This window comes from Onthophagus taurus, chromosome 7 (assembly GCF_036711975.1).
Source record: "Onthophagus taurus isolate NC chromosome 7, IU_Otau_3.0, whole genome shotgun sequence".
Taxonomy (NCBI): domain Eukaryota; kingdom Metazoa; phylum Arthropoda; class Insecta; order Coleoptera; family Scarabaeidae; genus Onthophagus; species Onthophagus taurus.
The window spans coordinates 30,710,475-30,782,563 of record NC_091972.1 but is presented as its reverse complement, the minus strand read 5'-3'; the positions used below and the strand labels follow the sequence as shown (position 1 = coordinate 30,782,563).

At 32.6% G+C, this 72,089-nt stretch overlaps 2 protein-coding genes across 2 annotated transcripts; both read left to right on the top strand.

Moving 5' to 3' along the window:
- Positions 1-13,620: 13,620 nt before the first annotated feature.
- On the top strand, positions 13,621-14,262 carry LOC111422019 (ejaculatory bulb-specific protein 3-like). Its single transcript, XM_023055221.2, has 2 exons — positions 13,621-13,847; positions 14,002-14,262. Exons 1-2 carry the CDS (start codon positions 13,658-13,660, stop codon positions 14,187-14,189), a joined length of 378 nt encoding a protein of 125 aa, XP_022910989.2. The 5' UTR covers positions 13,621-13,657; the 3' UTR covers positions 14,190-14,262.
- A 13,531-nt stretch (positions 14,263-27,793) lies between these two features.
- LOC111421935 (endoplasmic reticulum metallopeptidase 1-like) lies at positions 27,794-59,984 on the top strand. The gene is made up of 8 exons (XM_023055131.2): positions 27,794-27,917; positions 39,941-40,487; positions 46,454-46,623; positions 47,200-47,410; positions 47,478-47,780; positions 51,740-51,969; positions 52,130-52,654; positions 59,235-59,984. Exons 1-8 carry the CDS (start codon positions 27,909-27,911, stop codon positions 59,892-59,894), a joined length of 2,655 nt encoding a protein of 884 aa, XP_022910899.1. The 5' UTR covers positions 27,794-27,908; the 3' UTR covers positions 59,895-59,984.
- Positions 59,985-72,089: the final 12,105 nt, after the last annotated feature.

The following is a 72,089-nucleotide window of genomic DNA, read 5'->3' as shown; positions in this document are numbered from 1 at the left end:
TTGTAATAATTTGTATATTTTTTGTATTTTGCCCTTAATATGGTGCGCTGTTGGGCAATAAAGTTTATTATTATTATTAAAATAAAGTTAAATATCACACTTTTCAAGACCCGAACAATAGACCATTAGCAGTAGAATTAGAAACGTATCCATTTCCTTATCTGATGATGAAATAAAGGATGAATTAAAAATTAAAAAAACTACCTATCATAAAAGTAACCAGACTTATGAATAAAAATAAATACCCAGGGCATTGGGTATTATTTATAGTTATATATATGTGCGGTAGACTTACAGTCACTGAGAAATGAAAAGAAATTTTTATTATCAATGAAATAGCCAAAGCAATTGTTACTAGAGAACCTCGTAAAAGGTCAACTCACACTCTGCAATGTCATAACTTCCAGAGATATACACACACCAAAAACTATTGCGCTCTAAGACCAAGATGTGTCAAATGCGGCGAAGAACATTTATATAATGAATGTAAAAAAAAAAATCTTGAGATCCCCCAAAATGCGCATTACAGATCGAATTACAGAGGTTGTAAAACTCACAAAGTATTACAAGCTCAACTCCACCGGTATAATAATCGACGTCAACAAAACTTAAACATCTATAACGTGCACGAACGTAGCAATGAATACTCTCCTTATACTACCTATCCTTCTTACGCAGCAGCCACTGCCAAAGCGCAACTTCCCTCTTCCAATTCCTGCCACTTAAACTCCAAAGAAACAACTAGTCACAACATATTGAATAACCTTCCCGATCCCATCAACTTATCTGATATCATCCTGAATTTCATAAAAAAACTCATTACACCACAAATTAGTGAATTAAAGTCCTTTGTAACAATGAATTAATTCCCAATATTTTCAATGCCTGAATTAACCCGATCATTGAATGACATAAATATATTAAACTTTAACGTTAATGCAATCAAGATACAAAAAAACATATTGGTTGCATTTTTAGCAAGATATAAGATAGATATTGCATGTATCAGAAACCCATTTAGCAGATCGAGAAATGTTTTCAATAGGTGGTTATACTATATATAGTAAAGATCGCCAATCAAGAACAGCTGCTGGCGGAGTTGCTACCTTTATTAAAAACCATCTGGTGCATTCGCATTAGATCTTAACCGAAACAAAATTACTTCAAACTATAGCAATTACAGTTCATTTCTGTTCACAAGCTGAACCAGTTAACACAACAAATCACTGACGAATTGAACCAACATCGAATAGATTCTTACAATAAGTTAATCAAAAATCCGACCAATGATCCAGGAACGTGGAAAACAACTAAAAGAATAATCAAAAAAAAAGGGAACCAATTCCAACATTAATCCATCAAGAGAACAGTTTTTGCACAGATGCTGATAAAGCTGTAGGTTTTTCAAACTATCTTGAAAAAATATTCACTCCACAATTTTCAAGAGCGAATTACACATTCACAAATTCAACAGTATATAGATCTTCCTGAAGAACTTCAAATCTGTCCTGGTCACGACCTTATCCCAAATTCAGTGATCAAAAATTTACATCAGACCTTAAATACATTAAGTTCTATTTTTAACATCTGCATGAATCTGGGATACTTTCCTAACACCTGGAAAGAAGCTGAAATATTAATGTTTAGGAAACCTGGCAAAAATAAACGTGAAATCGAAAATTACAGACCTATTAGTCTGCTTCCTACCATGGGTAAACTTTTTGAGAAACTGATTTTGCAACGTTTACTATCCAAAATCACAATCATACCTAAAATTCAATACGGATTTAAAATTGATCATTCAACAGTACATCAGCTCACAAAAGTGGCGGAAATAATAGAGCGAGGATATGGAAATAAACTGTATACAACAGCTGCTTTTCTAGACATAACAAAAGCCTTTCATTCAGTATGGCTATGTATGATAGAACATTTTACGTCAGAGTTAATGCTTATAAATCCGAATCAAAACTCATCACGGCTGGAGTTTCTCAAGGCAGCATCCTCTCACCACTTCTATTTAATATCTGTTTACATGACATTCCGATTAATAAAAAAGACCAAAAAGCCTTATTCGCAGGTGACATGGTTATAATCACCCAAAACAAAACTCTGGAAAAATCTATTCTAGATCTCCAAAACTCGGTTAATGAGATACATAAATGGTTATTAACTTGGTACTTTCACTTAAATCCAAGTAAATGTGAGGCCAAAATATTTACGCTTAAACAAGTGAAAAATCCTACAACAATAATAATCGAAAATCACCCTTTAAACTGGAATCCGAAAGATAGCGCTATCAAATATCTGGGAGTATATTTGAATCAAAGACTTACATGGAGATATCATATTAATAAAAAATTAAACGAAGCATATGCAAGACTGAAAGAACTTTATCCCATCATCAACAGAAAATCGAAACTAAAGATCGAATGTGCAATGCTACTATACAAATTATTAATAAGATCCATAATAACCTATGCATGCCCAATTTGGAACTCAACAGCTAAATCTAATATTAAAATAATTCAAGTGCTACAAAATAAAATTGTAAGAATGTCTGTAGATGCCTCATGGTTTGTGAGGAACTCGCAGTTACATGAAGAACTAGAAGTCGTTACGATAACAGAACACATTACTAAAACAACCAAAAAATAGTTACAAGACCTCCAAATCTGTCCAAGTGCACAACAACATCAATTTGCAGATATTGGAATCCATAGTCGATTAAAACGGAGACTTCCACAAGACATATTTATAGAAGACTTAGTAGATAGTGAATAGATTCAGGATGACATTTCCCTCGCTATTATTGCATAACTAATTTCAATTGTTATTAAAGCCATGAAGTAATATTTAATGTTGAACTAGTTAACGCTGTTAATAAAAAAAAAGAAACCAAAACACCTAGAGAATAAGAGGTCGTTGACAAGAACAAAAGCATCAAGGTATTAAAGAGAGAAAAGGCAAGCTGAAAAGTGAAAATGTACCATTTAAAGAATGGTAGCAGAGAAATAAAATATGAAAAGAAATACCTGCCGAAATTGTTGAAACTTCTACAATTATCTTTATTCATCAACAAACCTTCGATCACCAGGCATACATCTTCATAGAACAATAAATGTATGATATGTATGATCTGAAGACAAAGCATCAACGAATGGAATACAGTACTCTTTGACGCAGATGAAAAAAAAACTAAAACTAGGAGGAGGAGCTATAAAAGAAAAATGCTGGAAAAACGCTCAAGTGACTCTAATATATAAAAAGGGAATAAATGAAATTTAAACAACACTCGATCCATAAGTCTTCTTCCCTCCACATTGTTTACAACAATTATGACTTTGATGATTTTCTTACGCGAACACTATTATCTTTAAGGAAAAAAACGAAAGAGACAAAAAAAGTACAGTTAAAGAATAAGCTTATGAGCTGTAATCATAAGTTTTTGTGTTATTATTCCATGGTATTAAAAAGTTTTTATAAAATATTCAAAGGGGTTGTGAATTTCGTCCCCTTAGAGGGCACTAGGGAAGCTTAAGGTATGCTTGAAAATAAGGTGTTAACCAGTAGTAAATACCTACAAATTTTCAAATTCTACGATTTACTTATAACCGAAATAAAAAATAAAATGTAAATTTTTCGATCAACTGTGATCGCTCATAGCTTGAAATTAAAGAACTGCGACCCTATGTTTATATAAAAACCTTGTGTTATTTTATTAAAATTCCAAATAATGATGAAATATTTTTTATTTATTAAATCAGTGGTACATTAATGTTTCAACCAACCGGGTGGTCTTTATCAAGCACGACGTCAGACAGGAGAGGAGAAAACTGAGGAGAGTATCGGATGTATTCTCTATTATAAGTATACAAAAGTATGAAAAAGGAGGTCTCTCTAAACAAGTTTTGAAAATGTCAAATTTTTCAAAAAAATTCCATTCAAGTAACATTCATAAAAATCAGGAAACAGGTGAACTGAATCAGTAAATCATTTATTATAAAATTGGATATTTGGTATTTTGGCAAATACTACGTCGTAGTAAAGTTTAACGATTAAAATCTGAACCACCTGTACATAAAAATATGTACATATATCCATTTCTAAGTTGACATTATTCAATAGAAACCCCCTACGTAAAATTTTGAGTATTTTTTATGTATCACAGCTTATTTCGATATTCAGTTGAACATTTTTGAAGTGACATTACGGCCCGATTTTGTTTGTAATAAGTAATAAATATTTTGTGCATAAATAATATTTTATCAATAAAAAATTTATAGTTCTTTAAATTGATACAGTTAAATTGTTAGTAATAGAAACTATTGTAGGACTTACTAATAAAATCCGTGAATCGATTCCAAATTCAAGCGTTGATCTAATTAATAATTAATAACAATGTTAACTAATAATTAACAAAGAACTGTATTTTCGTTTTTTTTTGATAGAGTAATAACTAGGATTTTAGTTGTTGGTGTGAAAGCTGAGCATATACTGTAACATCGAATGTCGGTAAGATGCTACATATACGGTTATAAACGTCCATTAGAAAGGTAATAAGTTATATCATTATGGGTGTAAGTGGAAAACGATGGGAGTTTTATTTATGATCAGCTTGATAATATCATGACATTAAATATCGTTTAGAAAAATGAAGTATCTGGTTATTATTCCAATATCTATCTTTCTGTATTTCTTTCACGAACTTTCTTTGCGAGGATTTGATTTGACAAAAGTTTAAAGTAAATGCTTTATTTTGTTTTTACATTACTCATTAGGATTTTAGTTGTCGGTGTGAAAGCTGAGCATATACTGCAACATCGAATGTCGGTAAGATGCCATATATATGGTTATAAACGTCCATTAGAAAGATATTAAGTTATATCATTATGGATGTAAGTGGAAAAAGATGGGAGTTTTATGATCACCTTGATAATTTCATGACATTAAATATCGTTTAGAAAAATGAAGTATCTGGTTATTATTCCAATATCTATCTTTCTGTATTTTTTTCACGAACTTTCTTTGCAAGGATTTGATTTGACAAAAGTTTAAAATAAATGCTTTATTTTGTTTTTACATTACTCATTTGGATTTTACACGATTTTTCATGAAAACGTTTTGCCGGATTATCTATCACCTTAAGAAATTTTTAATAGGCATTTACTGTATGTATTTGATAAACATGTACCTGAGAAAATTATCAAAGTTTCCCGACCAAGTGCGCCTTGGTTGACTCCAGTCATCAGGTCTATGATGGAAACGAGAGATATGGTATTGAGTCGTTTCAAACGGACAAAAAAGCCTGAGCACTGGGAATATTACACGTCCTTAAGAAATTATCTAACATCTGCAATACGTAAGGAACAGAAAATATATATGAATAATATTTTTCGAATCAGAAATACGTGTAAAATATGGAAAACATATACTAAATTAGGCATCGGATGTAAATCTAAAAATTGTGATGTACCTGAGAATTTATGTGATGCAGATAAATTTAATGATCACTTTCTTAATATATCTTCAAACAATGACATTGATCATAATTTATTACAATTTTATAATAGCAACACTTTATGTACATTTAAAGAATTATTTGTCTTTCGTACTGTGGCACGCAGTGAGGTGGCTGCAGTTATATCAGGTATTCATTCTGGTCCTGTGGGAAGTGATTTTCTTGGTATAAACACAATTAAGATGTCATGTCCATATTTATTAGATATTATAACGCATATTATTAATACTTGTCTCCTAGAATCGGTTTACCCTGATTGCTGGAAGGATTCCATTGTAATTCCATTGCCGAAAACCAGTGCTCCTGAGAATTATACAGATTTTAGACCTGTAAGTATTTTGCCAGTACTCTCCAAAGTACTTGAAAGAATAGTTTGTTGTCAATTAAGGGAACATCTTTTTCTTTACAACACCATACCGCGACAACCAATCGGGATTTAGACCGAATCATAGCTGTAATACTGTTCTATTAGATATTGTGGATGATGTGTTGTGTAGCGTCGACGGGGGTGACGCATGCGATTGTATTGTTGGATTATTCAAAAGCATTTGATATGATAAATCACCATCTGTTACTAAGTATTTTACACTACATTGGTCTGAGTCACATAGCAATAGAGTTTTTTAAACATTACCTTTTAAACAGAGAACAACGAACTAAAATCAAAGATGTCTTCTCACAAAGAGAACTAATTTCTAAAGGAGTTCCTCAGGGAAGTATATGTGGACCTCTGCTGTTCATAATTTATGTGAGTACGTTTTATAAAAATTTTAAGTTTTGCAAATATCATGCTTATGCTGCTGATACTCAATTGTCAATTTCATTTCATCACACTGACTCTAATAATGCTGCTATCAAAATTAATTCGGATGTACAATCCCTTGTTGACGCTTCTGAGGCACATGGTTTAAAAATTAACCCCACTAAATCCAATGTAATTATTTTTGCTAATAAAAATCATATCAAATCTGTTAGTGATATTCTTAAAATTAGTGTAGGTTATCAGAAATTACAGCACGTGGATTCCGTAAAAAATTTGGGTCTGTTTATAGACAATGATTTAAAATTTAATACACACATAAATAAACTATTACAAAAATCTTATTGTATCTTGAAATCTCTTTATCCGTATCGACATGTGTTGAATGCAGACAGTAAACTATTATTAACTGATGCATTGATTTTATCTCATTTTAACCACTGTGATTCGGTCTATGGTCCCTGCTTAACTAAAGAAAATCAAAGAAGGGTGCAGTATGTCCAGAAAAACTGCCTCAGGCTGATTTATGGCTTATAAAAATATCAGAGAGTTTCACATAAATTGGCGGAGTGTGGTTGGCTGAATATGCATAATAGGATGACTCTACATAGAGGAGTAGTTTATTTCAAAATCTTAAAAGACAAAATTCCTGTTTAAGTAATAAAATAACCTACCGTACTGATGTACATAATGTTAATATTCGCAGAAAAGATTCACTTACGGTGCCATGTCACGCGTCGACTGCCTTTCGGAATTCATTTACATACTGCATCACAGTTTTTTGGAACACCCTTCCTCGCCCATTAAAAGTGTTAAACGTGTCAAAGTTTAAAATTAAATACAGACGGTATCTATGTGAGCCACAGACAAGATTGAATTAGTTTGTCTTACTATACTCAGTTATATATATTTTTTTTGTGCTGTTATGGATTATTTGTTATATAGGAGCTAGGGGACGAGCAGGCCTCACTACCAAGGTGTTGCCTGACCTGGCTACCTAATTAACCTTCTTAATTTTCTTTATTATGTAAAGTGATTTATATGTAAAAGATTTTTGACGGTTAATAAATTGCATTATTATTATTATTAAATAAAATCTGCATGAGATCAAATCCAATCATCTTTCAACTGGTTATGGCGATAGAACTAGAAGAACACTAAGCTAGACACACAATGTCGATTCTTAGTCGGCCGATAGTTTAGTAGTTTAGTCGATGGACAATACAATACATGTACATGTATTATGTTTAATGTATGTAGGAAAGATTCGGGATGATTCGAGACGCTTCGAGTATACTCGGTCAAGGGCTCGGGTCGATCGATCGAAGCAGATGAGCGAAGAAGTTAAGAAGCAGAAGTTAGAAGACGACAAGCAAAGAGTGAAAAGTGTTGTGTTGAAGGTGGTGAAATTAGTTAGTCATATGAAAGTTTAAATGTTAATAGTAATAATAAATTAATTAAGAACAAGTGGGGTTTTGGTGGTTTATTCAAACAAAATCCTACATTTTTACGATTATGGACAACGCAACATGTGAAAAAAAAAACATAAACAGTAAGACGAAGGAAAGACCAAAAGAAGACGTTAAGATGAATGTAAAGACAAAAGCAACTAAGACGAGAACAGAATAAAAACGAAGACGAGAAAAGATGGAAGATAAGAAGACGTGAAAACGAGAAAAAGACGGAAGACGAGAAGACGTGAAGAAGAAAAAAAGATGGAAGAAGAAAAGACGTAAAGACGGTAGTGTGGCGACATATAGATCGATATGCGTAGATAGTGAAACCTTTATCGGATCTCTTAAAGGGTAACAAGCAGTTTCATTTTGGAATTGCTGAGCGTATGTCTTTTGAAAGACTCAAACGACTTTTGTGTGAAGAACCCGTAATAAGAAATTTTAATTATAATGATGAAACAGAGTTACACGCTGATACAAGCCAAGACGGATTTGGTGAGATATTATTATAGAGAAGTGGGGAAAATGGTGAACTGCACCCTGTCTATTATTGTAGTAGAAAAACAAATGATACACAAAGAAAATACTACAGCTACGAATTGGAAGTTTTGGCCATTGGATTACCGTTTAAAATAGTAACAGACTGTACGGCGTTTACGGCCACTATAGTGGCCGTAAACGCCGTACTAGAAAAATTAGAGATAGCACAACGAGAAGATGATCAAATCAAAGCTATAACAAAAATACTCGAAAGTCAACTCTATGAGGACTACAACCTAAGTAGAGGCATACTGCATAAAGATGAAAATAGGTTACAACTTATAGTGGTTTCTACTAATATGCAATATCAAATTAATAAGAATGCGCACGAGAATGGTCATTTGTGCTCATCAACTGGAGGATAAAATTCGAAGTGTTATATACAATTGTGTACATTGTATTCTTTCCGGCCGGAAGTTAGGTAAGCAAGAAGGTTATCTGAATTTTATTGAAAAAGGCGATGCTCCTGCAAACATATGATGTGGAGCATTAAGGTCCAATGATGAAGACGGGAAAGGGATATAAATACCTATTTGTTGTCATTGATTCTTTTACAAAGTTTGTGTGGATATACCCAACCAAAAGAACATCGACAAAAGAAGTCATCGATAAACATGAATTTCAAGGAAGTGTGCTTGGAAATCCTGAGACTACTATTTCAGATAGAGGAACAGCATTTACATCTAACGATTTTGAGCAATATTGCCTTCATGAAGACATAAGACATATTAAAATAGCGAATGGCGTTTGCAGAGGCAACGGTCAAGTTGAAAGAGTAAATAGAATAATAATACCAGTTTTAAGCAAATTGCCCATTGAACGTCCCGAATGTTAGTATCGATACGTTCGAAAGTTGCAAGAAGGAAGAAAAGAAAAGAAAGGAAGAGATGAAATTGAAGGGAATTTTAGAAAGAGAACATGCGGATACTTTTATGGAAGAACGCGAAGAGATTAGAAAAATTGCAAAAGAATAAATTAAAAAAGTAGAAACAGAAAATATTAAAAACGAACAATAAGAAAAGGATGAAAATAAAGGAAGATAGTTGTTGTATATAGAACGGGAGATTTAGTGGCAATTCGAAGCACTCAATTTCAAAATGAATCAAAGTTACTACAAAAGTTTGTTGGTCCTTATCAAGTAACAACAATGTATGGACCTGACCGATATAAAGTAAACCGAATAGGCGATCATCCTGGACCAAGGCAAACCATCACTAGTGCCGATAACATGAAGCCCTGTGTACAAGAAGATGATGAATACGAAGAGTCATTCGTGGAGGATTTCCAGAAGGAGGGTCGAGATGTATGAAAGATTCGAGAAGACTCGAGACAAGACCCTTCTAGTGTACTCGGTCAAGGTCTCGGGTTGATCGATAGAAGCAGATGAGAGAAGAAGTAGTGAGGAAGAAGTTAGAAGACGACAAGCAAAGAGTAAAAACGTGTTGTGTTGAAGGTGGTGAAATTAGTTAGTCATACGAAATCACCCATAAAAACTCACGAAATTAATGGCAATGATGATGAATATGAAGAATGTCAAAGAGGCCGACAAAACCTGTAGAAAAAACGGAAAATAGAACAAATAACTGAACATAACAGCTTACAAATAAGTAGAAACTTTTGTAAGACGGCTAAAGAATAATAAAATTTTTACTCACGTTTAAGTATCTGCCAAAGGGAAAGCTTTACTCGTTTTCTTTCCTATGGCACTATAAACTAAATTACTCCTTGGCTTCCGTTATCATCTGCCTCCATTTCCCTTTGTCTAGTGCAGCTCTTGGCTCTTAGCTCTGATACTTTATCATCCCAACATTTTCGTGGTCTGCCCACCGCGCTTTTGTCATGCATTTTAGTGTTGTGAGTGTATTTTCACTCTGATAGTCTCCCTTCTTCAATCCTGATAACATATTCTGTCTATTGTAGCCTTTGAGGTTTCATGAACTGTACGAGGGGGTTTCTGTTCTGAATATACGACTAGTCTAATGACAAAAATAGACCATTGTTCTTCAACGTAACTTTTGTAATATTAAAGTTACACACCCAGTTTAACTCCATGATTTCTCTAGAGTCCTGTCGCCCTGCATACTTTGTTATCCCGCACTACAATCTAATTTCACTGCTTTGTGCCCATTTGCACTGCATCGCAGTACACCAACTCGAACGATTTGGTTCTTTGAAGTCAAGCTGACTGTTGTCCAAGAGCTGGATGGCCTCCTCATTGATATGAAGAAGAAGTCTTTGTTCATGCCGTTGAGCACACATCTGAACTTCTTCTATCACCGTAGGTACCCCAACATTTCTGTGGAAGTCGCTATTCGTTATGAACCAAGTCGCACTTGCAACGTTACTTAATATCTTGTTCTGGAACCTTTGTATATCTTGATATTACATTCTGTAGTGCAAGCCCATATTTGCAGACCATAGACACAAACTGGTTTAATGGCTTAACTTGCTCAAAAATCAGCAATTTATTTTGCATTGTCAGCACATATTGTAAATCATAATAAAAAAATATATAAAAAATTTATTTAATTAATAGAATTTAATTGAAATCATATTAATTTATATTATATATCATTGTGAAATCTTTATATCTACCAAGTTAGGATAACAAAAACCCGAAACGTTATGAAATTATGTGTTATTTCGGGGTTTTACTCTTCAAAGCGTAGCGTAAGTAAACATACGTTTTGTCGGATTATCTATCACCTTAATAGATAGGACCTGCATGAGAAACGAGCATGCGTTCCCCAAAGCCAACATGGTGTTTGTAATTAATGAGTGATTATGTATCATATACTTTCCAATTAATTGTGTATCATGGTATCGTAAGAACGTTTCTATCAGTTAATGACTGAATTTATTGTTAAGAAAATCTCAGATAATAATTTTTATATCACTAAAAGAAAGAACACTAAACAGAGAAAAAGCTTGTTGATCGAGTTTCTAATCGTCTTTCAACTGGTTATAGCGGTAGAACTAGAAGAACACTTAAAGAGATTAATCACATATACCAAAGTATAACTGAGAAATTTATCGCAACACAGCGTGCCAGCGTGGTTTGTAGTGAAATGACCAGATGCCAAATTCACGAATAAAAAACAGTCCAATGCTGATAAAAATTTTAAATTTATTACGCTATATCAAGTTCATCTTACCAAATCTAAAATTCGACATCCTCTTAGGATGTAGGCTAAAGAAAGAGCTTACCATGAAAGCATTAAACCTTCACCACATAAGGCAGTTGCTGCACAAAGCAAAATCTTGGAAAGTGAGATTTTACATCAACGTCGGCTTTTATCATATACCGTTACTAATACCTCAGTGTTTGTTGAATGCGAAGATGGAAACTGTTCAGGTATAAATAGTTGCGTTGTAAATAACGAAACTTATATAAATGTGCTGTAATAATGGTGATCGAGTTTCAATTGCAATATTTGCGCGACATCTTTTAATGTTTGTCGCGATGTTTTGAATCAACTTTGGCAAATTTGAACCAACCTTAGCCACATTACGACTTTGGCTGTCATTAGACAGACAAAGTTGTATGGCCAAGTATCTTAAATCGTTAATGGTTAGTGAAAATTCACAATCGCCACAATAGTCGGCAGATCTTATGAGTACCTAACTTCTTCAAATATGAAAATGGTTTTTTAATATGAAATACGTGCCCAGGCGTAAGCGGAAGATGGTTATCTTCTATTATCTTTTTTAAGGCAGCTTCAAGAGTTTCCGATGGATCATTTTTATAAGAACGTGATCCCAGCTTTGGCAGATATTTTCTTGGTAGATTATATTTTAACACTTAATTAGAATATCTAATATTCACTTGTTCAAAAGGCAACAATAGGATTAATATTCGTTATAAAATTTGAAATAACTTCAAAACTATAGACGGGGTTGATTCTCATCAAAGACGTGAAGATCATAAAATCATGAACATCTTTTCTTCTTCTTCTTTTACTAAGAACATGGGGCGAGAATGATCCTCTGTTCTCGGCAACCTCCCTCCATCGTTTAACACAAATATCCCGTAAATCCTCCTCTGCAGCCATCTTCCATGTCCTCCTCCCTCGTCGGTTGAGTCAGCACTCTCACAAGTCTATCATGCTTCATCCTGCATAGATGCCCCAACCGTCCTGTGTATTTATTTATCCATCTCATGGTTCATCCTGATTCTCCAGCTACCGTCCTCCTCCTGTGTAGGGCCGAAAATATTACGGAGTAAATTCTACTCAAACATTCTCAGCGTGTCTCTTCTTTTTTGCATCATCGACCACATTACAGCCACATAGATGCTACAAGTCTTATTAACGTTTTATATATTTTAAACTTAGTCTTTCTGTTGAGCAATTTTGAGCACAGAAGACCGCCACTTCTTCCGCGACTCAGCGAAATCATGAAAAGCATGCACAATATATAAAGTTTATGAATGTTGCTTAGATTCTAATTTACCAGACAAAGTTTGAGATGCTTTGCTTTTAAGAAAATCGGATAGACACGCAAACAACACATGCTCATCGGCTATTACATCTCTGTCAGTAATTTCCGGCAATGTTGAAATTGCATAAATAGTTTCGGTGATATTATATCTCTTTATCAATCTTATTTCCAAATTTCTAGTGGATATTCTTCACGAGCAAATTTATATATGATCAATTCATTATCAATAATTTTCTGTAATTTCAACAATAAAGATATACTATATCAACAAAAAAATCATCTTTGATCGTCTTATCTGTGATTTACTCTTAATAATCAAGTTTTATTTCGCTACAATTTTCATTTAACTTTATTTAATCAAATAATTTTCAATATTGAAGAAAGTCATAACAAAAATTTCTAACCTTTAAATTTTCTTGTTAAATTAACATCTATTTTTCTCATCAAATCTTTCTTCTATACACAAAAGAAAGTTTAACTCCTTTTCTTATTTCAATTATAGCTAATTAACCATTCCAAATAAATACAAAAATACATATCGTACGTAAACAGTCTGGGAATTCCATTTTGAACCTTCAGCTCTCACTTTTCTCTTCCCGATTTCTTTCTCAAACACCTTATTTTATTGCCACAAAGGAAATTCCAAGTACATTAATCGTCTCTTTCATCATCTATAAAAAATTTATACAATTTCAATGCATTATTATAAAAATTTTGCATTCTTTAAGCACCACCTACAAAGTCTTTGTAAATGACTGTCCGTTTATGGATTAGCAATATCTGGGTCATTCGATTATAAAGACTTTTCGGCTTCACTCTGGGTATTTCTCGATCGAGCAACGTCTGGTCACGTGACCACTCGCCTTTCTTCATATACCGAGTTGCCGTCCTGCAAAGCTTCAGTATCTCCAAGAAGTCTCACGAGAAGAAGTCGTTTGGAAAATGAATTTTGTATTGATAACCATCGTTACTTTGTCGGTGTTCGTTTTGGTTAAATCCCAAAATGCTTACACTGGAAAATACGATAATATCGATGTTGATAAGATCTTAGCTAATGGAAGGATACTAAGTAATTACATTAAATGTATGATGGATGAGGGACCATGCACTAATGAAGGCAGAGAACTTAAAAGTAAGTTTTTGTTTTTTTTTAATTATATAATTTAATTCACCGAAATATTATCGAAGTTTATCTCGGTTCGTAACTTTCTCCCGTTATGCATCAACTTTCTCTTTTAAACTTGTTTTGGTACGGTGTTACATAATTTCTGTGATGTTGTTTTTAGAAACTTTACCCGATGCGCTGGCGAACGGATGCAATAAATGCAACGAAAGGCAAAAGGCTGCCGCCGAAAAAGTTATCCGACATTTGATCAAAAATAAAAATAATGACTGGAAGAGACTGACTAATAAATACGATCCTAATGGGCAGTATAGGAAGAAATATGAAAACCAATATAAATCACAGGCTTAATTTATTTAATTAGAGTTATTATCTTTTTTATTGAATTGATTTTTTTATTTTTCAAATATACATTTCATAAAAATTTGTGATTTATTTTGTAATTTAAATAAACAACATAATAAGATAATGCGAAAAATTTCAGGGGAAGATTCGTTAGAACTTAAAAGCATAAAGGTAAGTTATTATTTCAATTTGGGTGGTGTTGCACAGTTTAAAGAGTATGAATACAATACATCACGAAAATCAAGAAACTCAATATAAAGATAATTTGGTTCAAGAAGAAGAAGAAAGAAAGGGGAGCAAGAAATTCCACAAGCTGATGCAAACGCAAATAAAGGAATTCTCCATCTAGAAAATTTGGGTAATGAAATAGGATATGAACTAACGGACAAGGTGAAGAGAAAAAAGTATCATGTAAAAGATATACAAATCTCTAGAATTGGTATATTGAGACAAAAAAAGTGAGAGTTACAAAGAAAATAGTTACAAAAAAGATTTCATGAAGAAATATATTTATAAATGTACCAGAAAGATTAGTAAACACTTTACAAAGGCACATTCTTCAGAGGAAGATGCAGATTTAGTTATACAACGCATTAAGATGTTTCCCATTATAGAAAGTCATTGTTATCGCGTAGATTCAAAGAAACAATACAAAGTGCAAAAAAAACTTGCACATATAATGATATCCTTGAGAGAAGTTCTTGTCCATTCTTGTCTCAGACGTTCGTAAAGACGGCGTAGGAATACTGGGACTTGCACTAACTTGTTCAATTTATAAATCAGTAAACATGAATGTGAGGAACAAACGCTTTCATTTGTTTCCATAGTATTGAAACTGAAAGTACTACTTTTTCAAAAGTATAAACTGGGAGAACGTTTTTATTAAACTTTAGTTTTTTACTCGTAGTTAAGAAGCTCTCTTGGTATGGAACGGGTCTATCTGATCTATTTATCAGTGTCTCTCTATTTTATATTATTGCTATGACTTATTAAATACCTTAATTTGGTTCACAGATCACTAATAAGATGGCCGAATCTAAAAAGGAATATAGACAGTACAGTGTACACTATTTGACTTTTGGTTTCGTTATGTCTTTATCAGACAAGCAATTACCTATGTGCCTTTTATGCAACATAAGATGCTATAAAGCCATCTAAGTTGGAGGATTATTTGAGAAGATTACCTAGAAAAACCAGGTAAAGATTTGAAGTGCTTGTAAACACTTCAAGAAAAAGTTCAGATTAGTCCCACAGTGGGCAAAATGTTCTCTTCGACGTCACAAAAAAATGATGATGGTTTGCGAGATTCCGGAAAATCGCATACTATTGGAAAAAAGCAGATTTTGCAGATCGTTGAAGAAGTTTTAAAAACTGTTTTACACAAAGCTGTATCTGGTGTCATTAAAAGAATTCCTTTAAGCAACAACACAATTCAAATGCTCCTTGTATAATTATTATTTGTAAACGGCCTGAGGGGAGCGGCTCCTCTCATCACTGCAACTTATAAGATCTATTGTAACTTACGCCTTTCACAGGTTTAGGGCAGATCTAGATCCAGAATGAACCTTACTATTGCTCCAAAGTCTTGTTCCTTTATGTCAGTAGGTGTCAGGTAAACATTTCCGACAATTTTGTGTCCTAGGCGACCTCTAGCGACGCAGTCACACAGAATATGTTCAGCAGTCACTGACTTATCGTTGCAAGGTCAACAAGTTAGGGAGTTATCATACTCTTCGACTGTCTGTGTCCTCAAAGTTCTTTCCATCGCATCTTTGAGTCCACCCATGTGTTAATCAACTGTTTTTAGGAGTGCGGGAAGTAAGCAACCCATTTTTTGATCTTTAAATTTTTCATTGGTGTTCTGGATTGTTCTGGAGTTGTTCCAACAATGTTCCAAACCGGCAAATAGAAAAAATACAAACTCGGCGAGAAAAACCGAAAAAATGGGTTTTTGGAAAAATCTGATTTTCTTTGTTGTTCTGGGTTTTGTTCTAGTTATTGTTCTAGAAAATCAAAATCTATGTTTCCTATTGTAGGATACTAAAGAGCTGAACTATTAACAGGAATAAATTATTTTGTAAGCGAGAATATTGCTGACGTAATAATAGTGAATGCTACTTCAAATATTGCGTTTCTTGCACACAACTATTTTAATAAGAATTTAGTGTAGGACTAAAAACTGCAATAATTGTTTAAACGTTAAACCAATCGACATTAACATTGTAACAGTATTTGGCTATGCACAGCTACAGCAAGCAATAGAAAACTACATGTAAACTCTAAGCAACAATTGCAAAAAATGTGGTTGTGAGGCTAGCAGTAGCGTTCAATATGAAATGGCAACGATGACAATGAATGGAGAGAACAATAAAACAAAATTGAGTGATTACAACTCCACAACAAATTCTATATACTCGCAGGTATCATCAGTTACGAAGGTACTCAATCTTTGAATGATGTAGGATACTCCACGCCATTTGTGCCCAATAATGCCAATTGGATATTATTTAATGACTTACAAAAAAATCTGTACAAGTTGAAAAAGCTACTGAAATAAATGCACAAATGTGCATATATGTTTATAAATGAGCACATTACTTTGCTCAACCGTATTGGTCCGTGAAATTAGTTTATTTACATGAATTAGTTTATTTAGTTATAGTTTACTTTAGAATAAGTTATTGTGCTGATACAGTAATGCTGATTGAATAGTTATTGTTTATTTGTTAGTTTAGTTTATTTATTAATTTATTATTATAAGTTTAACGAGAAAGATGAAACTTGTGATTTTTAGAAAATACATACTAATTTGTAATATGTAACTTTAAAAAAACTAAAGCCGCTGTGATTAAATAAACATTTTAAGTATCAAGAACAATTTAGAGCAACAAAGAAGATGTGAGTTTGCAAAATTAATGTCCGTGTAACCAGAAAAACCTTTTTTTCTGTAGTTTAAATGTAAAACACAATTAGAACAATTTGAATCAGCAAAGTTTGAGTTATTTCAGATCGTTATATGTTTTTTAATTGTTATAATGTAATTTAACCGCTAACGCAAAAATTACTGACATAAGTATATACATATTTGTAATATGGAATTGAAAATGGAAAAACTATGGTCACAATAATCAACTAGATATTTTGGCAGCCAAACCTATTTTTAGTTATAAATTCGTAATGCTGTATCCCATAATTTTACTTTTCTAGAACAATAACTAGAACAACTAGAACCAACCAGAACAGCAAAGAAAGTCTGATTTTTTCACAAATGGGGGGCTAGTCAAAATGCGGGGTTCCCGCACTCTGTTTTTAGTGGATTTTTTGTAGTCCACACTCGGGTTGTGGTCCAATAAAGGGCGGCTTCGCTGTCTCTTTGGTCAGCTTGTCCGCCTTTTCATTATCCACAATGTCTTTGTGACCTGGAACCCACCATATAGTAATTTCTTTTCAACATCCCGTACATTCTTTAACCAGTGGGGATTCACACGTGTAGGCCTGAAATGCCTTTAGGGCGGCCCGACTGTCCGTTGAATGAACCTTATCTTAATGTTCGTATTATTACGGATAAAAAAGTTTAACAACCGACACTAAAGGCCAACCAATATTTAATGTTCTGAAGGATTACTTCAAGGAAAAAGCAGTCCCTTTCTAAAATATAATATCAGCACCTGCCATGGTTGGACGCGACCTAGGTTTTGTAGAATACATGAATCTCTTCAATTTGTCATTAATGAAGTAAACCGAATCCGAAGCAACGCGTTGGGTACGCGGTTATTTGTTTAGTTTTGTGAAGAAAATGATGATCATTTCAACCTTTCATCGACTGTTCGTTCACACTGAAGCATTTTTTGCTATTTTTGAAATTGTTTTAGAGTTTTTGGATGCTAAAAATCCAATTTTAAAACAAAATTTAATAAAACGGAAACCAGACATTATGTATTTAACAGATTTGTTTAGTAGATTTAATGAAGTTAACCTGCAGTTACAAGGTTACATGCGTTACTTGTTAGAATTAAACTAATCAAGCAAAACATTTGGTCAGGGTTAATTTTCGCAGTTTCTCAATTTATCACAAAAAAACGGCCAGGAAGATAACGTTTTAACTTTCGTTCAACATTGAAATGTCAACCAGTTTAACAATAAATGTTATTTCATGATTTTTATATAACATATTGCAATTAATTACACAATAATAACGCGGGAACTGACAATGTCATCCTGAATCTGATCACTATCCACTAACCAGTAAGTTTTCATCTACAAAGATATCTTGTGCAAGTCTTCGCTTTGGACAGGTATAACTGTAATATCTCCTAGTTGATGTTCTTGAGCACTTTGATAGTTTTAAAGGTCGGGTAAATATGTTCTGGTTGGTTTGCTATTGCTTTTGTTTATTGATCCGACTCTTAGTTCTTCATATGTCTCTGAGTTCCTTACAAACCAAAGAAAGCTCCTCTAACCGAGGAGATTTTAGATAAACTAAATTCTTGCTAATCTAACTAAATTGATAACAAATATTGAAAATTTGTTATCAAAGCATCAGATTCATCCGTCCCACTAAAAAACATTTATTTTTTGTTTATTTTTTAAAAATTTTATTAATAAATGTATAAAACTTAATGTGTTTTTTATCATTTTTTCGCTCTTCACTTAACAAGCTGTGCTAGACACGCAAGTGGTCTAGATAGATGTTTCGCCAATTCGGAGTGTCCATATTTCAATAATTCGTTCAGTATATTGTCGCAACTCGATGCTTTACGGTTTTTTTGCTAATTAGTCGTTTTTCAGACTTTTCCAGGTGAAAGTGGCGCTTGTAAGTGATTTACAGGTCCCGTTTCTTGATTCTTTACATTTTCTTCTACATGATATAGCTTTATGAAATTATAAATGCTTTTTGTCCGCACAAATTAGTTTACTGATGTTTTTGCGTTTTTAAACATCATCCAAACTTTCCTTTTGACTCCGTGTAAGACTTTATTTATATCACAAGTAAGTTTGGCCCAATAGGGAGTACTGATCTTTTTTTATTGTTGCGTTCACTTTGTATCTTGTTTCAACGTGTACTCTATAGTTCTTTTGTGAGGGAGAGCTCTTGTATAGTCGGTATACTTTTTGATTTTATTCGTTCAATACATTTACCTCTGGCACAAACCATGATTCTGTTTGTTTTTGAGTATTAACGTTAATACAGTTTCGTTGAAAGTCGTCTTCTATATAATTCTTGCATACTTTCATGCGTTAGAGATTCTAGATTAAATTTTTCTATGATTGTTAAAAGTATGTATATATATATACAAAAAATACATATACCATGCTACATATAAAACCGCAAGATTTTTTGCTTTTTTTTGCAGAACTAGTTCAAAAGAACGATACCAACATTAAAGATTTTGAGCTTCCTTCATTGTTAAAATTAGAACAAATCATTTAAGAATATATTAAAACTTAAAGTTTTTAGAACAATATAATTTTGGAAAGACTAATGGGTTTAAAAATTTTAAAAATAAAGTTGATATAAGAACCCATCTATCGGATAGTAGTGGAAAAACACAACACTCCTGTCAATATATAACAGAAAACGTCGTGCTCAGTATAATTTGGTATAATTTAAAAAAATGTGTGAAATGAAGGCTTTTCAATTTTTTCGCTTCTTTATAACAGTTAAGGTTTATGGTAAATGAATAATGAACAATTAATGTCTCGATTATCATGAGGTGCCTTTCATTCTTTATAAAGACCTCGTGCCATTTGAAAATATTTGCAACAAAACATGTACATATTAACAGATAATTAATCAATTTATTTTATCACGTCAAATTAAAATATTATTATTTACAAGTATGAATGAATATGTTTAAATTGCAAGAATATTATCACAAAATAAATTGCAAATATTTTTATTTGTATTAGAATCATTCCGATAATATGCAGTGTCAAACTATTATTAATATTTTACATAAATCTTATATGTTTTCGGTTATTCATCGTTAATAAATCGCTTTGTACTTTTCACAATTTTCAGGATTCGATTATAAATACTCGACACATAATAATTTCCGGAATGAATTATAAATTGACAGGAAGTTGAGTTTATTGAATTACTAATCAGTATGTTGTCGAATAAAAAAAAATGGAGACAATCATGGTTTTTAACCTGAGTCAAAGGTCGTATAACAAGAATTAACCGTTAATAAAAGCATTCCATTCGTTTAAACACTTTATTTTTAGGGCACCAAATAACTAATTAAACTGCCTTTCTTTAAGAGGTTTAGATTGATATGGACATGAAATAATTTAGGTGCTTTCGTGTTTTTATATCTTTACAATTGTTTTTAATATTTGTGCCAGATTTGAATTTGAATTTTGTTTTTTGGAATATCAGGCAGAAATAGTTTGAGGTTATAAAAATAAGGCATCAACAAATCCATTAAAAATTTCTTTATGATCTTATCAAATTTAATATCTTTCTTTTAATTGATTTATTAGAATATCTAGAAATAGTAAATAAATGATAATTCGAAAAGAAATAGAAATTGATGTTGTAGACTCAAAATCGATATTTCGATTCTGCCGATTTTTCTGTCTCTAGGTTAGTCATTTTAATTTATTTATTTATTTATTCATTTTATTTCAACTCCAACATTAGAAATAAATTTCTTCAAAAATAAGAATTTGTTATTACAGACCTTGTTCGTTGTTCACTGCAAAGAAATTAAAGAATACAGAAATGAAGTATTCCTAAATTCAAAAAAATCTTCCCTATGGTGTTTGAATTGTATGGCTTAGAAATAAAATCTCAAGCTTTCTAAAATAATAAATGCTAAGATGCTTTCACAGAAGCCAAATATAATATAATCAAAATTGCTTTAACTCATGCACATGAGTGTCATCATACTAACTTATATAAAAATTGAGTCATGTTCAGAGACATTATGCACAGATTGTCGGTATTGGGCAAAAGAAAATCCCAGATGGGTCTTAAGCGGCCCTTACACGATCAATAATATTGACAATACCTTAGCATATTGTCAATACTATGGATCGTGTAAGGGCTGCTTTACTTTTTTAAAGTAACATCTTGATTTCTTACAACAATGTCTAATCCCCAATTTAACAAAGTCGTTAACCAGTGCTAATGACCCGATGTTACATGACAAAAATGTATGGTCATGCAAGATAGTGCACCATCACATTATACTGCAATTCAGGTTAGGTAATATCCCGCTGAAGTAGCAATTCCTAACTGATAGATTAGAAGACGCGGATTAATTGAATGGCCACTAAGATCCCCGGATCTATAAAACTAAACTTGAGTCGCATGACGACTTTGTAAAGAAACAATAATTAGGGTTCAGCATGAATTTATCAATGGTTTGAGATACTGCCAGGCACACCAAGGGTTTTAGTTTCAACATTTAATTAAATAGACAATGTTAACATGAAACCATGTTATCTTTTACGTGAAATAAAATAGTAGTAGTATGTTTTTAACAGTCATCTTTTCGAAGACAGCTGATTATCAACATAGGGTGTGCTACATGAAATATACTTAGAATTTTACGTAAAATCCATAAATGCAACAAAAAATGGGGGTTCTTACTTAAAAACATCAACCTAGGAATCATATCTCAATTTTGAGACAGCCTGTACGTTTCATATTTATCTCAAAAAATGTGCGTTAAAAAACAATAAGATAGATGTTCCCCGATGATCCCCCGAATTTTTATCGAATTGTTTTCTTATTATATGTACACAGTGTATAACAACCTTGTTTGAGACATTTTGTTACTGCAAACCCAGCTGGTAAGGTATTTCCTATTTTTATTTGTACTCTTGCAATACAATATAAGAATATATCTTTATCACAGTGCTATATGGTTTTCGTTTTTGTTTTCTTGTTTGAGATTTCTTCTCGTCGTCCCATCAATATGGCTTTTAGAGTTTTGCTTCTCATTTCTGGTTGCCTAGCGTCTCTATGTGCTGTTGCTTTTATACATGATTTTATAGTCTTTGCAGTTTAGTGATTAGTCTGGTTTTATACTGTTGTTTTGTGATATCGTGTTTTAGACTAGTTAAGTTGTATCTTGTTTCTGTCACTAATTTTGTCATTTGTTTTTTTTTTCTTGTGGGCCTTTGCTATTGCGTATTATTCCTATTACGTGTGTTTTAAGTAGAAAGTGTGTAGTAAGTGCCGCCCAATGTATGTACACACCCTTACACCAAGAACCTTCAGTTTGCTTTTAGATGTTTTAGTTCATTTACCACTTCATTTACTTTTACTGAAATACCCTGAACATTCCACATGCCAAGATCCATTGCCCTTTTCTCATGCTTGATTCGTCGTCTTGAGTTTTTCTTCGTTGTCCGATGCTCTTGATTAGGTATTTAACATTTTACGTTCTTTTCCGACTATCGAGGAGTTAACAAGATTACTCAATCCCAACCTGATATATCAGGTTGCATATCTGGCGAGCTTCCCCGAATTCCCATGAATAAGCACGCGATGGAAGTAAATAGCAATTCCCCACACGGAACCATTACAATAAGGTTTGGAACATTGTATACGCACCGTTAGAACGTTTTATTTAAAAGAGACTATGATATGAAACTCGTCAAGATGTTATTATAAATTAATTATTGTCTCATGTCGTAATGATTCACGTTATGCCCTTATTATTATAAATGGCATTTTATAACGTACTCTCACGGGATCTAAAAGTGAGTACGTTATATCAGGACATACGTATATTAAAATAACATTTTTAAGTAGGTATGGTTGATGAAAAATGAATAAATTCGTGTTCAAAAATTTCAAAAATCAAATTCAAATTTTTTATAACTCTACGTCTAAGATCTTTTCATAAAAAATTCATTCCAACTTGCGATGAACAACCCTACCTACAGCTTACTAAGTTTCAGTTAAAAAAATACCAAGTGCCGAAACAAAAGCGAATTGAAAAACGTAAATTTTCAAATTTGAAATTTTCAATTTTCAATTTTAGAAACTCAATTAAAAAAAAAGTAAAATAAATACCAATAAGCAACTAGCTAGACGGCATACTGCCAAGAAAGATTATGCACCATTTTTCTAAAGGAAACCAAGGAGGCAGTGAACATGTCTAAACCAGAACAACAGCGGTCAAAAGTGAACATCAGACGAGGAATTTGAAAACGCATTCGTATTAGTGCGTGGTACAGAACACAAATCCAAGTGAGCGAGATGGTCGAACATGAACTTTAAAACTTAGATAGCATCGTGGAGCAGTCAACAACGCCATTACTCATTTTATGAAGAAAAATTAAATCATTTATATTGCGCCTGGAGAAGAGCTACGGGATGCCGAAAACTGTGCTAGCCGCAATAATGTAAGAAAAATTTGTGTGATAGGTGCTGAAGAAAAAGCTTTTGGACTTGCTCTAGGCTAGGCGATCAATGTAGATGTGATACTCGGGGCTCCAAACGGTAGATGCATAGTTAAGAACAGATGATACATAGGCAAAATAGAGTGAACAGATACAGGATAGATTAGTGAAAAGACGACAGGTGCGACATATAAATCCGAGCATCCGGGAGGCTTTGTTAATAGGCCTCTAATATTATAATCAATGTGAGCAGAAAATGTAAGTTTAGAGTCAAAGAGAACGCCCAGATCTCGAACGCACTCAGATTGTTTGAGAGTGTTAGAACCGAGGGAATAATCAAAAGCTATAGGATAGCGTTTACGTGTAAATTTAATTTTGCTGCATTCGCTCGTGGTTTAAAAAAGGTTATTATTTATACAATATGCCTGTAATCTGGCTAACTCATCCTGCAACTTTACACAGTCATTAAGTGAACAAATCGGGGCAAATATTTTGCTGTCATCGGCATATAAAAGGAATTTTGAATGGTGAAAGCAAGCATGGATATCATTGATATAGAGTAGAAATAACAACGGCCCCAGATGGCTGCCCTGAGCCACACCGGAAGTAATGTCTCTAAATGTTGAGCGATAATTGTTAATGGTAATGGCTTGTGATCTACCCGAGATGTAAGATGAAATCTAATAAATTAGGCCATCCGGGATGTCGTAGTTAGAAAGTTTTTGTAAGGGAATCCCATGGTCAATCCTGTCAAAGGCGTTGCTGTAGTCAGTATACAATATGACCCCGGATCGAGTTACATAGAGGAAAAAAATTTTTATTGCTGATTTTTCAAACTTATTTCAGCATAAATAATGCGTCGGATATGTTCAAACCACTAAATCGTACGAATTTTATACTTTAACTATAGGCTCAATCCCCAAAGAGGAGAGCTTGCGGCTGCTGTCCAGGCATCCATCAGCAAATACAAAATTGAAATAATCAGCAAAAAGGTCGCAGATCCACTCTCAACCAGTCGATACCCATAGTAGAGTCTACCGGGGATAGCCATTCTTTTTTGATTTAATGAAAGACCACAAACCATTCGGATTTTCACGCATGTTAGACTGCGTGGTGTCTAAAAACAGTTTATAATCGCTTGCAATTAAAGTTTTAGTGCGAGCACAGATCAAACGAAAGGTTTCATAATAGATATGGTTCCTTGTGATCTTCCATTTCTTATGAAATTTGAGTTTTTCCTTAATGGCTTTAATGGTTGGCAATGAGTGCCAGGGCGGAAATCTACGTTTATAAGTAGTTTTTTGAGGAACAAATTTGTCAACTGCTCCGCGAACAACAGTAAAATATATTTTTGTAATTCGCGACGATAATGAACGCTATTACAGTACACAAACGGGTGCTGTAATGAGACTCCTTACATCATCCGATGCTGTAATGAGATTTTAGTAACATTTTTGGAACCAGTTCAAGTTAGTGACATTGGGTCATTAATTTTTCTGATTGTCAATGTGACAATTTGAACCACACCTAAAATTAACGTACTGTTGTTCGTACCTTTCGTGGGATTTCTCTGGAAGCAGTGTTTTAATAGAACTCTGAGTAATTTCTCTTATTTCGGGAGGTGTACATGAAACATTTTTTTCAGGTGAATACATTTTGTGTTTTGACAATTTCTAATTGTCAATTCAACTTTCTATTTTCAAGTGTTACGATGTTACCAACTACCTATTTCTCTACATTTATTTTATTTTTGTTAAAAAAAAGGATAAAAACGCGAATTACAAAAAATAGCATAAAAACACATTTCATAAGACTTAAAGCACCCATTCATTAAAAACTTAAATTCGTGCATTTCAAGCGTGTCTTACGAAACTAGTTTTTTAATATACATACTATTACCGTCTCATCGACTGGTAAATGTTGTTATTGTTAATATTGCAATTATTTTATTTGGAATAGTAGATTATTTTGCATTCAATTTAGTTAATAAGATTGTTTTAATATATATATATATCATAAACTTTAAAATAAATTAATTATTACTTGAAATATTCACACCTATCTTATTACCTATCTTTCATTTCCCTGTATACTCAATTTTGTGAGCAACTGTACGTCATATGCGATTGAACATTATAACTCGGATACGTAATAAATAGACTTTACTGTATAATTTTGTGATTTTTGTGTATCGGTGATTCAAAGTCTGTTCTTTTGTCAATTAAACCATTAGTTCAATTGATTCTTAATAGAAGATACACTACTCTCCAAAATTATCGCACCACCTAAATTATGCATTAAGTTTAAAGGTATTTTTTTTTTAATCAACGGATGGATTTTGATGATTCTTTCTTTACGGTATAGGTTGATTTTTAAGGAAGAAATGTGTTGATGGTTTCTGACAATTGTCAACGTTTTACATATACGGGGTGTAAAAAGAAATTTATGTTTTTTCTTCTAATTTTGCAACACCCGGTGGAGTTTATCAGAAAGAACCGCTACATTCCATTTAAATTAAGCTAGAACGGCAACCCTTCTCTACATTTTCGTTCAAGAATCATCTCGATATCTCTTTTATCAAGGAAGATACACATTTTTTAAGTTTGACTTAATTTTGTTGAAATGTAGTCCTTACTAATGAAACAAGCAGGCTATGAAATATCAAACAGTTTGACAGAAATGCTTGTCAATTTTATTTACGCATTTAGCAAGTTGCTGCTTTGGGTTATTAAGTGTTTATTTGACATTGACCGTATTTCAAGACATTTAAACCGCGATGAGTGTGTTGAGGCAGTTACTTTAGCCAATGAAGGAATAAGTTATCGTGAAACAGGCTTGAGATTAGGAGTTTCTCATACAACAATATCACGTGCCGTTCAACGATTTCAAGAGACAAATGATCATACAAGACGACCTGGACAAGAAAGAAGGAGAGTCACAACACTACGCCAAGATCGTTTTATTAGACTTCGTGCTTTAAGGGAACGTTCTGTTACAATGAGAAACTTACAGATACAAGTAGTAGATGTTCATAATATTCGAATTAGTACCAACACTGTACAAAGGCGTCTCGCCGAAGGTGATTTGCATGCAAGGATTCCTACCAGAGCACCAAATTTAAACGCAAATCATCGTAGAAGGAGATTGCAATTTGCCAGAGAACATCTTGACTGGAATGCTGATGACTGGGAACAAGTACTGTTCACAGATGAATCAAGGTTTTGTTTATACAGCTCAGATAGACGTTTAAGAGTAATTCGACGGCGCAATGAACGCTATGCACAGTGCAACATACGACCGACAACTTTATTTAATGGAGGATCTGTAATGGTTTGGGGTGGAATTTCGTTTACAGCACGAACAGACCTTGTTTCTTTGCGAAGAGGTTCATTAACAGGTGAAAGGTATATTACAGACATTTTATCGGAACACGTGGTACCCTTTGCTCCTTACATAGGAAATAATTTTTTATTAATGCATGATAATGCAAGACCTCATGTTGCCTATACGGTCCGTGACTATTTGGATGAAGTTGGTATACAAACCATGGACTGGCCACCCTGTAGCCCTGATCTCAATACAATAGAGAATTTATGGGATAATATTGATCGTGAGTTAAGGGGCCAACATCCACCACCTATCGTTTTGGACGACGTTGAGAGGATGGTAAGAGAGGTTTGGGGTGCAATTGATCAGGATCAAATTCAACGCTTGATTTTAAGTATGCCTCGTCGCTGTGAAGAAGTAATACGTAAGAGAGGCGGAAATACACGTTATTATGTGATTTTGAGAGAATTGATTAAGGATTATGTAGTGTTTTTTAGTTTTCACCTACTTGTTTAAAATGTTAATAAAAATTCGTTACATTTAAACTTGTGTATCTTCCTTGATAAAAGAGATATCGAGATGATTCTTGAACGAAAATGTAGAGAAGGGTTGCCATTCTAACGTAATGTAAATGGAATGTAGCGGTTCTTTTTTAATTAATATTTTTGAAATATTATAGGAAACTATATAGCTTAGAATGAGTTGCCTATACCGAAATATTCTAACCCAGCAGGATTTAAAAACGCTTTGTCTAGTAACCATGACGACGCGATGTCTTGGAAATCGTAGTTTCGCGCAGTCGCAGTATATTTCGTGCTGTGCCCCTGCTGCGGCGTTTCGTCCTGCTGATGGGCCGCGCGGCGCCTATTTTATCAACGAACCGTCTGTCCCGGCCGCGAAAAAATCATTTTAGTGAATGAAAATGCGCCGACCCGAACGGAAGATCGCGCACAATTCGATTTAGCGAGCCCTGGTCGTATTGAGAACCCGATAAAACTGAAAACTTTTTCTGCTCTGCCACCCAAACAACACACCATGTCCAATGTGAGTACACGTTTTTTTTTGTTATTTTTTTCATTCTTTATTTTGGTTGCTCGCACCGCTTACGTATCGATCAGCTGTCTTAGAAACACAAAAACCGTCTCACTCTGACACTCTGACATGTGTTCCTGGTGACAATTTTTACCTCAAATTAGATGTCAAATTAAAAAGAAACTAGATTTTTTTTTGCAGCTGAAATACTTTTGGTTGCCAAAAGTTGGCGGAGATATGAATGATGTGTGAAACGAGATTGAGAAATTGGAATGAGCTGCGAATTGATGGAGATGAATGATGTAGAGACTATGATGAATGAATAAGGAAAATAAAAAATATTTTTAAACTTGAATTTTAATTCAAGGATTTAATTCAAAATAATAATAATAAGAGAAATAATATTATTAGTCAGGTTTCATCTTAATTTCTTTTGTTAATTAACACAAAGGGAATGCGTTGATATCAGAATTCACAACATCTTTTGTTGTGTGTTTGTCATATACAGTGTGTTATAGGAATTGTCTCACCTTGAAAACAGAATTTTTTTAATTAAATTCTATTCGTAGCAATTTATATTTTAGTGTTAATGAAACGAAAAACACTTTGCAAAAGTAAACGAAAAATATATTTAAAATTGGTGCTGTTTTAACATGAATAAAGCACGAAATGGTCAACGTTTATTAAAACTTATTTAATAAACTCATTCAAAATCTCAATCGATCAAGACCCAAAATCGGCAGATAAACCTCTTTAAAAATGCGTTCAATTTTAATTTGAAGTCTAAGTTGATAGAATCTGTAAAATGTTTTTGATATTTTCTGATACGTGGAAATGAATAGGAATTATTAGTTATTTGTAAAAGCGCCCATTTAATATTTTCTCATTTCTAGATGAATATAATAATAAATAATAATATAACGAAATATTTCTATTATCGTCAAAATTATTTCTAAGAATCTATCTTGAAAGTATCAAAATTTGTGAAATTGAAAATTGATTAAAAATACCTTTAATTTTATGTTAAAAAGAATGAGAGTTGTTAAATATTATTTATACTTCAATTTTAAGACAATTCATTTCTCAACCACTTCCTGTTATTGTATATTACACTGGGTGACATTGTGTAGGTTCCACTAACTAATTATTGTTTTCTTTAAGGTTCGTGATACCAATACTAGTAGGGATAAGTAAGAATTACAAAATGTTAGGGCATCTCAAACCTTTTTTATTTTCTTGATATCGTATTAGTGGTAATTTTATCTGTGCTTGGATATACACACAAATTCTTTACGTGTATTCCGCAATGTCTATTTTTTTCCGACAAAACAACATTATAATGTATCCGAATAAAAGTGGACAGAGTGAAAAACCCGTCTGAACGTTCCCCGAACTCGTTCGATGTTTGAATTAATCAGGGGAAACCCAGGCAAGTACGAGTGGTTTTTACAGTGGAAAAAAATTTGATATTATTGAAAGACGTGAACATGGTGAAAGTGTTACTTTGTTAGCAACGAATACGGACAACAAACCACACTCGATTTTGCAAAATTGCAGAGCAAATTGGAAAAATTCGTGAAACATCAGCTAGATCTTTACATGGGAAAATAGTGAATGATGCGAAGAGTGAACATCTGAAAAATGTAATGCTGGAGTGTTCTTTTCTGCAAAGAGCACTACGAGAGCCGATTCCAGTCCGTATGTGTTAGCAAAAGCACAATACTTTGCGGAAAAGTTACAAATCATCGAAGGACTTCCACTTTCAACAGGTTGGTTGCGACGTTTTATAGAAAAGCATGAAATTAAATAAATGCAAATGCAAGGGGAACACCTTAGTACTGACGAATCAATTTTCTGTATGTCAAACGTGATTAAAGAAATGGATTTAGTATGTGCTCAAATATACAATGCTGATGAGACCGGTCTACTGGCGTGCAATGCCCACGACACGTACATTAACATCTGCTAACGAAGAAACTGCTCCTGGCTATAAAATTAGTAAACATCGAATTACAATCAAGTCGCTTAATCACTACTGGAGAAGATAAACTAAAATTAGTTGTAGTAGGAAAATCAGAGTTTAAAGAAAATAAAAAAACTAGTCGATTACTATAATCACCGTTCTGGCTAGATGTCACATACACAAATATACAGGGTGTTTCATTTAAAATGACATATGCTTATATCTGGAAAACCAAAACTCGAATCGAAAAAAGTTTCAAGTAAACTTTTTTTGGTGAAAAGGGGGGCACAGGGTACACATGAGCAGATTTTTTTTTAGGGTTACCTAAAGGCCCATCTGACGTCATTTTCATTTTTTCAAATCGCACATATACTTTTTTCTTTCAACGTCTTGAACAATTTGACAAACTAGGTATTTTTTGCTTAAAATTTTTTTTTCTTAAATTCTGCGTTATGAAGATATCTACAAAAAGAAAAATAAAACAACATTTTTCAAAATTTTTAATTTTTAATTTTTTTTTAAAAAATTTAATTAATAAAAAAACGATTTAATTAATCGTAAAATAGTACTCAAATTCTTCTTCATTTTTGAAATCACCTTAGAACATTGATTAAAATTTATAAAGATACCTTTATACATCGATTAAATGCTCAAAATGATGACCATTCACTTCTAAACATTTTTGAATTCTCATTGAAAACGTTCTCTTCACATTGCCAAGCATTTCTTCAGTTATTGATTCGCAAGCTGCTCTGATACGGTTTTTCATATCGTTTGGTGTTGTTGGAACTTGGTTGTAAACTTTCTCTTTGAGGTAACCCCAAAGAAAGAAATCGGGAGAAGTTAAGTCGGGTGATTTAGCTGGCCAATTCAGTGGTCCATTACGTCCTATCCATTTTCAGGAAACTTTTCTTCTAAAACTTCTCTTGCGGCTAGAGCATAATGAGATGGACATCCATCATATTGATACCATATCGCAAGTCTTCGCTCCAGAGTAAAGTCTTCCAACAAAACCGGTAAATCGTTCAACAAAGAATTCCGATACTTTGAAAAAAATTCTGTTCATGTGTACAATGTATCCCCCTTCTCACCAAAAAATGTTTACTTGAAACTTTTTTCGATTCGAGTTTTTGTTTTTGAGATATCAGGCAAAAGTGTTACTCAAAACGTAGTATTTTATCTTAATAATTCGTCATCTCATCCACCAGGTGAAAAGTTGTCAGCTGAGTACGGGAACATCACTGTTTTGTATCTTTCGCTAATGTAATGGTGAATCTGGTCGAAAATACAACAATACTCCTTTACAGCTTTAAAATCAATTATGCGTTATTATTTTCCAGGCATATGGAAGTTATCATAAATAAAAAATCTTTTAATAAAATCTCATGCGATGAATCACCTGAAGAACATGGATGATAAACCTATCGATATGTTTCAGTCGGGTGTTTTCAGCCTGTATAAATGACCGGCGATGATCTAGTCGATAGTGCAACCAGGTCAATGCCTGGACCGAGTACACTCCAGGAATGTAGTGACTATGAGACGCAAATCACCTGCAAGGAAGCACTCGCAGATGCTGAAAAGTTTATATTTTAAGGGAGAGCAAGATAACACCAACTATAAAGACATTTTAAACATTCGTACTTTGATTTCAAATATTAAAGATATGATAATTAAAAAAAGGAAAACAAGTGAAAGTAAGAGACTATTTTAAAAAATAAACTAAGTGTTTTTATAAGTTTGTAGGCTTTTACGGCCAGTAACCATTAGAAGTAAAACTAAAACTAGAAATGTCCAGGTTATGCCGTGCCTCTATTAAAAGATTGTTTGACGTTTCGGATGACTAATTCTCTCTGAAAATCGAACATATTGTCATTTTCATACATTACATTTTGTGGAAGGCATAGTTTCTAATGGAATCCGTGGCACTCTTATATTGTTAATATAATCTCTCATGACTAAAGGTTTTAATATATCTCCATTTCTGATAGACTTTGATTTCTCCATAGCGTTGGTGTATATTGCTGCAATGGACATCTTTATTGCATACAAATTATTGGCAGAGTAATTTCTTCTCGTGCAGTATATACATTCAGCGTTACCTAGTTATACTATAGCTAAATTATAAAGTCTGAAATGTAATAGGTTTTACAGTCTGGATATATCAAACTGATGTTGTTTTAGGGGTCTACTGGCGAACTCAAATTCTTCCTTTTAAACACATAAGAACTGCAAGAATTTGTTGCAAATTGGGGTTTCAATAACAAAGTCTCTGGAAAAACTCTTTTATGCGTTCTTTTTAACTTGTCAGAATAACAGGTTTATTCTCAAAAATAAATGCATTTCTGCTTTCGTTGAAAGTATAACATTTTCAAAGATTTCTCATGTGATCTCCTTGTCAAAAATTCATGGGAATAAAATTATTGCTTGTCTAATAGAATATGTCTGTTTTCTTTTTGGCATTTATTCCTTATTAGTCCTTCGGTCGTGAATTTCATCGTTATTGTCATGTGAAAGTTGTCCTCGCTCTCACACTCAGAGTTGGACACACCTTTAAAATAGCTATTATTATTATTTTATTGGCCAGATAAGGTGGTTTATGGGTGAAGATGATCATGTAGTGCTGAATAAGATAATCTCCGATTTACCATATTCAGTAAACCGTCTTCAAACAATCTGTGACTGATTTTTTCTTCCTTGTTAATACCATAAACCAAACTAAAACCAGATTTCTGCACCTTTTATGTTTGTTTTACATAAAAAATTAAATTTAACATACCGAAAATTAAAGACCACTCATATGAGCATCTCACAAAGAACTGTTTTTTGTTTTAATATTAAGATAAACTCTGGAATCAGAAATAGAAGCTGATATCTGATCGTTAAATGTATGTAGCAAGCTTTTCGTTAAATGATCAAATTACCTTTTTGTGGATTTAAGATATTTCGCTGTCATGTTTTTATATTATATAAACAAATATACAAAATTCTACAGTTACAACTGAAATGTCGTTTTAAATTAATACTCTATAATAATATCTAAATTATCGGATTATATCGAATATCTTAATGTAACACTACATAATTGGTGACCACGGCGTGTTTTGAACACGCAACCTTTTGATCTGATAGACCTTGATTACTTCTATTATTTATTACTACTTCCCTTCTTGTAAAAATGTACTTCTTCAAATCATTTAACGAAAAGCTTGCTACAACGATCTTCTGTCGGGTTCTCAAATGGGCAACCAGAAGCCATCGGAGTTCTATAGGAGTCCTAGTCTATACGTGGCCGACGGTTCACAAGTAGTAAGTCAAAATTTGTTGTTACGGCTATTGCAAAGGCGGTTACCACGCACTATTTCTGTAGACCTCCTATCTTCAGGCAAACTTCAGAAATACAAGACTTGTTATCTATTGCCGATAATGTTTGAAAGAGAAAGCTGATTAAATCCATCAAGGAATTATCAGTAACTGTAAATGCCAATTCACAACAATTGTTACAATGGCAGCTGCAAATGAATATTAATTCCCTAAGTTCCAAATTTAATGAATTAGCAACTTCATCTAATCATTGCCCGAACTGCAACAGATTACACACATATAAATCACCTTTTTCTTCGAGAAATCCTTCTCTCCAACGTTCATTATTTAGACATTCTTCATCACAACGTTCACGACACTCTCAGGCAAACACTCTTTTGACCAAAACTTCTGATTCAAAAAAACCAAGTAAAGTTTCAATGGAGAAAATTTCAATAAACGTGTTAATCGACAATCTCATATTTCATTAAGTGAGGTTAGTTCTTGTCTTTACATCGATGATCAAACCAATATCAACTTTCTTATTGATACTGGAGCTGACATTTCTGTCCTTCCTTCCAAATTTTATCAAAATCACAAAAGAGGCACAACTTCGTCTCTTACTGCTGCTAATGGTACATCAATAATGACCTATGGTAAAAAAGTTTTAATATTAACTTTGCAGTTAAGACGAAATTTTCTTTACATCTTCCCTATAGCAAATGTAGAGAATATTATTGGCGCAGACTTTCTTGACAAATTTGGCATCATTGGGATGGGGGCGTGATGGCTCAGCGTGTTAGCTCTCGGGTTAACACGCAGACGTCCCGGGTTCGAACCCCGGTGAATTCACGTTGAGTCGCCCCCCGTCCTTCGGAGGGGACGTTAAGCCGTCGGTCCCGGCAACCAGTCTAACATCTCTGGTTGTCGTTAGCACGCATGTGTGTGAGGCTCGACTTATAGGGACGAATGCGCGTGAGCGCCCTCTGACCCCTCGGGGTCGGGGCGGCGGTAACTCGTCATTGGAAACGAGTAAGCGGTATCGTCACCTAACGAGATCTTCTCTACCATCTCGAGCCTCCAAGGGAGTATGCACAAGGGGCCCACTGGGGCCTAAGTGCGCGTAAAAATTACGCACCCCTCTCTCTACATACATACATACATTGGCATCATTGTAGATATTAAACATCGTCGCTTAATCGATAATACAACTAAATTATTTTCTGTTGGTTCTATTCAAAAAATCTCCATTCCTTCCCCTAAACTTTTCTCCATTGAAGCTAAATTTACCAAAAAAAAATTCCAAAACTTATTTCACCCTCAGATTTCTCTTCTCCAGTCTTATACTCAACATAATTACTAATTCACATTTATCTTTCTGTCGTCCGAGGCGATTAGATCTCGTCAAATTTACTATAGCAAAAATAAAGTTTGAATATATGATTTCTTTAGGTGTTCCATCTTCTTCACAAGTTTCATCTCTGTTACATATGGTATTCAAAAAGGATTCCAACGATTGGTCCTTGTGACAATTATCGTCAATTGAATTTCGCCACAATTCCCGATCGCTACCCTTTACCTCACATTCTCGATTTCAATCTCTATATTCACAGTTGCAAAATTTTCTCTAAAATTGAGCTTGTACGGACATAGCATCAAATACCTGTAGCGGAAGAAGATATTTACAAAACGGCAATTACCACCCTATTTGGTCTTTATGAATCTACCGGTATGCCTTCGGCTTAAGAAATTTTGCGCAAACATTCCAACATTTTATTAATGAGACTTTCTGGTCTAAATTTTAAAGTAAAGCTGAAGATGAACACTTCGTCCATTTAAGGTTATTGTCTGAGAAATTAAACGACTTCGGTATTAATATCCAACCAACACAATGCCTTTTTGGACTTTCTTCTTTAGACTTTCTCAGTCACAATGTTTCCTCAGACGAAATTCTTCCTTAACAATCAAGAATTAAAGCAATTAATGATTTTCCACAACCTGAAAATTTAAAAATTTGCAAGAATGTACAATTTTCATCAATTAATATTGTTGTTAGCCGATGATCATTTTTGAGAACACATAAAAGTAGCTCTGTGTTAGCTAAATTAAGATCTACGCTATATCCGCGAGGCACGTCAACCAAGATTCAAATCTTTCTCATTAAATGAGTGATAAAAAGTTCATTTAGAATTAAATTTGTATGTTGCATGTAAAGAAGTGTATCCTGCAGTAACCAACCACTGTAAATGTTGTGTCAAATACCTATAAATTGAGTAAATTAAAAAAAAAAAACTATTTTATAGATATCTTCTTTATTCCTTATAAGTTATAACACTCCGGTGACTATGGTATTTCAATTTGCAAGAAGTGGTGAAATGGTTGGAAACATCCATCAAGTCGCCACATTATAAAATCAGGTAGTAATTGATGGACTGGGTGATAATTTGATAAAAAATAAATAAAGAGACAGTAATCAATATACGTCAAGTCACCTGCCAGTATTTACTAATTTGCAGTTATCTGCAAGTACCTAAATCGAGGGAGGATAAGCACACTACTATACAGCTGCTCGATCTCACCACATGTATCCTACAACTCTAAAAAGATTATCCTGCCTTATCAACAAAGTAGCTCCATCTCCTCTATCCCCGAATTAGCGTAAAACCTCTAACGCTCAATGTCTCAGCCAAGCAAATAATATTAAACATATTCTGATCCACATGTCTGAGCCGGTCGAGATCCGGAAAAACCGAGCCAATTTTTAGAAATTGTGTAGCCGTACTATCATGTATACCTAGCGGTAAATAAAGAGTGTTCACCAAACAATACTTTCCTAAACGCTCGATATCAATATTAACTTATCTCCCTTCCATGTCAACTTGTTTTCAATGTTAGTTGGGGAATCTAACCATAATCTCACAGAAATTTTACTCTCGCGAAACAAGATTTCGAATAAATTGGCTTTAGGCTATGATTAGCGGTTTTAAACTTAAATTATAATAATGATTAATCAATAACATTAAACAATGTATTAAAGAAATTGTTATTATTAAAATTTAAATAATAATAATCAAAAACGCTTAATTAACTACTGCCGAGTTTGTACCCAGATCTCAGACTGTTTTATACCTATGTGTTCAAGGTTTTAGCAAAATAAATACCTCTAATTGAAAGTTTTGAGAGAATACTCGGATCTACACCTGGTCTTTTGTTTACATTCCCGGTTTATATCTGATATATTTGTCCTATTAGATGTAACTGATTTTATTTTCCTAGTAATGCATGACAAAATTTGTTATAGTTTGAGCACTGCACTCTTGCCATTCAATTTCCCTAATGTTTTTGACGTACTACAGCATGAAACATTGCAACTGATTACTTCATTGAGCAGCTATGTTACCCATATTACTTCATGCAACTGTTTATTAGCTGCATATAATTAGTTAAATCATAGGTTGTATTAACTTCATCATCTTTATGAAATCAGTTGCAAGTATGTTTGTGTGACGCACTGTGTAACGTAGTTTTAATTAATGGCGACTCCTACATTCATGCTTGGTGCAATCAAAGGGGACGAAAGAGACGTTGGGTTCTTTGATTTGAATATTGCAGGCATCAGGCGAGTGTGTTTTAACAATAAAATTGTACTGTATAAATTTCGATTTTACATCTGTAAGAAAATATATTTCCCCATCTAATTAAGCATTTTTATATGTATATGCTTCCTTATAATGTATGGATATTCGCGAGTGTAACGCGATATTTTTGCATATTTTATTTAATTAATTAAATTGTTTTAAATAACTTAATTATTTTGATTGGTTTAATTATCTATAAATTCGATCAAATAGCTTCCTGTCTGTACTTGTAAAAAACAAGGTATTCTAGTCATTAACTTAACTGTTATTGGCTTAATATCTATAGAATTGTTTACGTTGAGTAGTTTTGTTATTTCACAAAATGTAGTAGTTCTTTGTATTCGGCGGAATTCAGAAACATGTTTTATAAGCTAAAATCTGGCACTTACGTTTCCTTTGTTGTTCTGGAAGACATTACGTCTTATCTTACTTCCTTTTGATGTAATATTCTACATATGCCTTTTAAAAATAAATTTCTGGCACAGATTTAAAGATTTTGTTTAATACCGATTTGGCTTTCTTTCTGTACATTAAAGATATTGTTCTTTTATTGCCAGTATTGTTGTGCCGCATTCCTTTTTTGATTGTATCTTTAGCAAATAACAAATCACTTGTAGTTTTCAATAATGAATTATTCAATAATTACTATAAATAATGAGTGCGATTGAGCTTTTTATGTAGGAAAGACTTAAGATTGGAATGACTAATAAATAATTGTCGCTAACGTATTCTCCCTATTTAAAAGGAGCTTTCGTTGTTTCACCTTTCAAAAATTCGCCCCTTTGAGTGGCACAAAGAATCGAGTGTTATGGCAACAACTTTTGAATCTGCAATGGAACTATATCACTCCTGAAAGTCATCCTTCTGTGTCATTCGAATCAATAGTGATAATAGCTTCAAAAACGAAAATTTATCAGCTATATTAAACAACCTCAGAAGGAAACGTCATTGTTGCAATACATATGTATAATAGCAAGGTATGGTACGTTAGTAGAATTTGTTTTCTATGTTCTTCAAGGTGATAAAACGTTAAAAACCACATAAGAAACACTGAAGCATTAGCTTCTTTATATCTTCAATAACAAGCCGGTTCGAAGAAAATAACACATCAGCAGAAACTTTCAGCTTATTACACCAACACTTTTTAACTTCTGCAAGCCCAGCATATTTGAAGAACTTGACAAATGATTACAATATTGGCAAGGGACAAAAATTCCAACGGATTTAATACTTCATGACGCTTTGATATACACATACTGTTGTTTTTTCTAACAGTAGTTGATAATTGATGGGTTGTTCCGCTGAAAGAAGCATATTGAGGAAAGCGTGAACGTGTGTCAGTATGGTGATATAAATTGAGTGACTACGAAGGCATTGATGATGAGGATTGTGGTGAAAACTTTAAAATACGATAAGATAGGGGAAAAGATAATAACGAGTAGATAGAAAGTAGAAAGGCATTTGCTGCGTCACTGATTATAGTAGTAAGGAATTAAAAAGAACCTATTGATCAATCATATGATTCAATCAGTGATCAATTCTTTTTGATCAACACATAAACTGTTAATCTAAAAAGACGTTGATCTCCAACTCTCCAACGTTTCGAGACGACCGGTTCGGTAAAAAATTAGCCAAATTAACCGTACGTCAAAGAAACGCCGGATAGACCGAGAACATCGCCGCTGTCTGTGCACAAAAGCAGGGATTTTCGCAGACTTCAACTTAGCCAATTTTGCATCGCCACTTTGGGATGACGTTATCTTCACGAAATTTACTAGGTTAAAATGCAGCTGCAAAACGATACTGTTTGGTGTGGATTTTGGGTAGGTGGAGTTGAGACCATCACCGACAACGGCGAGCATTACAAATCAAAGATAACCAATTTCTTTTTGCATGAATTGAACGATATGGCTATCAACGACATGTAGTTCCAGTAGGACTTGGCTACGTACCACACAGCAATCGCCACAATGGATATTCTGCATGAACGACTTGAGGGTATGGTTATCTCTCGCGTAGCTAACGTGAATTGACCACCAAGATTGTGCAATTTGGCTGCTCTAGACTTTTTTTTGCTCTAGACACTTTCTTGTGGAGTTTTCTAAAGTCATATGAGTCATTGAACCTCTCGAATCAGCACCATCATGTGAAGTCGCGGCGGACTTGTGAATGGTGTCATATTCCATACCTAATGGCATACATGAGCCTTACAAATAAAAAAGAATGTTGTTTATTGTTAACACACAGTCTGTTTTATTCCATTTTAACATAGCCGTTAGTAGTCAACAGATGTAGAGAATATTGTAATAAGAAGAGTTTTTCTATGTAAACCGTTATAGTACATTAAGATTTGTTATGTTTCGCATTCTCTTGCCTAGGTAATCTTTAGGTCTCTATAGGTCTTTGTAATCTTCTCTTTTACAGCAAGTATTTCAGTGTACTCTGAAATTACATGTCAATATTAAAAGTGCGCCGACAGATAGTTCAGAATAATGAAGACAAAAGCTTAATACCGAATGAAAATTTTTTTCTATGCATATTTTTTATTCATGTGGCACTTGCAGTCTATGTATTTGTAACTAATTTTGGATTTCTAGATAAATCTTGAGGGTGTATACCATTAGGTTTGGTTGGTTTGAAAACGAAGGCATTTGAAGCCTACAAATTTGACTCGTCTAAACTAAATGGTATTAATAATAAAGATTAATCATTGTTTTTTTTTTTTTAGATTTATTAATGCATATTTTGGTAGCCATCAAAAAACTGTTATGTAATAATTTATCATCGTGTTATAATTCAGAATTTAGTGATTAAACATATTTTTTAATCTTAACAATAAACCTTTCAACAAACATGAAATAATCTTTATTTTTAATAGGTTTTGATAAACATGCAAATATTTACTCGATAAAAAAAATCTAAGAAAAATAAACGAATAAGATAACATTACTTAAATACATCAACAGTAGTAGAAGCAATCTTTGTTTAAATTAGTTCTTCCCACACTCATATTACATTTAACAAAGAAAACTGCAAAATTGCATAAACATTTAATGACCTACGCCTGTCTTTTTTTTGTTATTTTTAAAATCTGTCCATTTACTAACATATTTTTGTAATACTTTGTTTAGAATGATCAACATTTACGTAAAAGATTCAAAGATCGTTCAACATCACCACAGTCACCGTTTGGACAGGAAGAGAAAGAAAAGACGAAAGTAGAGAAGCCATATCCAAGCGACTACATGTTATGGGTTTTCGTTTTGATGATTATCGTTTTCCTTGGAGTGATAATTGTCGAAAAACAATTACCAAAAGGGCTGAAGGTGGCCGAAGAACACCGTTATAAAAATCGTTTTGTCGCTGAACGAGCTTACGACCATTTAAAAAAATTAACAGCTTTGGGGCCACGCGTAACCGGAAGTCATGTAAACGAAATCGAAGCGGTGAACTTGCTCAAAACGGAAATTGGGGAGATTATGAAAAATTCTAAATCGCATCACGTGATTGAATTGGATGTACAGACGGTCGACGGATCATTTGCTTTACAATTTTTGGATGGGATGACCAATACTTACAGTGGATTACAAAATGTTGTCGTTAAAATTGGGTCACGTATTAATTCGCCTCATAGTTTGTTGATCAATTGTCATTTTGATAGCGTTCCTGACAGTCCTGGTGAGTAAATACAGTAATAAAAACAAAAATTTAAATTAGTTCGATAAGGAATGGGTATATTTAGTTCAAGGACAATAGAAATTTTGTTTTGTTCATTTAACAAACAAAAATACAAATTGCAGAAAAGTAATTATTTACTTATATAGGATGTATTAAAAATGGTGTTACAAACGGAAGTCGTAAATAGAAAACACCGCTTTACAACTAATTGAAAGAAATAATTATTATTTGGTACACCGCTTTTGTAACATACTGTATTCAGAAACCTAGTTTTGATAGCGACTTTAATGTTGATTTCTCCTTGATCTTTGAACTGTTTAGATCAAGATGTAATTTTAAATCGAAAATTATTTAACTGACTTTATTGTGATGATTATTTTTTTACAAAAGAGATTAGATTTGGAACATAAAACATAAAATTCAGAACATTTTGTCGAACTCTTAAATCGCTTTACGTATTTATTTTATCTTATCAAGAATTAAGTATATTTTTTTAAACGAATCGCTCCGAATATAAACACAATGATTACATCAGTGTTTGTTTTCTTTATCAGAAAAGGATTAAAGCCGTCAATTTTAGTTTTATTGAGAGAAACAAATATTTGAATTGTATCGAACGCAATTTAGTTCACTTCTCGCTTTCCTAATCTGTTGGTAAACTTTTCACGCGTCGGCAGAGAACTTTAAACTCGTCATTTAAACAATTTCGATAAGTAGGACTTTTTGCTAATTGTAAAACGGTGACAAATTTAGGTACCTTAAGTAACTCTAATGAACTGTGCGTGTTCTAAGATTAGCGGTTTAAACTGTTTGCGAAAACAGCAAAATGAGAATGGAAAGTGGGACTATTTTAGCTTGTTTATTTTTTCCATTAATTTTTTATTTTATTATTACCGCATCAGATATCAGAGACACTCCACAATAAGTTCTTGATCTATGTGTAAATAGAGTCTTGATACTGAATAAATCTTTTATTGAGATACCTCGGTTGATTACAGATTCTTCTATAATTTTCTACTGTAACAGTACGCATTAAACTTTTGATATTGTTTGGCAGATAAAATACAGCGAATTTATGGAAAAAAGGTTTTTTTTATTGTAATGTAAACAATACCTAAACAAAATAACACCCTTTTTATAAAATATTATTTAAAATAAATACTATTTTAATATAGTTATTTACTCTTAACATAGCTTTTGCTTAAAAATACGCATTAAGATTTTCCATGAGTATCCAAAAATCTAAAAGCCGCGTTCAGATCCACATTAACTGTGCATGTAAATTGGTAAATCATTCTTCATGTACACCTACGCCTATTTCGGCAGAAATAAATGGTTTAAACTTTTTATTTTGTACCATGCTCTTGTGATATTCTGTAAACGTCTATTTTTTACAAACGAACTATTCTGATACCAATAATTGATTCATATTATAATTATTGTCAATTGTAACATCAATATCTCAAATACTTCCATTTAATAACGACCAGAACTACATATAACCATTAATTTTAGCATAGAATCATTGTTTTAACAACATTATACATCATTATAGATCATTATACAGCGAGTACACGGTGCTCCTTCAAGTAAAATAAAAAATATGATTTTTACCACGAAGAACGGATGTGAGATGATTAATAATAGCCTACAATTTATTTTGCTGTGTCGCCTAAGCACGTTTATAAATACATCAAATTTTAAAATAATTAAAAGATGAAAATTGGAGTCATCGTTTGATTCATTCTATGATGTTTGCACTATGTCCGTGGTTGTGTAGATTGACTATTTGCAACAGTTCTCCCTTAAATTCGAGTTTCGTTATTTTGAAACTTGTACAAATTTTCCTAATAATCAAAAGTACTCACTTACTGTTCTGGACCACACAGAATCATTGCCACATTATCTACCATGTCAAAGTGTCAATCGCATTACATAAGTCGTCAAGTGACATTCCTATAGCAGTAAAAGGTGAATCAACCTTTTTCTGTCTCGAATATATCACCACAAAATAATATTTATTGATGGCAATAAAATGTGATATAATATTTATAGTATAGCAGTGTACTATTGAAATTACTATTTTATAGAATTGCAAAGTGCAACATTAATTTTAGAAATTGAGCCGTACAAAAATAACTTTAAATACGTGGTACATCTATTGCAATACCACTACGCAGTACTGAAAAATGTGGTGAACTATTTGTGCTAATGCAGCCCAAAACTTAAGGCCATATGGCTCACAATCAGTTAATAGTAGTACACGCACATTTTTTTTCATAAGAAATTATTCCTTTTTAATGTGCCGGAAAGAAATACCAGTTACCCTGTAACTACTAAGAGAGTTAATTTAGATGAATTGCCAAGAGTCTTCTGATAGAAATGTTTTAGGCTGAATTGCCGAACAAATTGTGTACGCACTAGCAGTTTTTGTTCAGATGAATTATGTTGTATGTATAGTTATTTTCTTATTTCACGAGAATCTGTCGGTCTAATGCGGGTACTAGAAAAACGTGGAGTAAGTCAATCGACAGCTTAGCTGTTGGAAATTCAGTCCATAGCGTGGAGAAAATTCTTGCTACAAGTGCTTTAAACGTGCATAGATCATAATTATTTTGGCATTTCGCATAAGAACCTGAAACTACACGCAAGCTAAATTCAATTGATGCAAGAATGAAAGCACCAAGATATTCGTTAGAGACTTGACTTCATTAACCAGTAAATTAAGTGCTTTTCAACATTTAAAACATCTTGTTTTGAAATGTTAGTTTTCATTGTTAGTGGTTCTCTATCCTCAGTGAACCACCATGGTTTCTCATTTTTCCTTTCATTTATATTTATTTTTCTGGTTCCAAGTGTTCATGTGATTTATTAAATTTTGTAGTGAAAATGGTTATTGCGCCCTTTCATTCATAGAGGTTAATATCGTGACGTCTAAGATGTGACTGGGCTAGATTTTTCGATTTGTAATAATAAACTCGATGCTTAAATTTTGGTTTCTTATGTTCCCAAATGTTAGTTGAAAGTATCATTAATTTGCAGTTCGTTCTGTGCGCATAAGGTTATTAACAACTCTCTATTATGATTGATAACCTCTTCATTAAATCGGTGCCTGTTACCTGGGATATGAGTGTTTCCAATTTTTTAATTAAAATCTCCTATTGTAAAGACATTTGTGTTATAGAAATTTCGATGCTAAAGATAAGGAACTAAACAGTAATTTACAGGGACGCACTTTAGTATAAAATGGACAATGTATAATTCAAACATGGAATGAGCTATGTTGATAAAATTTAACTTCTGATAATTGGACCAAAATAGTAAATAACTATCTATGTTTTAGTCAAATCTGTCATGCAGCGTACCACAGCCGTGTTTGCCTAATATACAGAGTGTTTCTGTAAGTCGTGGCATAATTTTAATCACAAATATTAGTCAAAATAATACATTATTATTCACAAAAATATTCAAGTTCGTTTAAAAGAAATCTATCAAATTATTACTCAACGTAGCATAAAATCTAGATTTTCTTCAATACAATTATTCTTCAGCATTTCTCAAATTAATGGTTATCTGCAAAAACCATTTTTTTCTAATAACGCGTCATCAATAGTACATTTTTCCATCATAGTATGGCAACACTGTACTTGCAAGAGATGATCAGCAATTTTTAATTCTTGTACTCTCGATAAATGGTATGGGTACAATTGCTGTTCATCTAGCACATGCCAAGACGTACCTTTCGATAATTGAAATGTTTAAACTGTGGCTATCAACAGCACTAGCAGTACTACGATCTTTCGAAAATGTCTTTTGATATTTAGAAATGTTTTTCTATCAAATTGTATTTACTTACAATTTGTTTCCATAAGCACCTACGATTAATAAAAACATTCCAAAATCGAGGTTGTATTTTTTTGCAAATATTTCGAAAACGATGCGTCTAATCGAAAATTTCTACGAGTGAGAATCATTTTTAAATGAAATAGGCTTTTAGAATCAGTTGGAAAATTTAAGGGTTTATGACATAATAAAAAAAACCTTTGTGAACACCCTGTATAGCATTGATCCTGTGGTTTGATATTTTCAATAGTGATCTTAAACTATTTATTATGATAACATTGCATTGTTTACCACTGTCTGTTGGTCTTTCTAAGACAAACCATATTGAAAATATTTAAGAAAATGTTTGAAAATGTCTTAACTTTGAAGGCTTAAAACTATATCTTATATATCATTTCCACTCTAGTATGTGCGATTAAAAGTATGCCACGACTTACAGAAACGCCCTTTATACATATTTTTATGAATTAATATGAAAACCTTTGACATATTTGTCGATATGTATTTGTTCACATCATTGATATGAAAAATATGAAGAGTAGAATTTCTCAACTATTTATGTACTATCTTTTCAAAACCTACAGTTACATAGCTTTTATCGTCGAAAAAGCGTTATCTTTATAATTTCCTTTGTGGTTTTCAGCACCATAATATTATTAATTTTCTCATATCTACTATTAATAATCAATACATATAATTATTATACATATGTACTCAATATTGTACAAACCCGTTTAATTAACTCTTCATTAATACAGACATATTAACAATAAAATATCTACTTATTAAAAGCATCGCTCATTTAATACATACATTTTACTGGAAGATCGTCTAAGAATATTCTTATCTTTTGATCCATAGGTTTTTCCCGTTACTACAAACTCAGCATTCGTTGACGTTCCTCAATATTTATTTTCCACTATTTCAAACTGTATTTTATTCCTAAATTTAATTATTGTGCCCTTCATTACTGCAAGACTTATTTTTATGCATGGACAGTACCAATCCTCTTTCTTTTTACTTCTTATTTTTGTCTAGATTATTAGTAGGGATCCTTAGTGCAAGGGAATAATTTTTTTACATCTACCTTGCTGTCAAGTGTTGTCAGCAAGTTCTTCATAAACATAAGTTATCAAAAACGTTTGAAATAATTACACACAACGCCATTGTTAATGATATCGTCGATGGAGCAACACCTTCGATGCACATATTGGTTGTAATGTAGATCATCAAAGTTGTTTCAGTGTTAAAATAGTTTTCCATAAAGCAATATTTCAAGGAACATGCTTAATGGATGTAGAAGACAGAGCTTTTGCAAAACAACATCCTTAGTTTGTAGCAATCGATATGTTGTTTCTTTAGATTCCTTAAGTAAGGAACCACGCTTTACTGTTTCTAACCAATTTATTGCATATAGAAGATGATGTGATGGGAGACGTTAGGATGCTTGGTATACGAACCTGGATGAGTGTGGCCTTTGACAGATCGGAATAGCAACGAATTTTGAAGCAAGCCGACCCAGCGGACAATCAACCTCCAGTCTCTGTCTCTTTGCCTTCTTTTAATAATTGACTAGAATTATATCCACATTCAAAGACGCTGCTCTGGTTATTAGTTTCCAGTTAGCTAATACGTTTATATAAATTTACTTTAAGAACCTACACGTTATCATTGATTATCTATTAATCTATTGTATTATCTCCATACTGTAATATTTTTCGTTTTTATTTTTTTAAGTCTTGACACAGAAAATTTGATTTTTTTTTTAATTTCACCAATTATATTTTTGATTCAATTTGAGTTAATTATCAACTTTCTCAAAACTATACTATTTTCATTAATATTTGTCGTAGATTTTTCTTGTTCCAGTACTAGTAATAGGTTAACTTAAAGTAAATATGTCTATTAATCAACATAACGATGTTATTTGAAATGCATCTCCATATGATTTTTCGCACGATTAATAATTTATGATCCTCATTGAACTACTGTGTCATACATAATTGAATTATTACGTATGAACACGTTTAGAAAGTGAATTTGAAGTCCATTTTTATTATTTTTTTTTGAAACAGATATTGAATTATTGTTTGAAAAGTGTTCATTTTTAAAATATTTTTAAGGTGGAAGCGATGATGGAGCAGGATGTGCTGTAATGTTGGAAATGTTGAGGGTCATCTCTCAATCGGAAAAAACATTAAAACATAACATCATTTTCCTATTTAATGGTGGTGAGGAGAATTTTCTTCCAGCTTCTCATGGGTTTATTACCCAGCACAAGTGGGCTAAAGAGGTAATATAATTTGACAATAAATTCAATTTTTCTTGTATTCTTCATTGTATTTAACAATAATTCTCTAGTTTATCCAGTTTAATCTATCATTAATTTTATTTTAAAATTATTTAAAAATAAATATAATGTCCACCCCAAATTCAAATAGTTGTTGATAAAATGGAAATGAATAAGTACGTTGTTAAAAGTCTTACTTAAATTTAATCATAACATAGATAAATTGATGTTAAGAATATTCGTAGTGTGAAGCCAATTTAGGCCTGTGATTGAATTCGAAATAGTAGTCCAAATTGTCTAGAGTATTTATAGGTTAAGACCCCGGCATATTAAAAGGTCAGATGCAGACGATGCTTATTTATATTCTGCTTGGATGAAGTGCCCCAAGTTTATTAAGCGTCCATCGCTACGTTATTCGTCTTTCCACTTTAAAGTTGAACGATAATAAATTTGTTTCTTAACCATTTTCAACACTGTTTTTAATAACTACCACTTCGTATTTGATCTTAATTTATACCGCATTTCAACAATAAATAAAGAAATGTTCGATGTGATACGAATGTATTTATGTTTTTTTAGATTAGAGCTTTTATAAATTTGGAAGCATGCGGGGCCGGTGGGAGGGAAGTTCTTTTTCAAGCAGGACCAAATCATCCCTGGCTTTTGGAAACGTACTCCGAAGAAGTGCCTTACCCTTACGCTTCATCTCTAGCGCAAGAAATCTTCCAAAGCGGTGTCATTCCCGGTGATACCGATTATAGGATTTTTAGGGACTTTGGAAATTTATCAGGTGTAAAAATTTTATCAATTTTTAAATAACAAAAAACAATAAAAATTATCGGCATCATTTTTTTTAGGATTGGATTTCGCTTGGTCATCAAATGGATACGTTTATCACACCAAATTCGATTCGATCGATCAAATTCCCTTGGGATCGTTGCAAAGGACTGGCGATAATATTTTGTCGTTAGCTCTGGGCATGGCTCAAGGTCACCAATTGTCGGATGTTGAAAACTATAAAGCCGGAAACTTGGTGTTTTTTGATTTTCTGGGAGCTTTCGTAATCCGGTGGCCTATGATGGTCTCCGATATTATCAATACGCTATCTGTGATATTTTCTGTTTACTCGGTATTGAGAAATGTAAAGGAACATTCCAACGGTAAGAATTAAAGCTCAATTAATAACTAATTAAAAGGAAACAGATACAGTATATAAGTTTATTATTATCGAAATACAAATCCACCCAAGCAATATAAGCTATAAAGATAACATGTATTTTAAACTTTTATACAACTCTATAATGATATTGGAAAAAGAAGATAACTTCATTACATAACTTCTAGCTTACTATATTACATTTTAATTTAATTAATTCGTACTTTTAAATAATATTGACAGTGTATTGAGCTGTTTCGTTCAAATGCATTTACACTAACTATTTACAACAATTTTTTGATTAAACAAATTTGCATTTCTTCAGTTCGTATATTTTTTTCGTCTTCACTATAGACAAGTCGTTGGAATAAAGCGTTTAAACTCTATTTTGTGCAACACATGTGAGAAAATGTTGAAGTATTTTTCAAAACTAGAAGATATTGATGAGGTAAAAATTTTATCACTATTTACTACTAGAAAATTTACACAGGCAATATACATGATCGTTTTGGAAAACGTTGCCGAGTAAAATATAGAAATAAGAGGATTTGCAAACTTAATAAAATACACCAGAAAAGTACCAAGAGGAAAGAAATATATGAATACGGACCTACGCGTTCAATTTTGCATAATTTGTTGCTTGAGCATGCTATAAAAATAATCATAAAATAGAGACAAAAGTAGCGTAAAGAAAGCAGAAACATGGGAGAATATAAAGAGGAATAGGATGAATGTGAAAAATGAAAGCAGAAGATAAATGAAAGATGAAGGCATAAAAACAGCAAAAGTAAAATGGGTAAAAATTATAGACAAGCAAATAAGACAAAAAGAAGAGTTAGAAGATTTTAAAATAGAGAATTTATTTAGAAAATTTAAAGGCAAGACAACATTTTAAACTCATATCATCAACAGAAACATATCATAAACTGTATACTGTTGAAAGAACGAAGGTCTAAAATGAATGGTTTCAGAGAGGATGAAACAAAAAATAAGTGAAGAGTGGTGAATAGAAAAGGGAAAATTCGAAACGATTAAAATAAATCCAATAGTAAGACAGAGAAATTTCATAAAAAACACATAAAGGGTGCATAAATAATGAAGGAGTAAAGAACTACCGTAACTGAAAGCAAGCCAAAAATTTAGCAGAATGATTTGGAAATGAAAAAAAAATGTACTAAACTTCTTTCTTTAATAAACAAACTGTTTGACCAGCTATGTGGTATGTGACACAAGCTTGTTGGAACCACATATCACTCATGACAAGTCCATCAAATTCTGGCCAAAAACAGTCTTCTAATATGGCACGATAACGAACTCCATTGATCGTAACATAGCGATTATTTCAACAACCACATAATATCATACGATTAATCCACACTCATTTTTTATGATTGTATTGTAATCTCTTGTACAGGATTTGTTGTTGTATAATAAGGCATATTTTGCGTATTGGCAAAACCATTAAGTTAAGTAAATTCGGGATTTTCTAGCAAAGCCCTTCTAAGAAGTTTCGGCGCTTCAAATGGTCAAGAGGCTTCAGTTCCTGAGTTAATTTCATCTTGTTATAGTGTAAAATGTACATATTACGCAAAATTCGACCCAGTGTAGTTGAGAAATTCCAAACTCCTGATAACTGTGTAGAATCGACTGATTTGGCTCATTTTGAATTGAAACGGTTACGATATTCAGTACAACATCCATACCTTGTTTCCAATTTATTCACTAAGCACGCACAGCCTATCAGCCTATATGGTGAGACGATTACTACCACCGTAAATTGGAATCACTTCTAAAGTTGCGACCACCTATTCCAAATTGCGGTAGTAATTTTGCATTTTTAAAACGTTGCGTTTTCGTGAACTTCATCATAACAATGTTAACCTTTTAAATTATGTAAAATATTCAAGAGCGCATTCCTATTAAAATACAAAATTGTTATATTTCTGTTGGAAATCCCGTTAATATGCAACAGTTTCGTCAATTTCTTATGATGTTAGACTGAGACGATGCTTATGGTTCTATTCTAAATGAGAATCTTAACAACTAAGTCAGAGTTGGAATATTCCTTGGTAGATGAAGAAATTCGTTTTTCACATTTAAGAAGTGGGCTTTATGGAAGATTAGAAAGGATGTAAGTAATATATGGTTTCGTGTAAAAGAAAGAGTTGAGTAATTGTTTTGTAGTATGTTACACAGACTAGCGACCTTCTTTAGGTGACGATATGGTTGATTTGATACATTCTTGCATTGAAAATGTGGTCTAAAAGTGGTAAAATTAGAAATAAAGAACGACGATTTGTTTGGCATCCTTGTCGGGCAATTCGCAAAAACGGAAGGAATTTGCTACAAGATTTTATATAACAAAATACAATTTGCTTTAACAGTACTTTGGTTATATGGGTGTCCAAATAAGAGTACTCGATTTAATTTTAAAATATAACGCATAAGTTGTTGAGCAAGTGGTAATAATAATTTTACTGCAATACAAATAACAAACAAATATCCGGCAAATGCCCCCCACGATTATGATCACAGACCCGCTCTTTTCATGAATCTTTCGGGAACATTCCGGTATAAACATGTGATATCACAAAACCCCAGAGGAAGAAATCGCACGACGTCAAATCATACGATTTCAGTATCCAATTGATATCAGTGGATTTTCAGGAAATGATTCGATTTGGAAATTGTTCCTACAATAACTGAATTATTTCACGCACCGTGTAGCAGGTTGCTCTATTAAGCTGGAACCACATGTCTTCCATACGATCCAAATCAGGCCATAAGAACTCCCTTATCATGTTGCGAACCCCCACATCGTTGACAGTTACGGCATTGCTTGCCTCAAAATCCGCACCAAATAATTGCTCGTTGGAAGTACATTTATTTCCGTTGGAACAGGTGTGGTATGTATAACCTACTAAAGTATAACCTATTCAAATAAAGTGCACCTCATCAGTGAACTTATTTTTTTTGAAAATTGACGGTGCGGTGTGTGTTCTGTTGGTTTGAGCTCCTGGGTTACCTGAATGAATACGGTGAGCCTTTCACAGAATTCGCTTCGTGGTGCTTCTATAAATTTGAATATGTTGTGAACGATGTCGAATTGATGTTCACGGGTTTTCGACAACACTCTTGCTGACAGCAGCTATGTTTTTGAGAGACTGGCAGATACGTCGATCATAATTATCTTAGTTTTTTCAAATTTATTGGTCACTTTTCCAATCGTTGACACATTTTACGTTTGAAAACCGATGATTCTTTTATAGGATGCCTGTGTGATTGGTGGTATTCAATAACCCGATAAAATGAGGTTGGTATATAAATTAGGGACGCTATATTACTATCTGCATAAAAATGTAATTAAGATAATTTAATAATAATCATCCTAATGTGAATTAAGACACAATTATGTATGACATAATACATATATATCATAATGTGTGTTTTCCTTGGCATGGTGGTGATGATATTATCAACAAATTTATTTATGACGAGACACTAATAATCAATAAGTAAATAACAAATTTTCCAATAACAGAAGCATCAAACCCAATTGGTACACCGATTATACCATAAATCTACAAAGAGAAACTTTGGCATCTAGTGAAAAGGAGATATTGTTCAAAACGAAAAAACCGAAAATTGTTCATAATTAAATCCCATTTCTCTCTAATAATCTGAAAAGTGAGATTACAAAGAATATGTATAGGTATTATAAATAATGGTATAAATAATGTCGATACAAAAATAAATAACAACATCGTTCGATAAAAGCTTTTTGTTTTTATTTGTATATGGTTGACAAAATTTTGCTTAGACTAAGATTTTCAGACAACAATTTTTAGAAATATCGAAAATGAATTTTCTCTAACAATTTAAGATGAAAAATTATGTCTAAAGTATTAAGCAATTTTTAGTATATAAATTGATATGTTGTAACAAATAATTCTTAATTTTCAGTAATTTCAAAAAGGCAATATTATACTAGAGTACTTAAGGCAATGGGAGCCATAGTAATGACATGGGTGCTAGCAGTGTTAACAGCAGTACTAATCGCAATAATGTTAAACGTTCTGGATCGAAAAATGGCTTGGTATGGGAAACCGGTATGGGTTTTCTTTTTGTACATGGTGCCTACGGCTTTGGTAGCGATTGCTGTCATATTCGCACACGCTAAATACACTCATAAAGTAATTATTGAATCTTATTTCTTATCTTGATTTTAGTAAGGTCCTAACACATTGCATATTTAGTAATTATTTTTGCTAAGATCAAGATTATTTACGAACATTTAAATAAAAATAAAAATTTAATGAAAATTTGAGATTAAAATTAATAATTTTTTTATAGGACATTGATGTGTGGCCATGGACAATATTCCAAATTTATTACGACGCTTATCTATTACATTTTACATTACTACTAGGACTCGGTACGTTATTGCGAATAAGATCGAGTTTTATTCCATTATTATGGGTCGTATTCGCCACCGCCGGAAACGTAATCCGGTCAATTTTTTTGAAAAGACAACGTGGGAAGAAATGGTTATTTTTACATATCGGAGTAATGGGGTTACCGTTCGTTCAATCGTTTTATTTATTTGTGTGCGCCTTGTACCTATTTATTCCAATTATGGGTAGAGCTGGTGCTGGAAATAATTCGGAAGTATTAATCGCCGTTATGGTCAGTTTTTTGATCGCGTTAAGAATAAGTTTCGCTGTTCCTTTAATTTTAATCGTACGAGACGTCCAGAAGATTTTTAGGATATTATTGGGAATATTTTTGCTCTCTATTGGAATGTTATTATTGACTACTGCCGGATTTCCTTATTCAGGAGAACCTGGTGCTTTAGCACCGCAAAGATTTATGCTCTGTGTAAGTAAAATTAATAACAGAATATTATGTCGTTCGGGCACTAGATATAAAAGGTGATTTGAAGTCATTTTCTATAACAATTGCAAATTTGTAATATATTTGTCGTTATCACGTTATTGGATTTTTGAGATTAATTCTTCCCTGTATTTTAACTGGTTTATTGTATAATTTAATTTGTCTTACTAGTTTCGCCTATAACGGCATCTTCAGAGACTTCGTCCAAATTTTATGAAAATTACAATTTCAAAGATAATTATATTGAATTCTTGAAAGTGTTCAGTGAATTGGTTATTTAAATTTTACGCCTGATACATACACTGGTAGAATGGAGGTTAAATGAGGTCACTTTTACCTCATTTAAATAAATCTCTTTAAATAATAAGACTTGTAGGTAGTTATTTTTAACAGTTCCATAATATCAATTGATCTAAAAAATCTGATCTTAAAAAGTAAAAAATTTGGCACTCTTAAATAGATAAAGAAATCACCTTTCTTATCTCGTGCCATTAAACTGACAGATATTTGTATGGGCCACTTTTCATTTAAATCAATTTACATCGAATATCGGTATCACCAATATTCTCTTCTTATTCCCAACTACCATAGTTCAACACCAAAAAATTCAAAAATCTATTTTATCAACTGGCATGTTCTTTTTCATAAGTGTAGATATCTAATACATATATAACAAATCAGAGCTTTAATTAGATAGAGCTTAAAATCATAAGTTTTTAGAATACTAATATCATTGGGAACGAGAAACCATATTTATCATAGCAGTTCACAACACAAAGTACAGTAAACTACATAAAGCATGTATTGTAGAATAACGGTATCAAAATCAACAAACCATATTAATAATATTTAAAAAACTAGAGCAGGAACGTGCAATGGAAGGAAAAGATTATACAAGGTCATTAAAATCATTACACTTATATTAATTTATGTGGTAAAACGTTTTATTTAGTAGATATCCATCGCTCTTAGTTTTGAATATATTTACATTTATTTTCTTTTACAGGTTCAGGCAATAAGTTATAAAAGCGTATCTCATAGTAGTTAGTTCCATTTCTTACTCTATCCGTCCTGTCATAAACAACCTTTAATTAATTAGCTGATTGGCCAATACTTGGTTGCTAATCAAAGGTTGAATGGCAATCATTTATTGAATTGATGGCAATTTCCAGCAAATCATTACATTATTGTGATATACGTTAAAAATATTAAATTATAAAAACAAGAAAGTGTTAAACAAATACACAATGTTACCAATCTTAGGCATCTCCTTTCAGTATTAAATAGTAACGTTGTGTGCTTCGAATAGCCCCAACATATAAAGGTATAACACAGAAAATAGGAAGAAAACATCGCATGCAGTTTGATAACTGCAATAATTAATTGCAATAAGGTTTAAATTCATTGATTACAGTACTACACTCTGTGCAACGATGATCAATTTGTGTGTTTAACAAAGTGTGGAAGAAAAACAAGGGATCAAGTGTGAATCAAGCCTCCTCAAGGTTTTTCATTCATCTTCTCTGGATTCAACGTTACGAACTTTCTTCTTTCCAACGTCAACTTCTTTCTTCATTTGCTTTTTCTTATTTTGATCACAATGATTTCTTCCTTGAGATTTTGCACACGTTCTCCCACAAAGTGGATAGTTCTCTTTTTCATGATTATAGAGGGTCGCTGATATGTATGGTAATCGTCCGTTATCTGCTAAAGTAAGACAGCTAGCGAAAAATGTTATGATACAAAACATTCAGTGTTTTTTAAAATTTATTACAATAAAGATAAATGAAGTATACAGGGTCAGTCAAAAAGTTATGACGAAACGTCATAGTTACAATGACGTACTTACAAGTTACGTTTTCTTTAATAGAACACCTGTATATTATTCCATATATCGGTTCATCTTGAAATTCTAAACAAAATTCATGTAGCACAGAATAAATCGCCAACTTAATAAAAAACTTTTAAACTGTGCATTAACTAAATGGACATAAATAGCAGAAAATATTGAATACCATCAAGATTTAAAGATACAACGAGCCGACTTTCATGTTACGGTCGTTGGCGTCAACACATGGAGAAAGTTTATAGTTGTTGTAATTTCGTAAATTACGTTTAATTCATTGTGTTGGTTATATTCGTATTCAATAAAGCAACACGTACTTACAAAGTATTTGTTGTTTCGTTACCATCTCAAATTTATTAGTGAAGACAAAGATAAAAATGTATTGCCCACCCAGGCGTAATATTAAACAAAAAGAATATTTATCAGTCCTGAAAAATCTCGTTAAAGTGGATATCGGAGTGGATTTCAAGGCGAAACACGTTGACTGGGCTTTCAGCTTTTCTACAACAAAATGTTGCGAACTGAAAGCAGCAATTGAATAACTTGTCTGTAACACACGTAACAAACGTATATGACCTGAACTCTAATTACTCCGAAATTATGATTCGCAGGGAAGTAATGCTTGGATTAGTGAACATAACTGCGAACTGGGAAAGTTTAAAAGCCGAATTAAAAACCAAACAGCTGGCTTTAGAAACGAAGCAAGTCATCTCGAACATTCAGATTCTTTACAACAAATATCAACAACATAAACAAGAAATCCGAAAATTGGATGAAGATTATTTCTGCCCATTAGAAATCATGACGAAGCGTGGATCAGAGAACATATGTAAAATTGAAGAAGCATTTGCCAACCATCTTGTAAATACGGCGTAATATAAACCACATGGAGCAAACACTGATTTTTCAGCGAGGATCAGCATAAAGACAGCATCGAAGAAGGCTCCGATATGATTTTATTACATACGATATAATCAAATAACTGCATCAAAAATATGCGACGCTGCAATTAGACTTAGACATATGGCAGATTTCTGGAAAATTGCAGAGGTCATCATGCTGTCGAAACCGGGTAAACCACCTAATTAATGATACAAAGTCGCACAGGCCACTATCATTGCATCCTATCATGTCGAAGGTATTTGAAAAGCTTCTGTTAAAGAGATCATAACCAATTATTACTAGTTAGAAGACAACTGATCCGGACCACCGGTTTAGATTTTGTGATAAACATTATACCATTGATCGAGTTCACAGGATTACAGATCAAATCGAGATGAAAATGCTACTCCGCGATTTTCCTTGATGTAGGTTTTTGATAGCGTTTGTCATCATAGATTAGTTCATAAGCTAAATAAAATGCTACCAGCTCAATATGCACAACTCTTTAGAATCCTACCTATATAAATTTCAAATATATCAATGCATGTGTTTCACAGTGAAGCGATTTTAGGACCAACCTTGTACCTGCTTTACATATTATGTGATGTAATACCACACCTTCATGATAGTGTCAAGAGATGACGTTAATACCAAAAAAAAAAAAAATAAATAGAAACAATAGAAAAAATGATAAGACGGATTCTTTAAAAATCCGATAAAAAGTTAAATAAAATTGAAATGAAAAAAAAAATAGAACAAAACAAGATTGAAATGAAAAACAATTTAGAAGAAAACCTGAATGAAAATCAGAAGAAATTTGGTGAAAAAATACATAAATTAAGTAAAGAAATAATAGGTCAACCAGAAAATAACTAGAATACAATGCTCTGTTAGAGAACGTTAATCAAATACCTTTATATGTAGAGAAAAGAGTAGAAGAGAAATGCAAAATCATTTTATAAGAAAGAAAGGACAAGATAGATAGAGAAATTGAATTGATTGAGGACCAAATTAAGAAATGAAAATTTTGGGATAGCTCTTGAAGCGAATTTTAGTCCAGAAGAAATCGAAAACATCATTGAAAATTATCAAGATTGGATGAGAAAGAAATAACAGAAATTTTAATTAAACATTTCGTAAATTCAGACAACGTTGCTCTAGTATATCAGAAGATATCAAATATGACCGAATTAATGGAAATTCTTCGAAGAATCAAAGAAGAGAACGAAACATGAATTATCAAAATACTAACTATGGAAACAAAACAAAACTACAACTACATTAATAATGAACAAAATAAACGAAACTACAACTACCAAAATAACAATAATAAACAATATAATAACTCTACAAACTACAACAATAATAATACAAATTATGTATTATTATATTCCAAATAATTAACACCAATACCGAGGATCACTTCGTGGGTTTAATTTTGTTCCTCAGAATAGACAAAATGTCCCCGAACGAGAAAACATACAGATGAATCACATGACATATGGAAATTATTCGGAAGAAAGAGTTGGAGATGAATCAAGAAATCAGAAAAAAAAAACATTAATTCTGAACAAAATGATAATTATAAAGAAAATGACTACTCCAGAAAACGAATCTATTAAATGGTAAGCAATATTAGCAAAATAAACCACTTCACAACTAAACCAAAATTTTATGATAATCCTTACAATTTAATTAAATTTTAATGAAGAGACTTAAATTTTAAGTTAGTTTAATTCAATATAATTATATTTCAACTATCAAAATAAAAGTTCAAAACCTTGAAATTAAAGCGATAATCGATACTGCTGCTGTTTTCTATAATTAATGATGAAATAACAAAAAAAATGATAATTTAGGAAAATTTCTTGAAAATATTAAAAGATTAGAAATATTTCCAACCAATCGTAAAAAAATAGGACAAGTAATTCAAACATTATATTCTTTAACGGAAATCAATAACGAAATATATTTAATGGAATTTTATCTCTTTGGAAATATAACTTATGAATGTTTAATAGGAATAGGTAATATAAGAAAACATGAAATGATCTTAGATTTTGAAAAAGAAGAAAAGTTAAAGAAAGTGTGAGGAAAGAAAAGAATGAGTATTTTGAAAGGAAAAAGAATGCAGAAAAGATAAAAAGAATTTATTATATAAATAAAGGGAAAAATTATTATAAAAGTAATGAATATGGGGAAGAAATAAGTTATTTAAGTATAAATGATGAAAATATTAATTAAAAAAATGTAATTATTGATGAAGGAAATAAGAAATGGCATACAGAAGAACTGGTAAAGAAGATTGAGATTAAGGAAGAAAGTAAGGAAAGATTGAAAGAAATATTGATGATAGTTCGATAACATTTAATGATAAAATAACGTTTGCCAAGAATTATGTTCATAAAATAAAAGTAGAAGATGTTTCACCTTTAAATTGTAAAAATTATCCAATACCTTTTCATTTTCGATAACAAATTAACGAAGAGGTAAATAAATTGATAGATCAACATATCATAGAAAGATCAAATTCCTATTTTATAAGTACGATTGTAAATGTTAAAAAATCCGATGATAGTTTAAGAATCTGTTTGGATGCAAGAGAAATAAATAAAAGAATAAAACCAGGTTTTGAAACTCCACAAACGGTAGATATTTTAATGTCAAAATGCGGAACGAGCAAATATTTCACTAAAATAGATTTAACAGCAGCTTTCTGGTTAATAAAACTTTCCAAAGAATCTAAAAAATATTATGCGTTTAAAATAAATGGGAATGTTTACCGTTTACAGTCATTTAGCTTTAATTATATTTTAATTTTTTCTAACACTGAAGAAGAACAATTAAAGCATGTAAAAATTATATTTTCAACTTTAGCCGATAACGGAATGAAAATGAACATAAATAAATCTAATTTTTTTCAAAATTAATCAAACGAGAATTAAAATGGATACAAAGAGACTAGAACAAATTAAGAGTTTTCCAAAACCACGGAAAATAAGGGATATAAGAGCATTTTTGGGACTTCTAAATTATTATCATAGATTCCTTAAAGATTATAGGAGAAGAAAACCCTTCAATCTGGTGTTGTGAGTGCGAAAAAGCAGAGCACAAAGCGTGAAACGACTCCTCATATTAGCGTGTGAAACCTTGGCCTTTACATAGTAATTGTAAATTAGCATAAAAATTATGAGATGTAAATTGATGGTTGATCTTGTTAATGACCAGCTTCAATGCACTGCACCATAGTGATGCTTCTAGTTCATATTTTAAAGTTTAAATAACTTATTTTTGTGTACTTTTCTGCTGTCTATAATTTTTTTATATGAATGTTAATGCAGACTTCTCATAGCTTATCAGAATCAACGCTCTCCATTATAATACAAATACTAATAATTTTATATTTCTAACTAAAAAATGTTTTAGAAATTTTGTAATAAGCTTAAAATTTATGGTGATTTTGAATACTTTTTTATTTGATCGCCCAGAACATTTTCACCTCGATGCTATTTAATATGTTATAATTAAATATTTAGTTATATTAATTCAAAAAATGCAAAAAATCGTTAAGATTTTATCAAACAGAATGCGGATTCAAGATAATTTATATTAATTTTTACAAATATTTTAATTAATGTTTGAGTTTGTGTAAATCCGATAACATATTTTAAATTTATTATATTAGATTTAATTATTTTGAAATTTTTGCTATAACTCAATTTATTTAACGGTAAGTTTCTGTTTCCGAAGCATGAACATTTGAATACTTTTAAATAAAAAGTGGCCAATAATTTATAATTTTTTGTTCAATAATTTTTAATTAAAATAATGTTTTAGCACGTGCAAAGAACAATGCATGATAATTCCGGTGATGCCCCAAAAACATCTTCTGGTTATTGGGTAATAGACATGGACATAAATAGCCCTTATTCAGTACACAGATACGTTCCTGAAATGTACGTAGCAAATCCAGTGGACGAAGACTGCAAAAAATACTTGTTTTGTGGATTACCTTACCTAGTTCCGGTGATGAGTATGATTTGGAAAACTCATTTTATCTCGGCACCTCCACCAAATTTAGAAAAGCAAGTTACCGCGAACATTACAAGATATAAAATAGATGTCGGAGAGCGAATTACAATTAAATTGGACGGTCCAGTTCAAACGTCAGTGATGTTTTCTCCAGTTCCCGGAGTTCAACTTCGCAATTGGAGTTTACCCAGTGAACCTCTCGTGTCAGCAACTCCTTGGAACGGAAGAGACAATTATTTCGTGTTTTACGGTGTCGGAATTAAACACGTACCTTTAAATCTTGCCATGGATTTTGTAGTTCCTAAAGGTCATCAAGGACCGATTGTTGATTTGGCCGTTGGAGGACAGTACTTTTTCGGTTCTTCTAAGGTTTCAACTAAACAATTCCAAGAATTTTTAAATAAATTCCCATCGTGGACGGCCATAACTTCTTGGTCAGCATCTTATGAGTCGTGGGTTCTTTAAATTGATTTAGAATATTGATCAAAGAATAGTTCAAAAAAGGAAAGGTTGTTATTGAAAGATTATAATTTTTTTTTGTGATAACGTAGTTGATTGTTATTGTTATGTAAAGAGAACAATTTACGTATGTTAAAAAAATGAGTTAATTTTCTCGGTTTTTCCGGGGTAATACATTTTTTGTATTTAGACTGTTATTTTGGAAATAGATTTTTTTATTTTATTATGATTTGTTTTTTTTTATTATTTTTGTTTACTCGATGTAAATTTTTCGAATTATAATATTTATATATTATTATCGATTCAAACTTGGATGTATGACTGCTTAGAGATATGAATGCGTCTTCTTTAAATATAAATGACACATAAAGACGTGATGGATGATGACTCATTTCGATGCCTTGTGGAAAAGGAAGCGTTTCCTCAATTAACTTTTCATATTTAAAATTGACGATGGACGATATTCGTTCGCCATTTACGGCCGTGGCGGCTTCGGGGAGTCGACCGTCGTGATATGAATAGTGATTTGTGATTTTTCTATTCCGATCAGGTCCCGGGTGTGGACTTGGAACTTGGTCGGACACGAAAATTTTCGCGTTCGATTTTAACGTAGCAATAAATCCGCGGACTTGAAAGTATGTAGATTATAGATTTCGAAGTAGATTTAAATGAATTTGTATTAAATTTTTTGAAGAAACGTTGGATGAAATACGTTTAAATAAAAAATTATTAAGTTAAATGAATTTCAAGGTTGTAATTTTGAGACAATAATCTAATTGTTTTGAAGATAAAAATGTTTAGGTGTTAATACTTCTAGGTAATTGCGAACATAAGCGATTTCGATGATATTGCTTAATCACCGTGTTATTTACAAGTTTTGGTTTTTTTTGATAATTTGGTGATATTTCTAAACGTGTTTCTCCAACGTACGTTTTCGCTATTATCCTAGCGATTTACGCAAAAGCATTTCGTCCATTAATCCAAGTGCAACGTAGAGGACATATTAAAAATATTTATATTAAAAAAATAAATAAATAACAACAAACAAACGCAGTGGCTTAATACGATTGTATATTTTTGCTGAATTAGAATATTTAGTACAAATGCGAAGTGTAAATTAACGAGAAAATAAGAAATTAAAACGTAGTACATATCATTTGCCGACTGTAGAATAAAAAATTTAACAAATTTTTACTGGTAGAGAGTTTAGAGGTTGTTGCGTAATATTTTTTCCATTCCTCCCGGTACTATTTCACCGATTCGTTGCCGGCCAATGTACTAATTGTCCGGCGTTTGCTTAGCTGTTATCGTCTGAAAACCAGATTTCACTATACACCACTTTTTATAGTTTGCTCAAATGGTTTTACAGACAAACAAAGCTACTGGTGCAATTAGACAACGACAAATTGAGTTTGGAAAAATATTTAAAAATGTTTTTCAAAAAGAAATCGTTTTTGTAGACATTGTGATAGATCGAACACCAATTCGCGATTTTTTACTATTTAACGAAAATAGTAAACGTTTTGAATCGTTTATATCAAGGTGACGTTATTCAATAATAAAGTTATAAATATTCTATTTTTGGTTTCATTATCTAATTAACACTTTTTTTAACTTACTCAAAAAATAAGAAATAATTTTCAGATTCCATAATGTTGCAATCGCAAAACATAAGTTGGCCTGATGCAACATAGCCGGGATCCAATTTCTTTCAGCTATGCCGACATCTTGCCTTCTCTGTTTCACATCATCTTCAAAATCGAAAAAAATTATTTTTGAATCCATTTCCTTTTCCTGTTTCTTCAACCAAAAAAATTTTTTTTTACTGGAGTTTAAACACAAACTTGTTTTGGGATAGTTTGAACACAGTCGATGGTCGATGATACACTGGTCATCCACTGGTAACGAGGGTGCTTTTTGGCTTGCCGTTGCCAACACCTACTTCCTCCAGGAGGCACGTGCTGGGTGAGGAACGCCAGTGCCTTTGACGTGTTCCTCCGTGACCATAATACGTAAGTGTCCATGTCGTCCCCACCCAGCGGCAGCACCGCTTCGTCCGCATGGTGAAAATGTTCTAATGGCGAAGGCAAACAATGTGTTATGAATACGTAGCGACGTGATAAACGGCCACCGAACGCACCGTTGTGATCTCATTCCAACTGTAACCATATACCCTGCCCATATTGGCAATGAAGACACAATTCCATAACATCCTTTTCAATTTTTATACTAAACAAGATAACTTCATTTCATAAACAAACTCAAGGAAACATTTATATATGTATAGGGAATACTTTAAATATTAACAACAATAAATTAATAAACTTGTAAGGAAAATGATAGTTGAGACATGATAAAGACATTGAACCCACTCGAAATTCCGCGACTGCAAAAAAATGCTTGCAATGTGTTAAAATATACGCAAACCGGTATTTTACTTCCACCTAATTAATATTCGAAACGTCTGTATGCTTTGTCTGGAAAAGAATGCGTTTTGGCTGATTCACTTTAAATCAATTATCTATTATTAGAATGATTTTATGTAAACAATACATTAAAATTTAACATAAACTGATTTTTTATCATTTAAAAATTAATTAATATTATTGGATCCAAAATTATTTTCTAGAAAACAAGAATAGAATAAACACATGCATTTATTGCTTAAAATTCAAAATCAATACATTATGAATTCTTCTTATTAATTAAAATTCTTTTTATTATTTAATCGACAGATTATGTATTCTTGTTGATCACACTTTATAACTTGTGTTAATGTTTTTCTGGTTAATACGCTGTTAATTTTTTCATAGGAAGTTTTAATTGTCTCAGAAACATGTCATATATCAATGACTTCATCTTTATGAATGATATTTTTTGTTATGCAATCCGACCAGATTTTTGAAGATTGCAAAAATAAAATATTGGAATGGAAATTAACCTTTGTTTTATTCATTGACACATTCAATATGAATAGAAATTTTTTCAATAAACACAATCTATTTGATTTAAAAGACTTTTTTTAGTTTTTTTTTATATTAAAGGATAAATTATTCAATTTCAAAATTGAATTGGGTTATCCCTTTTTTAACAATTTATCCGTAATAAATATTTTACGAACAAGACATTTTTTAAGATAATACAATAGAGATTCTTTAAGTTCAATAAAAGTTTGATACACTCAAAAATCGGCAGCAGAAAGACCAACTTTAGAATATACAATAAAACGCTGAGATTGTTTGAACGAAAGATACTCCGTAAGATTTTCAGCCCAACCACGAGGTGGCTAACACGAGGGGACGAGGTTACAGTGCGTTTTATAAAGGTAAATAGGCTACGATGAACAAGGGATACCACAAAGGACATGGAAAATGGTAGCAGAGGAGGATTTACGAGGAGGTGTTGAACAATGACGACAGGTTGCTGAGGGAGGCTAAAATCCACATAGGATTGTAGAACTAAAGAAAAAAAAAACAAGACAATAGAACTTCATTTTATTCTATAGATTTACATTCAGATGAAACTGAAAAACTTTTTTTAAGTTAGTTCATCACCTGCAAGAACCGCGATGCATACTGAGTTAGCTATGGGGATTAGGAATCTACTAACAGCCCTTACCATAATCAGCAGGGTAGAGTCACATTGGAGATAAACCCCGATCAACAAAATTCTTCCTCTGTCTATTATATTCTTTGTACTACGCCTTTATACTTCTCTACAAATTAGGTTTTTAAATTTTCAGAGGCGATATTAATATAGATACCTTGAACTTAGAGAATACTTTTACCGATACTTATTTGAATATACTTTCTGAAAATGGATTCCTTCAATGTATTTCTAAACCCACTAGAATTTTTGGTGCTTTTGAGTCATGTTTAGATCACTATTTCATTAAAACTAGAGTTCCGCGCAGTAAGATTATTTCGTTGATTTTATCTTTTGGAATAACTGACTACTTACCTTGCATTTTCAGCATTTCTTTGGATATTGATTCGCAATCAAGAAACGATGTACTTGATCAGACACTCTCTTGTATTAATTACGAAAAGTTACGGAACGTAATTATAAATTCCAATTGGAAGTATGATGATGCTTTGGATATTGACAATAATTTTGCAAATTATATCAATTTTTTAAAAAGCTCACTAATTTCTGCTACATATAAGAAAAGAATCGCGAACTCAGAGTTTAAAAAAGATATAGATAACCAATGAGGTCCTATCTGATATCCATAAAAAGAACCAGTTGTTTAGGTCGTATATGCACACCACTATCCGTGCCAAAAGTCAAGGCCTGTCACTTTGGAGATCGATAACTTCGCAACCGCTACATAAAAAAAATTGCAGTAACGTTTGTTGTAATTACTGAACATTTCTGCGTAACATATGTTAATTTGAACATTTTCGGATCAGCGGTTTTCTTTTTATCGCGAGTTAAATGAAAAAATGTACCCGATTTTTTACGGCGCCGACAACTTTGTCCATTTAGCGTCTTTTTTTCTTAAAAACTATCTGACGAAAAAATTTTAATTTTTAACAGGTAGTAGCTTGATGTGTTCTTAATGACGAGCATATTTTATTTTTTCGATATTCCATATAGTTTCGCGGAAAATATATCCAATCGGAAAAGATAGTGCGTTCCAGACAGTATGTTGCGCCTTTATCTTACCTACATAAAGAAATAAAGGCGCGACGTCCTGTCTTGCACGTACTATCTTTTTCTATTGGACGGCACCCTCCTCTCCCCACATGACTTATTTCTGTTTCTTTTTAATTTATAATTGGCTTAAATCGCTCTAAAAAAAGAGAAACATAACTTGGAAAAATTGATAACATGTAGCGTGCTGTGTGCGAGGTATGTGGAGATCACAGACAATTGAATAATATTACTATACCAGAATTTACATTTACATGATTGTCAAATTTATTCTAAGGTACATCTGGTAAAAGCATACCACCAGTAGAAGAGGGATATGATTACAAAACAGCCATAAGAACACCATTCGGTCTTTTTGAGTTTACTGGAACGCCTTTCGGTCATCGAAACGCCGCACAGACATTTCAAAGATTTATAAACGAGGTACTTACTGGTCTTGATTTCGTTTTCGTATACCTCGACGATATTTTATTTGCGAGTAGTAATCACGAAGAACATTAGTTCCATTTGCAACAATTATTCGAGAGACTCAACACCTACAGCATTAATATACAAACTTCACATTGAAGTTTGTATATTTATTTACACTTTAGATTTTCTGGGCCACCGTGTTTCTTCTGAAGGTATTCGTCCTTTAGAAGTTAAAATTCAAGGGATAAGCGATTTAAACTTAGCACGCTTAAATAGTTACAACGATTTCTTGGCATGATAAACTTTTATCATCGCTCTCTACCTAACGTTTCTACAGTTTTTGCTCCATTACATAATCTTTCAAAACATTTAAATTTGCAAAAAGTTAAATGAATCACTACTTGGTCAAAAGAACAAGATGTTTCTTTTTCGAGTGCGAACAACATTTTAGCAAATTATAGTACACTCGCTCATCCATCTCAATGCACATCGTACATGCTAACTACTGACGCTTCTAGCAATTGAATAGAAGCCGTCCTGTCGCAAAATTTTAATAACAAAAATCATCCACTAGGATTCTTTTCTCAAAACTTATCTTCAGCCCAAATAAATTACTCTACCTTTGACAGAAAATTATTATCAATTTATGCTGCTATTACATTCTTCAAACATTTCCTGTACGGAAATCAATTCGTGGTTTATATAGACCACAAAAAAATCGAATAAAAAATCGAAGAAGAAGAGCGCCTCGTCAAATTGGCAGTATTGGAAAAATTGTGTAGATTGGCAGTATCTTAATTATATCGCTCAATTTATCTCGGATATAAGGTACATTAAGAGTGATTCCAACGTAGTTGCAGATACTTTGCCTAGAATAAATGTTGAATTTCTTGATACGCTCAGAGACGCTCAGACCCTTAAAGTCGCACAATTCAACAACATTCAACTAACACATTTGTTAAACAAACAATTCTCTAAACAATCAACTAAGTATCATTTGACTCAGCAAGCAACATTACCACCTTAATATCTGATGATGTAACTAACTTGGATAACTTTGGTGTAAAGTATCAATTGCCACAATTTTTATTATCGAACGGTTGCGAATATATCGATCTCTAAAGTGTCTTGACTTTTGGCACCGAGAGTAGATCAATTCAAAGTTATGATTTTTATAAGGCTCAATCTAACAGAGTTAATAATTTGACTAAGACCGCCAAGTTTAATTATTTTACCTAAATGTAAAATAGTTGAATCGATGACTAATAGACAGCTGTGGTCTGTTGCCAAACTATCTCTTAATTTACGAGAAACGGTACCCAAAATTACAAAGATTGTGACCCAGGACGAGAACACATTGGAAAGCCCACATAAAATTGCAAATGAATTTAATGCATATTTCTCATCTGTCGGAGAAACTCTTCTGTTAAAAAATCTGTCGCAGAGTATAACATCAACGACAAGAACTTTAACCATAACATAAGTTCAATTTCTAAAAGTTTATTCTGGAAACCGACTACTGAATGTGATGTTATTGACATTATTGGGTCCTTAAAAAGCAGTTCATCTAAAGACGTACATAACCTATCAGCAACTATAATAAATAAATTAAAAGGTACTATCTCTATTCCATTATCAATTTTAATAAATGAGTGCTTAGCACAGGGATGTTTATCACATGTTTAAAAAAAAAAGCCGTTGTTATTCCACATAAAACAGGTTGTGTCGCAGAACGAACAAATAATCCCATCTCTTTTATATCAAAAATTTTTGAAAAAATTTTAAAAGGTCAATTATAAAACACTTTAAATTCCTGCAACATTCTATTCCGTTGTCAGTATGGTTTTCGTCAAGGAATGGGGTTGAAGGGGTTGATGATGTTTTTGTTGTATTCACGAATAAAATCAGCGATGCATTCGATGCTTCTGCTCCCATTATAAGAATATTTTTGGATTTGGCAATGGAATTTGATACTGTGGCTCATAATATACTGATTGCCAATTTGGATTTGTATGACATTAGAGGGGGTATATTTCTTATCCGTTCTTATTTATCTAATAGAACACAGGTTGTTGCTGTCAATCAATAACACTGTGGTAGCCGCAATGTTTCGTGCGGAGTTTCGTAGGGATCAACTCTGGGTCCTTCGCTTGCTGGTTTCCAGACTTTAACGGGATGACGTTGCTACTACTGCTACTAGACATATATCTTTTATTAAGTACTGCCTGGATAATAATTATCTGTCCTTGAATCCCACAAAATCCCACATTTTGATGTTCCAAACTTACAATTACCCTCTAAATTTTAATGAGATTCGTGTTTATAATAAAGATTGCGTAACCGGTGGTCGTAATTGTTGCTGTACTTGAGATTCATAGTGGATGCTATATTTACATGAAATTTTCGTATTGACTTGGTAGTTAAGCGTATCCGCGGATTACTATCTTTATTCTTAACGTTGAGAAATTGTGTAGATTGGCAGTATCTAAAGGTCGTTTGTTATTCCTTTGTTCAGTCGGTGATTTGCTTTGGTTTGTTAGCTTGGCGTAATGCAGCGGAAAAGTACCTTCATCGTGTGCAAGTATTATTATTTTTAATCAGAAAGCGGATTTCATTATTCAGGCCAAGCAGGTCTTCCAGTGATACTCTGTCCGCGGAATCAACAGATCTAACAATTAAACACTTATATATTACTGCTATCTGTAGATACATTTATCAAAATCTAATGTGCTGCCAAATCATCTTTATTCCACCAGATCTAATATGTTGCAAAAATCAAATGTTTCTGTACGTATTAAGGCTATAGGACAGGCAAACTTTTCTTTCATAGTTCATAGGATTTATAACTATGTATCTTCTTATGAACTACAATCTTCAACCATTAACTATACTATTATTTCTTCTTCCAAAGGTATTTTACCACTTGTCGGATGTCTTACCCGATAAAATGTCGGATTTTGTAGTGGCATCACGTTTTATATGGAGCTGTTCACATTCATCCGACAAGTGGGATCAAGAACGGATCACGACATCCGACAAGTGGGAACGCGGCCTAAAGGATTTCATTTCAAATATTATTTTAAAGGAATTGTATAAAATTGTACTTTCGTGATTGGGTTAAATGTTAGTTTAGAGTTCGATTTTCCATTTTTTTATATTGCTTGGCTAAATTATTTGGTTTTCACTATAAAATAGTATTTGCTGGAAGATCAACAAGTGTTTTAACACTTAAATCAACTAGTAAATTGCTTTGTAATTGAAAATTTTTTAAAATTAGTTTTCTTATTTTTTTGTGTATTGATATTGTGCTGTATTTTTGAACTAAATAAATTGATTTGAATTGAATTGAAAAATTATGCATGTTTATACTCCTCCATCACTAACCTCTCTTGAGGAGCAGTCTTCTTCAACTTTCCTTCCAACGCTTGTTATCTTAAGATCCAGAAGGAATCCAGTAGAAAGAAAAATGATACATATCACACTGCTTTCTTTCGTCTTGCTTCCAGCGTATCTGAATGGAGTATTCGCTCTTGAACACGGAAATCTACTTCTAAACGATTCAAATTTCTTCACGTTCTAGTGGCTTATCAACAGTTTTTCTCCATATGTTATCTATGGCGTTATAATGGCTTATATTATCTTTTTTTTTGTTGCTACTGAAAGTGGCGACTATCGCCTCATGCTGAAATATAGCTTAATTCCAGTTCTTTTCAAAATACTTACTCTTTTTGTAGCTAATTTTCCTAATTTTCAGGTTCCCGTTAATTATTACTACTAGATATGTGATTTCTCTCCTCATATCTATCCACTTCGAGATGTTGAAGGAGTTTTTCTTAGTGCTCTTGCTGCTGAAGCCTAGTATTTCAGGATTCTTTAATCCAATTTTCCAATAGCGTTTATTATGTAATTATTTCAAGGGGTATGTACAACAAACGATGTAATGGTACACTAGATAAATGGAAATGATAAAAAGCAGATATAAGAACTGGCATTTCCTATCAAAATTATATTTCTTTATGAAAGTACTGCTCCTCGAAGCGAGGTTCAAGGACTGAGTAAGTAAACAGGAAAAACAGAGAGAGAAATGTAATGATTAATGATTTAGTGCAATCTACACAACACAGATCTTACAAAGACATGTAATACGTAAGTACGTATTAAATGTTCGTCTTGTATGGCAAATCGACTTATCTCTTCTGTCGTGGGGTTTTAAATGAATTTTACGGCAACACTGGTATAATCCCAGAGTTAATCGATCAATTAACAAGAGCAACCTAAGAAGCAATTTCGGCGTATTAGAGAAAGGATGCATCCAGGTCCAGTTCTGGAACCGAAAAATGTGGAAAAATATTCTGAGGAATATTTGTAATATGCATTTTTATTCGTAATTACCGAGAATTGTATAGGTAATGGTAGTACGAAGACTTTCTCGCTATTTGTGAACTGAATACTCAAATATCAAAGTCAAAAACCTTATATTACTCACCACTTATATATGCTTCCCATCGCATTACTCACCTAACACTATCTTCATTGACACAGTCTCTCTTAGAATGCAAGAAATTTATCTTTGGAAAACACGGGGATGGATGAGAAAAATCTTAAGATCATACGTAACCTCTACTGGAACCAATCAACTACCATTAAGATCAATCAACAGAAAAGCATAATGGGCAATCAAGATTTTTATCCACTTTTATTCGTTTTCTACTCACAATTAGAAGAAATATTCAAGGAAGCCACTAAAGAATACCAACATAGGGATCCTACTGCATGCAAACGTTTGAATAATATACAGAACCGTGAAAATATGAGATGCGATGTCAGTAGCCAATACAGGTATTACAGAGATTAATATCAATACTCTAATATTAGAGATTAATATTAATATCAATAAGAATTCACTTTATTGCCCAACAGAGACCAATTACAGGACAATACAAGAAAACAAAAGAAATAGCACATGCTATAAAACAAATATAACTCACATAAACACTCCTACACTATTATTGTTAGTTAGTTTACACATCCTCTGCACCAGGGAGTTGGTTAAAATATTGGATCTGCAATTTCTCAGATAAAACTCATTGGTACTATGTAGTATACGCGTAGACACTGCGAAAATGATCCGCGACAACAACCAACCACAATCCAATTAACTTTGCACTAACTTTTGTAAAAACTTGATACACTGGTCATCTCTTCTCACGTCCAGTGCAGAAAAGTTATGACGTTGCAGCAGAGATGCGTAATCTACCATCCGGGTATTATCCATCCAAGCGTAAAGACAAATGTTTGAGAAATCTCCTCTGAATTATTTCCAATATAAGTCTATGATACACATATTGTGGTGACCAAATTACAGAGCCATATTCCATTTTGGACAATATAAAGGTCAAAAACAGGGACTTGTACACACTTATGTCCGAAAAGGCACGCAAGGTGCGTAAAACGAAACCAAGCATCCTCGCTGCAGAAGATGCAATATCTTCAATATGTGGTACAAAAGACAATTTGCGGTCAGAAGTAACTCCCAGATCCTTGATTGTAGATAGTTTCCCAAGAAGAACACCTTCTATATAATAAGAAGATGGAAGAGGAGACAGCCTACGTATAAAACTAACGGCACCGCATTAATCTTTAGCTGATAACGGTTACACCATTCCACCAACTCCAAGTCCGACTGAAAACTTATAACAATACAGTCCGAATAAATAGGTCGGAATAGTTTCAGATATTTCGCATAAGCTGGTACGCTAGATGGGAATTTGTCTAAAAGGTCATTCAAGAAGATAAGAAATAGTAGGGGGCCTAGATTTGAGCCCTGAGGAACACCAGATCTAGCCGTAAACTCCATAAACGCATAACCATTAGTAAGACCAAGTTGATTGTGATTAGTAAGGATACAGTTTGAAGAAACGATTAATAGTTAACGACACAATAACAGTTATCCTACCAGGGGACCGTGATTACGGAAGGATTGGGACCACTATCAGGAGATAAGGTGCAGAATAGAGAAAATAAGAGCGGGCTTCAACCAGATGGCTAAACTGATCACAACCTCGAAATAGATATCAAAGTCAGACTCTTTAGTATGTATTGTCGATGCTTTCCTAACGAGTGGAATCGTGAGGCTACACAAAGAAGACCCTCAGCTTTCGAAATGTGACTTTATAGAAGAGTAACTAATAGAACAGTGATGAAGCGAATTGGGAAGGATTTGGAAATGATAAACACCACCAAGAGAAGAAAACTGGAATATCTTCTAAATGTCACTTTTTGAGATTCATCCTTCAAGGGAAAGTGTATGGTTGAAGAGGACCAGGATGAAAAAGGATAATATAACTTAAAAACTTAAGGGCATGGTCCTCAACAACTAACACCGAATTATTCAGGACAGCCGTGATAATAATCCCGCATTATAATATGACAATGATGCACTTACAACATTAGCTAAACGATAGATGATGGACTATAGCATTTTAAAAGATTTCGATAATTAACACTGAAAATAAACTAAAATAACGTAAGATAAAGGAAAATAACTGAAACCTTCGGATAAAATACTTTTTTACTGGTTACGTAAGTTGATTGAAATTTTATATATGAATTTATATCATGATTATAAAAGCTTGTATTACATTTGACTGATTTATCTCAATTTAAAGTAACAGATTTAGGGAAAAAAAATTATTTGTGATTAAATAAAGTTTTAGTGAACGGTGATATCTGAATGTATTTCATAATTATAAAGATACATACTGCGTTTTAATAACTTTTTTATTTAATATGCAAGTTTATATAAAAGGAATTCGACATGAGCTCAACTTAGGTGTCATTTACGGTTGACGGAAAGTGTTCTTGGAAAGTTACTTGTATTTTAGAGTTATTGTACCCAATGCTGTAGAGCATAAATGGGATATGAGAAGGAAGAAGAAGATTATGTTGCAATACCTTATTGAAAAGCAGGTAAGAATTGTATTAATCTGTGAGGCGCCACTAAAAATACACCATCATTTACAGATCATTTCAAAATGAAAAATTTAGAAGACTTTTTGCACGATAACAATACATTCACTTTATACATACGTTGTATTAGTGAGAAAATACAAAACGTAATCATGAATCAGAAAC

Excerpts from the sequence above, each read along its gene's own strand:
- LOC111421935 (XM_023055131.2), top strand. Across the intron at positions 47,781-51,739 it reads TGTAAAGGAACATTCCAACG|TAATTTCAAAAAGGCAATAT; the intron begins GTAAGAATTAAA and ends CTTAATTTTCAG. Across the intron at positions 52,655-59,234 it reads CGCAAAGATTTATGCTCTGT|CACGTGCAAAGAACAATGCA; the intron begins GTAAGTAAAATT and ends ATAATGTTTTAG.
- LOC111422019 (XM_023055221.2), top strand. The coding sequence starts at position 13,658 with ATGAATTTTGTATTGATAACCATCGTTACTTTGTCGGTGTTCGTTTTG. Across the intron at positions 13,848-14,001 it reads TGAAGGCAGAGAACTTAAAA|AAACTTTACCCGATGCGCTG; the intron begins GTAAGTTTTTGT and ends TGTTGTTTTTAG.